At 54.9% G+C, this 56,847-nt stretch overlaps 2 protein-coding genes across 4 annotated transcripts in view; one reads left to right on the top strand and one right to left on the bottom strand.

Moving 5' to 3' along the window:
* Positions 1 to 19,337, top strand: part of WDR25 (WD repeat domain 25) — a 153,555-nt gene extending 134,218 nt beyond the window's left edge. For all 3 annotated transcript variants that reach the window (XM_011951471.1, XM_011951472.1, XM_011951473.1), the window contains 3 exons: positions 14,326 to 14,496; positions 18,109 to 18,249; positions 18,856 to 19,337. In XM_011951471.1, the coding sequence (XP_011806861.1) occupies positions 14,326 to 14,496; positions 18,109 to 18,249; positions 18,856 to 19,077 (534 nt within the window). In that variant the 3' untranslated portion in view covers positions 19,078 to 19,337. The remainder of the gene's footprint in view (positions 1 to 14,325; positions 14,497 to 18,108; positions 18,250 to 18,855) is intronic.
* Positions 19,338 to 26,310: 6,973 nt separating this feature from the next.
* Positions 26,311 to 39,807, bottom strand: BEGAIN (brain-enriched guanylate kinase-associated). Its single transcript, XM_011951583.1, has 9 exons — positions 39,678 to 39,807; positions 39,417 to 39,582; positions 39,284 to 39,338; positions 37,032 to 37,120; positions 35,490 to 35,651; positions 34,148 to 34,214; positions 33,017 to 33,124; positions 29,683 to 29,766; positions 26,311 to 28,485 (listed from the first exon to the last, which is right to left on the bottom strand). Exons 1-9 carry the CDS (start codon positions 39,805 to 39,807, stop codon positions 27,139 to 27,141), a joined length of 2,208 nt encoding a protein of 735 aa, XP_011806973.1. The 3' UTR covers positions 26,311 to 27,138.
* Positions 39,808 to 56,847: the final 17,040 nt, after the last annotated feature.

The raw sequence follows: 56,847 nt of genomic DNA, 5'->3' as shown, positions 1-56,847 counted from the left end.
TTAGCCAGGATGGTCTCGATCTCCTGACCTCGTGATCCGCCCGTCTCGGCCTCCCAAAGTGCTGGGATTACAGTCTTGAGCCACCGCGCCCGGCCTATTTTTTTATTTTTTTAGAGACAGGGTCTCGCCATTTTGCCCAGGCTGATCTCAAACTCCTGACTTCAAGTGATCCTCTTGCCTTGGCCTCCCAAAGTGCTGGGATTACTGGTATGAGCCACTGCACTGGCCCCATTGATTTATTTGTCTATCTTTATACCGTTGTTTTCATCATTGTAATATTATAATGAGTCTTGAAATCAGCTAATATAAGTCTTTCACCTTTGTTCTTTTTCAAAGTTGTTTTGACTAGGTTCTTTGCATTTACATTTCAATTTTATAATTGCTTTGCCAATTTATGCAAAAAAACTGGCTTGAACTTTAAATGATACTGCATCTCATCTGTAGAGCAATTTGGGAAAGAATTGTACTGTTAACAATTTTGTTTCTTTCAACCCATAAGCATAGTATACTTCTCTATTTACTTAAATCTTTGATTTTTCTCACCAATGTTTTATAGTTTTCATAGTGTAGGTCTTTCACATTGTTTTGTCAGATTTATCCCCAAGTGTTTATATTTTGATGCTGTTGTAAGTGGTATTTTAAAATTTCAACTTCTGGTTGCTCCTGGTTAGTATATAGAAAAATTGTGGCTGAATATTCACCTTGAATTCTGTTACTTTTCTAAACTCATTTATTAGTTCTGGTTGTTTCTTTGTAGATTCTGTTGGATTTTCTATATAGATAATCATGTTGTCTGTTAATAAAGTCAGGTTTAGTTATTCTTTTCCAATCTGGACACTATCTGTCTATCCATATCCTCTCTCTCTCATCTATTTTCTCTCTTCATCCCTCCCTCCCTTCCTCCTTTTCTCCTTCCCTTCCTTCCTTCCTTTCTTGTTTCCTTATTGCACTGGCTCATACCTCTAGAACAATGTTGTCTAGAAGTGGTGAGAGTGTGCATCCTTGCCTTGTTTCTGATGTTAGAGGGAAGGTATTCTTTTTCAGTTACATATGATGTTAACTAGTTGTTTTGTACATGTCCCTATCAGTTTGAATACACTCCCTTTTATTCATAGTTTGCTGAGAGTTTTTTAAAAATCATGAATGAATGTTAGATTTTGTCAAATGCCTTTTCCCGTTTATTTCAATGATCATATGTGTTTTTTTTTTTATTCTGTTAATATGGTGGATTTTGTCAATTCAGTTTCAAATATTAGAACAGCCTTGCATTCCTGGGATAAACTTCACTTGATCATAATATATTATTCCATTTATATAATTTGGAATTATATCAGCTAAAGTTGTGTTAGGAATTTTTGCATCTATGTTTATGAGGGTTATTGATCTGAACTTTTTTATTGTAATATCTTTGGGTTTGCTATCAGGGTAATTCTGGCTTCATAGAATGAATTGGGAAATGTTCATTTCTCATCCATTTTTTGGAGGAGTTTGTGTAAAAATTGACATTATTTATTCCTTAAATGTTTGCTAGAATTGACTAGTGAAGCCACCTCGGCCTGAAATTTTCTTTGTGGGAAGATTTGAAATTTTCAATAAAATCTACTGAGTAAATATAGAGCTATTCTGATTTTCTGTTTATTTTTGAGTGACTTTTGGTAGCTTATGCCTTTCAAGAAATTTGTCCATTTCATCAAAGTTGTCCAATTTTTTTGGCATAAAGTTTTTTATAATGTTATTTTAAAAAATCGGTATAATCTGTAGTGATATCACCTCATTTATCTTATTGCTGATATTGGTGATTTTTGTCTTCTCTCTTTTTTACTCTGATCAGTCTAGCTAGAGGCTTATAAATTTTATTGATCACGTATCAGATTTTGGTTTTATTGTCTTTTACTCTTTTTCTTTGCTTTTTACAGAAGTCATTGATTTCTTTTGCTATCTTATTTCCTTTCTTTCACAAAAACCTTGAATTTAGTTTTATTTTCTTTTTCTAGTTTCTTAAAGTAGAAGTTGAAGTCATGGTTTTGAGACTTATTCTTTTCTAATATAGATGTTTAATACTACTGATTTTTCTCTAGGCATTTTAGCTGCCCGACCCAAGCTATTGATATATTGCATTTTCATTTTCATTCAGTTCAAAATACTTTCTAATTTCCTTTTGATTTCTTCCTGATCCATGATTTATTTAGAAGTGTGCTTGTTAGGTTCCAAACACTTGGGAACTTTTCAGATGCCTCCTTGTTGTTTTTTCTAATTCAATTCCATTGTGGTCGCAGTACATACATTGTATATTTGAATTCTTTTAAATTTATTTAGATTTGTTTGATATTTTAAAATATGGTCTATCTTGGTAAGTGTTCTGTGTGCACTGAAAAGAATGTGTGTTCTGCGGTTGTTGGGTGCAGTGTTCTATAAATGTCAATTACATCAAGTTGCTTGATAGTGTTATTTAAATTTTCTATATCCTTTCTGATTTTTCTGTCTATTCTACAGGAGCTGTGCTGTACTTTGAATGTATGTATCCCTCCAAAATTTGTATGTTGGAACTTAAACCCCAAAGGGATGGTATTAGGGGGTGGGGCACGTACAGGGGTGATTATGTCATGAGGGCTCCACATTTGTTAGTGTAGTTAATGCCTTTATAAAAGGGCTGGAGGGAACAAGATGGGTCCTTTTTGCTCTTCCATCTCTTCTGCCATGTGAGGACAAGCAAGAAGGTGCAAGCCCTCACCAGATACTGAATCTGCTGACACCTCAATCTTGGACTTCCCAGCATCCAGAAATGGGAGAAGTAAATTTCTATTATTTATAAATTGCTCAGACTAAGGTATTTTGCCCTAGCAGCAGGAATACACTAAGACAAGGCTTGCAATTTGTGTCTATAAGAGTGAATTTGTCTACTTCCTTTTTTAGTTCTGTTAGTTTTCCTGCATTTGTTTTGAAGTTGTTCCTAGGTGCATACACAATTAGGATTATTATGTTCTCCTAATGAATTGATTCTTTTATCATTGTGCAAGGACCCTCTTTTTTTTTTTTTTTTTTTCTTGTTTTTGAGACAGAGTCTCACTATGTTGCCCAGGCTGGTCTTGAATTCCTGAGCTCAAGTGATCCTCCTGCCTCGGCCTCCCAAAGTGCTAGGATTACAGGCATGAGCCACTGCACCCAGCCATGAAAAGACCCTCTTTATCCCTTTATTCTTTACTTTGAAATCTGTTTCAGTATTAATATAGACATTCCTGACTTATTTTGATTATTGTTAGCACGGCATATTTTTTTTACTTTTAACCTATTTGTATCTTTATATTTAAAGTGTGTTTCTTTTAGGCAGCATATAGCTGGATCTTGCTTTCTTATTTTAAACCTGTCTAACAATCTCTTCTTTCAAACTAGGGTATTTGTCCTGTTTTAATTTATTGTGATTATTGATATGGTTGGGTTTAAATCTACCACCTTGCTATGTTTTTTTATTTGTTCCATCTCTTCTCCCCCAACCTTTTTTTCTCCTTGGATTAACTTAGTATTTTTATGATTTCATCTTATTTTTTTTTGTTGCTTTGTCATCTGTGGCTTTGTGTTGTGGGGTTTGTTTTTTTTAAAATGATCGTCTGCCTTTAAGTCATATTATATCTCTTTTTCTGTAAGAATGTTATAGCAATATACAGATTCTCAATTTCTCCCCTCAGGGTCTTTGTGCTGTTGCTGGCATACATTTTTAACTCTTACATATGTTACAATCTCCGTAATACGTTGTTATTTTTGCTGGAAGTAGCCAATAATTTTAAAATATTTTAATAATAAAAAGGTATTATCTATTTTCCTACATATGTATTATTTCCATTGCTTTTCATTTTTTTGAGTGTAAATTTAGATCTGGTATCATTTTCTTTGTGCCTTAAGAATTTCCTTTAACATTTCCTGTATTTTTGGTCTGCTAGTGATAAATTATTTCTGCATTTATTTGCCCAGAAAAGTCTTTAGTTTGTCTTTTGTCTAAGAGATATTTATGCTAGGTAAAAAATTTGGGGTGGATGATTTTTTTTTCTCTTCCAGTACTTTAAACATGTCACTCAATTGTCACTAGCTTGCTCTGTTTCCAATGAGAAGTCTGCTGTATTTCTCGTCTTTGCTTTTCTGTATGTAATGCATCTTTTCTCTGTCTGCTTTTTAAGATTTTTCTCTTTACCATTGGCTTCAAGCAATTTAAACAATGGGCCTTGGTGTAATTTTCTCTATGTTTCTTAGGCTTTGTTTAGTTTCTTTTATCTATGTGTTTATAGTTTTAATCAATGTATTATAGTCTTTTATCTGGGTTTATAGTTTAATCAAATTTGGAAAACTTTTGTTCATTTTTTTTCAATTTTGTTTGTCCCTGAAACCCCACCCCTCATCCCCCTGTCTCACTTATATTCATATTCAGGTTTTTTGGATTTATTCCATTGCTCACTGGTCCTCTGTTCTTCTATATCTTCAAATTTAGTAATCATATATTATGCAATTTCTAATCTCTTAGTAGCAGACATTGTTTTATATCACTTCTGCATGTTTGATTTGGGCCTTTAAAAGATGTCTTTCATGTGTATTATTCTTAACCTTCTCATACTATATTCTGCCTTCTTGATCATACAGTATATAGTTATACCTGATTTATTGTTCTTTTCTATTTATTATTATTATTATTTTCGAGACTGAGTCTCACTCTGTCACCCAGGCTGGAGTGCAGTGGCCTAATCTTGGCTCACTGCAACCTCTGCCTCCTGGGTTCAAGCAGTTCTGCCTCAGCCTCCTGAGTAGCTGGGATTACAGGCACATGCCACCACACCTGGCTATTTTTTTTTTTTTTTTGTATTTTTAGTAGAGATGGGGCTTCATCCTGTTTGCCAGGCTGGTCTCGAGCTTCTGACCTCAGGTGATCCACCTGCCTCAGCCTCCCAAAGTTCCAGGATTACAGATGTGAGCCGCCATGTCTGACCTCTTTTCTATTTATTCTATCATTTGTGTCACTCATGGGTCTGTTTCTATTGACAGATTTTTTTTTTTTTTTCATTATGGGAAGCATTTTCTTACCTCTTTCCAGATCTGGTAACTTTTGATTGGATGCCAGACACTGTGAATTTTACTTGTTGGATACTCAATATTTTGTTGTCCTTTACATAATCTGAGAGATTTTTTGGATGCAGTTGTATTGCTTGATAACAGTTTGATTTTTCTGAGACTTGCTGTTAGGCTTTGTTTGGTGGAACCAAAACAGCCTTTAGACTAGGGCTAATTTTGCCTCATTTCTGAGGTAATACTCTTGTGAGTACTCTATCCAATGCCCTGTGTATTTCAAGGTTTTCCCCCTGTAACTGGTGGGAAAATGAAAGATTCCTAGCTCTGTGTGAAACTTGGCAATTGTTTTGCTTATTCTCTTTTGGTGGTTCCTTTCCTGGTTTGTGTAGTTTCCTTAATGAATGCACTGATTAATATTTGTGTTATTTATTATAAAGAAAGGAGTGTTAATATCTCCAGGTAAAATTGTGGACTTGTATGGTTTCTCCTTTCAGTTCTATCAGTTTTTGCTTCATGTATTTTGAAAGTCTGTTATTAGGTATATACATATTTAGGGTTGTTATGTCTGCTAGATGAATTGACACTTTTACATTTTCGTTGTATTCCTCTTATTCCTGGCAGTTTTACTTGTTCTGAAGTCTACTTTGCCTGCTATAAATATGGTCATGTCAGCCTTCATTTGGTTATTTTTAATATGGTATATTTTTTCATCCTTTTACCTATAAGCTATGTATTTTATTATATTTAAGGTGGCTGCCTTGTAGATTAGATACAGTTGGATCTTTTGAAATGTTAATTTGAAAGCCAATTGGACAATCTGTCTTTTAGTTGGAGATTTTAGACAATTTATATTTAATGTAATTATTGCTATGGTTGAATTTGGCCTGTCATTTTATTATTTTATTATTTGTCTCCTCTCCTTTTTTTTTTTTTAAAGGAGATGGGATCTCGCTCTGTCACCCAGGCTGAAGTGCAGTTGTATGATCATAGATCACTGCAGCCTTGACCTACTGGGCTCAAGCAGTCCTCCCACTTCAGCTTCCCAAGTAGCTGGGACCACAGGCATGAGCCTCTGCACCTGACATATCTCCTCTGTTTTTATTCTACTTCCTCTTTTCCTGCCTTCTTTGGATTATTTTGACATTTTAATTATATCATATTTTATCTATTAGCTTTTGGGCTGTGTCTCTTTGTATTATACCTTTAAATTGTTGCTGTAAGGACTACGATATACATGCCTAATTTTTCACAATTCTACTTATTGTTAATATTTTACCACTTCAAGTAAAACATACGATTCTTCTAGGCCAGGTGCGGTGGCTCATGCCTATAATCCTAGCACTTTGGGAGGCTGAAGCAGGCGGATCACCTGAGGTCAGGAGTTCGAGAGCAGCCTGACCAACATGGAGAAACCCCGCCTCTACTAAAAATACAAAAATTAGCCAGGCATGGTGGCATGCGCCTGTAGTCCCAGCTACTCCTGGGGCTGAGGCAGGAGAATCACTTGGATCCAGGAAGGGGCGGTTGCAGTGAGCTGAGATTGCACCACTGCACTCCAGCCTGGGCAACAGAGCGAGACTCCGTCTCAAACAAAGTAACAAACAAACAAACAAACAAGCAAACAAAACAAACATATGATTCTTCTAACCAGATAAGCCTTTTTACCCCTTACCCTGTATGTTAAAATTGTGATATGGGTTACATCTACATATGTTGAAGATCCCCTTCCCAGACAATGCTATATATTTTTTTTCAAGAGTCATACATATTTCATATAACAAGTGGAAAAAAAGTGGTTTTTTATGTTTACCTAATCGTTTACCATTTTTTGTTGCTGTTCCTTCATCCCTGAAGCTCCGTTTTCCTCTGGCATTATTTCCTGTCAACCTGAGGAACTTCCTTTAGCATTTGTTTTAGATAGATTAGGTCTGTTCATGACAAATTCACTTAGTTCTTCTTCATTTGTAAAGGTCCTCATTTTATCTTTATTCTTGAAAGATATTTTTGCTGTCTGAACAATTTTGGGTTGACACTAATTTACCACTTTCAGTATATTCCACTGTTTTCTGGTCTCCATAGTTTCTAATGAGAAATTTATGGTATTTCAAATTGTTCTTCTCTGTGTAATTCTTCATTGTTTTTCCCCTGGGCACTGTCAAGGTTTTTTCTTTGAGGTTTTTAGCAGTTTGATTGGGATATGCAGAACTTGGTTTGTATTGTGTTTTTTCTTTTTAATTTATCCTCTTTGTGGTTGCAGAGCCTCTTGACTTCGTAAATTTGTGCCTTTAACCAAATTTGGGAACAGTTCACTCAATACTTCCTTAAATATTCTTTCTTTTGGGTACTGCTGTGTTTGCCTTCTCCTTTAAGAACTCTGTTGATGGCCAGCTGCGGTGACTCACACCTGTAATCCTAGCACTTTGGGAGGCCGAGGCGGGCGGATTGTCTGAGCTCAGGAGTTCGAGACCAGCCTGGGCAACATGGTGAAACCCTGTGTCTACTAAAATACAAAAAATTAGCTGGGCATGGCAGCGTGCGCCTGTAGTCCCAGCTACTCAGGAGGGTGAGGCAGGAGAATTGCTTGAACCTGGGAGGCAGAAGTTGCAGTGAGCCAAGACCGTGCCACTACACTCCAGCCTGGGGGACAGAGCGAGACCCCATCTCCAAAAAAAGAAGGAAAAAGAACTCTGTTGACAAAAATATTTAAGCTTTTGATATTATCCATAGATCCCCATAGCTCTGTTTATTTTTTCTTCAGATTGATCATTTGGGCAGAATGATGGATTTATTTCAGAATGTTTGCTGTCCATGCCCACTATGTACTGCCTTAATCCAGTCAGTCTTTGGGTCAACATCAGGAGTTAAAACACAAAAGTGAATACCAACTAGGAACCTCATCTGCCATACTGGTCTTTATTCAAATTTTGACTTCCCTTCCCAACCCACCTGCTATTATTGACTTTTCAAAGTCTTCAGGTAGTTGCTTTTAAAATTTTGTCCAAAGTTTATTTTTGTAATTTATAGGAGAGAGAGAGAGAGAGAGAAAGAGGCATAGTGGGTTTACTCCATTTCAGGTTTATATTAGATTTGTTCATTTTAAAATCTGGAATTTTTTTCTATCTGGTACATGTTGCATAATTTTAATTGCTATATCTTCTAGTTTACTAATGGTTTCTTTTGCAGTGTCTCATCTGTTGTTAATCCCATCTAATGTATTTTTCATCTCAAATATTGCATACTTCATCTCTAGAAGTGTGATTTGGATCATATATGTATATATGATTCATTAAAAGTTATTATAACTCCATAACATATGTTTAAGAAGGTAGAGGAGGGCCGGGCACGGTGGCTCAAGCCTGTAATCCCAGCACTTTGGGAGGCCAAGACGAGTGGATCACGAGGTCAGGAGATCGAGACCATCCTGGCTAACATGGTGAAATCCCGTCTCTACTAAAAAAATACAAAAAACTAGCCGGGCACGGTGGCAGGCACCTGTAGTCCCAGCTACCCGGAGGCTGAGGCAGGAGAATGGCGTAAACCCAGGAGGCGGAGCTTGCAGTGAGCTGAGATCCGGCCACTGCACACTCCAGCCTGGGCGACAAAGTGAGACTCCGCCTCAAAAAAAAAAAAAAGAAGGTAAAGACTGACCATGGTAGTAGAGATATGGAAAACTACCTCTATATCTACATATAGTCTTTGTATCATTTATGTAGTCTATATGTATACATATAGTCTCTCTATATAAAATATATATAATCATATATCCAAAGACTACATATATATGTGTGTGTATATATATACATTATCTTCCATTCTCTACTTACCATGGTCACTCTCTCCTCTACCTTCTTAAACATATGTTATGGAGTTATGATAACTTTTCATGTCTTGGTCTATTATCTATGTCACTTCTGCTCAGTTTAGCTGGGCTTAGGGACTATAATCCAGGTGCAGAGTTTGCTGATTGTTTCCACACTCCTTCTGTGGACAGAGCTGGGAAATATTTTCGTTGTGAAGACAAAATATATTATTACTTATACTGATTTTTCCAATTCAAATTTAGGATTACAGAATTTTCTTTACTTTTTGTTTTTATATTTTTAAAATCTCTTTTATGCTAAAAATTTTAAATTTCCATCTGCCTTAACACATTTCTTTTATATATATTGACACTAACAATGAAACGACTGAAAACACTTTAAGATTTCTTGCAGTTCTCTTTGTTCACAATGTGTATCTAATTAGGCTTTACCACCATATTGCCGTTTTCTATTAATAATGTATATTCAACTAAGGATTTACCGTTAAATTACTGTGCTTCAGGTCTTTTAAAAGAAATCTTATTTGTGCAGTTAAGCTACCAAATCAATACGTGGTTAATTTTGTTTGCCTAATTTTGCTTTCACATTTTAGAGATTGCTTTTTAAGTTAATTTTGTTGCATAATTTAATAAAATGTGTACGTGGGTCCAGAGAAAGGATTGGCAAACTATGGTTGATGGGACTTATCTGGCCTTGACCTGTTTTTATATGGTCTTTGAGCTAAGAATGGTTTTTACATTTTTAACCAGCTCCAACAAACACACAGACACACACACACATACAGAGAGAGAGAGAGAGAGAGAGAAAGAGAAGTATATATAACAGTGACTATATGTGGCATACAAAACCCAAAATATTTACTGACTGGCTCTTTACAGAATTCTAGAGTCAAATCTGCAAAACAAGGTACATTTTGAGAAATCATCCATGTTCCACCTCTAACTCTGTCTACCCCAGTCTGCTCCCCTCCCTTCCTCTTAAGGCAATCTTATTTATTTACTTATTTTAGTTTCTCATTTGTCTTCTTATTGCTTCTTAGTGGAAGCAAACACACACACATGTTCATATCACCTCTTCTTACTTTACACACTTTTTTTCCTCCCACTTTGGATTTTTTTTACTGAACAATGTGTCCTGGAGATCACTCCATAGCAGGATAGGTTCCTCATTCTTTTTCACAACAGCACAGTGGTCCAGAGTATTAGTGTACTGAAATTTATTCAGCCAGTCCTTTCTCAGTGAACATTGGGTTGTTCCCTGTTTTTTATTTTTACAAATAGTGCTGCTTTCAGTGGCATTGTGCTTATATCTCTTTGGGATTTTGCCAGTGTGTTTAGGATTAGTTCTTAGAAGTGGGGTTGCTGGGTCATGCGTATTGCTGAGTAACGATGCATATGTTATTTTGCTCAAAGTTGTGTAAATCCTTTCTGCACAGGGCTTGTACCATTTGCATTTCTGGCAGCCATATGTAGATACCTAACACCCCAGAGCCACATAACAAGGGTGTTGCAAAACTTTTGGATTTTGTTAATTTGATAGGCAAGTAATGGTATCTCTATGTGATTTAAATTTGCATTGCTTTTGTTATGAGCAAAGTGGAAGGACCATTTCCTTTTTTTCTGAGCTCTGTTTACTTGCCTGTTTTTCTGTAGAGCTATTGGTCTTTTTCGTCTATTTTTAGGGACCATCTGTATATTACAGATAGTGACCTTTGCCTGTAATAGAAGTTGTAAATATTTCTCCTACTTGTCTTTTTTGCTTTCCTTATTTATTATTTATTTATTTACTTACTTGCTTGCTTTCTGCCATCCCAAAGTATTTTTTTAAAAAATTATTATTGTTTTTATATAGTCCAATTTATTCAACTTTTCTCTTATTGCTTCTGGCTTTGGAGTCATAGCTGGGAAAGTTTTCCCTAGTCCCAGGTTGTAGAGAAATTCAATCATGTTTTTTCTCATAGTTATGGTTTACTTTGTTTAATGTAAATGTCAGTTGCTTTTGATAGCCACCATCCTGTGCGATTGGCAGCCTCTGCTTTTGCGAGTTTAAACCAAAGCAGTGGGCCCTGTGCTACCTTTCCACTTTGCCTTGCATCTTGGCACTGGAAGAAGACAATACATCTGTTATTGAGAGTTGCCCAAGAACTCACAGTTCCATCCTAGGGACTCTAGCTCTGGCTGGCTGGGAAGGAGAAGGTTTACAAGCATCAGGCTCATATATGTTGGGCATTTAGCTGGGCACATCACCCTTACTTCCTCAGCTGGAGGTCCTGTTGTTACCCCTACTTTACAGGTATGGAGACTGAAGAACAGAGATGGAAGTTACTTGCCCCAAGTGATGCAGCCAGTAATAGGCTGCCAGGCTCAGGTCCCCCGGGTGTCTGCTTAAACTTGGGCCCTCCCACTTGGCATCTCACCCCTGCTCATCCAAGGGCCAGGAGAGGCCCCACCCACCTCTGGGCTCTTGTGAGGCTGCAGCATGGAGCTCAGTCCAGCTGTGCTCCCACCTCCCACCAAGGTCTTGGAGCAGCTTTCCTTTGTCTCCAAGTCTGAGGGGCAGGGCAGGGGCTGGCTCAGTCAGGGCCATGGGAAGGACCTGTGAGTGAATGCCATCTCACCTGGGGGTCCTGGGGGAGCCAGTGGCAAAGGCTTTTGTGTGTTGCCTTAGCCCTGCATGCTAGGATGTTGCTGGGAGCCAGAGGACCCTGGATTGCTTCTTTTAAAGTAGTTGACCTTTTATTTATTCACTCATTCATTTATGCATCCACTCACTTATCCAGCATCAATTTGACACACCTTACTGATGCCTGCAGGGGGCAGACCCAGTGCTAGCCAAGGGCGACCCAGAAATGCGGGCAGCAGGGCATCTGTGCCAGGAGCTCACAGTCCTGTGGCTTAGGCAGGTGGCTGAGGTGGGCAGCTAAAGGAGCACAGGGCTGCGTGTGAGCCCAGAGCAATGCCTCCCCACCTCCTGTCCTTCAGATCTGCATGCAGAGGACTGGCAGCATGGGGTGAGGGATAGCTGGGTGCATCCGCCAGTCCTTTCTGAGGACCAGGAGTACTTAGAGGCTCAGAGGTGCGGTTGGGTCCCTCGTGTTGATGACTCAAAAACTAGGCCCAGGGAGGGAATGAACCTTCGCCAGGCACATGGTAAATCTTAGTGGGCCAAGATTGGAGCCCAGTGACCATCCCCAACCGCGTGCACCCTGGAAGTGGCAGGAACCCAAGATTGCTCCGGACGAGTCGGCAGCAGCCCAGCGTCACCCACGTTTGCTGGCAGGCCAAGTAGTGGGCAGATTGTAGGGACATAACCCCTGCATGTGTCATGATCGATCTTCTGCTTTCCCCAAGACCATGTCCCTGCTTCTCCACCAGGGGCCCGCAGTTGCCAGAAGAGTCTGAGTGAGGCTCCCTTTTGGATCCAGCTCGTTAGGCTCGGGTAGCACCGTCCCATGCCAGCTGTTGGTGTAATTAAGGTTGCCATAAAACCCACCAGCTAGACACACAAATGGCCCCTTTGCTCTTTCCTGGGGCACGAGCAGTTGTGAAGGCGAGTAAATCATGTTCGGCGGCGATCACTTCAAAGGCCAGCCTTCCACTTGCAGCCACATTATTGGCAGGGATCGCCCATAACACGGCTTGTTTCCCAGCCATTCACTTTTATGACACTCTAATGAATTGGGCCATTTCCATCCATTCTCAGAAAATGTACGGAACAACTGTTTTGGTTCTCCTCAAAAACTTTGTCTTGGGAGGCAGGTGGTGCATTGGCAGGGACATGCAGGTGGTTCTTGGTTCCTGGGCAGGTTGCCTGTCTCTGAGACTTCATGCCCATCGAGAGAAGCTACCTGTGGGGCTCTTGTCATGAGATAACTTATATGAACCCCCAGCCAGGGGCCAGCACCTAACAGGCACTCAGCGAGTGGCAGGGAGGGCCGTCATCTTCCTCATTCTTTTCCTGGGTCCGCCTCTTAGATATCGAAGTGTTGAGGCTGGTGGGGGCGGTGATATCAAGGCCACGTGGGAGGATAGAGCAGGCACCGGCATGCAGAATCCAGTGCGTGGAGGAAGGCAGGCAGCTGTGCCGTGAGGGGCAGGTTGTCGCCCTGTCCTGCATTCAGAAAACTGTTTTTCCACCCCTGGATCATTGCTTAGGCTTCAGGGGGCCCTCTCTGAAATCTCCCTAGTTGAGGGTTGCTTTGGAAGAGGCTCAGAGAAGAACAGTCATCTGCTGCCCACTCTCCCTGAGGAATTACAGAGGCAGGAATTGGCCAGCAGGAGAATGAACTGTGGGTCCCAGGGAAGCCGTGGGGGGCGGAAGAGGCTCCACCATGCCCCGGCCATGTGACCTTGAGCACATCCCTGCCTCTTTCTGGGCCTCAGTGAACCTCATCCAGAGAATGGGTCTCAGCCTCCTCCTCCTCTAACCTAAACTGAAATTATGGAGTGCCACATTTAATGTGAATTTAACATATACATTTTAAGGAGGATGATAGAAAATATGTCTGCAAAATTTGAAAGGTGTGAACTCCAATTAAAAAGTCAAGATGGCTTATTTTTGAGCTGGTGGGGCCCAGGGACTGAACTGTTTATGCTGCAGCCACATGGTGGCGCCCCAGGAACTGGTAAAGGGACCAGCTGGCCCCTGTGACCAACTTGAGACCTTGCTGAGCTTCCGTGGTGGTGAGTGGGTGCCCAGCATGTTATTTCTATATTGTAATTAAAGTCCTGTGCTCTGTGAGTTTGTTAAGTGGAGCTACTTCCTAGTCCTGGTACTGGGACCCTTCTCCATCCCCCCACCAGAGCTGGATATTTGAGAGCAGAGGCTGAATGTGATAAAATCCTCTACGAAAGGAAAAACAACTGCTCGATACTTAATAAAGTCAGTTTATGAGACAGGAGACTGTGAAGTATCGGTGATGATGCTAAAACAATACAAAGTGTCGTTAAAGCTAAAATATGTCCTGTGATTCTGGCTTTATGGTCTGTCCCTAAGCACACTTGTTCCTGCATTACTATGGCTCCTCCAGGGACAACAATCTGGGACTTTGCAAGCTGTGAATTATGTGACATCTTCAGAAGCAAGACCCACTCAAAACATGACCCCAGTGTTGATGGATGTCAATATGCTCTCGAGGTGCCCTTGGCGAGTGACGGTCCCTTCCCTTAGCACTTTCCCTGGGATCCTGCTGCTCTCAAGGGGTGGGAGGAATGCCTTTCTGGGCCCATGTGGCAACAGAGCAGGGGGGCTGAGAAGTTGACAGACACTAGCCTGGGTGTGGGTCGGGAGGGTCCATGATTCCACATATGGCTTGGGGATGCTGCTCAGCCTGGGTGTGTGTGACCCAGCATAGACTTCACTAAACCTGCCTGCCCGCTGAGTCCTTGGCCTTCCCTGGGCAGGAGCCCGTCCGTGCTCCCAGGCCTGCCAGCATGACTGGTGTCCACTCTTGCAGGTGATGAGAAGCTACAAGGCGACCATCCAGCAGACCTTGGACATCCTGTTCCTCCGGGAAGGCTCCGAGTTCCTGAGCAGCACAGATGCTTCCACCCGTGACTCGGCTGACCGCACCATTATTGCCTGGGATTTCCGGACCTCTGCCAAAATCTCCAACCAGATTTTTCACGTAAGAAATCCCATTTGGCATTGCTGTCAGTTTCAGCCACAGAATGTATCCGTGTAATTCTGATCTGTCTGAGGTCCCAGATCCCTTCTATGGGAGGAGACTCACTTGACTGAAATCTCCAGGATGGGGGTAGGCAGGTCTCGGCCTGCCGCACACATGGAGAGCTTGCTGTGGGCTTCCAGATGCAATCTCCTTCTGCTATTCTTGTGCCAGCACAGCCACCCCACAGTGTAAGGGTCAGGGCAGGGGGCAGTTCAGTCCAGATCAATGGGGAACGTGGCAGTGCAACCTGAGAAACCCCACCCTCCCACTGCCACCACAACCAGCTACTCAGAAGGGGTTTCTGGCCCTCAGTGGCACTGGCAGGTGATGTAGGCCAGGAGTTCAGAGCAGGGGCCCCACAGTTAGAATACCTGCATTAAGGTTCTGGATTCACTAGGACCTTCTAAGGCGGAGAGCCCTGGACCTGCTATTTAGCCTCTTTGATTCTCACTTTTTTATTAGAAAATAGTTTTGAGAATTAAGACAGAGAGAGAGAATGCTTGTAAAAGGTATATATAGCACAGTGCCAGGCACAGGGAGTGCTTCTGTACTTTAACTGTCATTACCACCACCACCATCAACATCACTGCCACCACCAGTGTCATCACTGCCACCATCATCGTCACCATCAGTACCACCATTAGCATCACTGTCTCTATACCCACCACCACCGTCATCATTGTCACCACCACCACTCCTGTCATCACCACCATCATCACCACCATTATCACCAGCACCAGCACCATCAGCATCACTGTCTCTATACTCACCACCAGTGTCATCCTTGTCACCACCACCACTCCTGTCATCACCACCATTATCACCAGCACCATCAGCATCACTGTCTCTATACCCACCACCACTGTCATCATTGTCACCATCAACAGTATCACCGTCTCTATACCCACCACCACCGTCATCATTGTCACCACCACTCCTGTCATCACCGTCACCACCATTATCACCAGCACCATCAGCATCATCATCACCATCTCTATACTCATCACCATCATTGTCACCACCACACCACCATCACCGCCACCATTAGCACTAGCACTGCCACCATCAGCATCAGCATCACCATGTGTATACCCACCACCATCACCACCATCCTCTTTATCTCCCATACCACCATCATCATCACTGTCACCATCACCACTCTCATTCTCACCACCACACCATTTCTATCACCACCGCCATCACCATCATCCCCACTGCCATCTCTGTCACCTTCACTGTCACCAGCATCTCTATTGCTGCACCACCACCATCATCACCACTCTGTCACCACCACCATCTCTGTCACTACCACCAATTGTATCGCTACCACCACGATCACTGCCATGACACCACATCTCTGTCACCACTACCATCTCTTATCAGTACCACCACCACCACCACACTATCTCTGTCACCACCACTGTCACCAGCATGTCTGGCACCACCACCACCGTTACCTCTGTCACACCACCGTCACCACCATGATTGTCACCACCACCATCTCTGTTATACCATCACCACCACCACCACCGCTACCATCATCGTCACCACTAACACCGCCATCATCATGATCATTATCTTGAGATTTCAACTAATCCATGATAATCTCCGAATTTAAAACTATATGTCATGTATATGATATATGTGGGTGTACATGAAATATCTATCCTGTATACACCTTCTTTTCCTCCCTGCCTTTTCCTTGTTCTCAATGGGTTCTAAGTGGCCCTGAGCAAACCTGCTTCTAGACATCCACTGCAGGGTGTCCCAGGGCAACCCACTGGGCAGGACAGGCCCTGGTGGGGAGCTGGAGGGGCACATCTGACCTCTGAGGGTGTCCTGCCTCCAGGAGCCCAGGGGAAGTGAGGCAGATGAAGGTGCCTTGTGCCTGAACTATAGTTACACTACACGCTGTCTGTGCGGAGGGAGCAGGTGCTCAGCCTGGCACCGTCACACCGGCAGCTCATTGTCTGACCATGGCAGCCTCTGTGCCTCTGATGGGCACATCAGCCTGCAGCTGTGCTTCCTGCTGCTCCCCACTTTGCCCTCTGAGTTTGGGCTCACTTAGAGAGTGTGGCCTAGGGAGAATAGTTAGAATAATGTAAAGCCAGCTTGAGGGGGCAGTTTAGGGGTGCTTTCTGTGGGACCATGTCAATGAAGCAGTGAGATCTCATGCCCCCTGTGTTTTGAGGTTTGTGCCTGCATTTCTTTTCTCATTTGGCCACTTACCTCGTCACTTACTGTGCATTTTGGCTCTGTGGGTCCCTAGGCTGGGCTGGGCTGTCCCTGAGGACTCACTGTGGAGGTGGGGAGATGGGCATGAAGATTCCTTTTCTTTTTTTTTTTTTGAGACGGAGTCTCGCTGTGTTGCCCAGGCTGGAGCGCAGTGGCCGGATCTCAGCTCACTACAAGCTCCGCCTCCCGGGTTTACACCATTCTCCTGCCTCAGCCTCCCGAGTAGCTGGGACTATAGGCGCCGGCCACCTCGCCCAGCTAGATTTTTTGTATTTTTTTAGTAGAGACGGGGTTTCACCGCGTTAGCCAGGATGGTCTCGATCTCCTGACCTCGTGATCCGCCCGTCTCGGCCTCCCAAAGTGCTGGGATTACAGGCTTGAGCCACCGTGCCCGGCGTAGATTCCTTTTCTATCCTTGTGTGACAAATTACACAAACTTGGTGGCTGGAAGAACACAAACTTATTCCCTCACAGTTCTGGAGGGCTGAAGTTCATAATCAATATTAAGTTTGATTGGGCTGAAATCAAGTTGTTGGCAGGGTGTGCTCCCTCTGGAGCGTCAAGGGAGAATCCCTCCTGGCCTCTTCTGGCTTTTGGTGACAGCCAGCATTCTGTCACATCACTGCGCCTTCTCTTTGTTTCTTTTTTTTTTTTTTTCTTTTGTAGAGATGGGGGTTTTGCCGTGTTGCCCAGGCTGGTGTCAAACTCCTGGGCTCAAGAGATCCGCCCGTCTCAGCATCCCAAAGTGCTGGGATACAGGCGTGAGCCACCAAGCCCAGCCTTGGCTTCCTTTCTATAAGGCTGCACGTGACTGCATGTAGCGTAACCTAGGATCATCTCCTTATCTCAGAATCCTTAATTATGTCTGCAGAGACCCTTGGTTTTGACCCTGTAAGGTAACATTCACAGGTTTCAGGAATTAGAACATGGGTATATTTTGGGGGGCTTTTTCCTGCCTGCCACAGGGACACAGGCAGGTTGTAGAAACTGGGAAACATGGAGGAAATTTGTGTCCCCTCTAGCCTCCAGAAAGAAGTGCAGCCCCGCCAACATCTTGAGTTCAGCCCAGCGAAGCCTCTTTCAGACTTCTGACTTGCAGAACTGTGTGATGTGAAATGTGTGTGTCTTGAGCCACCAAGCTTGTGGCGATTTGTCATGGCAGCGATAGGAAACCAATGGAGACACCCAGCAAGGGTCTGGGAGCAGGCCCTAGGTCTACAGCACCTACTGTGTGCCTGTCTGTGGGAGGGGAAGCTGGAGCTGAGCTTCCCCTCAGAGCAGAGTGCCAGGTAAGGGGTGTCTTCTCCGACCCATTTGTGGCTCTGCTTTTCTCAGGAGAGGTTCACCTGCCCCAGCCTCGCCTTGCACCCGAGAGAGCCCGTGTTCCTGGCACAGACCAATGGCAACTACCTGGCTCTTTTCTCCACCGTGTGGCCCTACCGGATGAGCAGACGGCGGCGCTATGAAGGGCACAAGGTACTTCTGTCCTTGTCTCCCAGGCGAATGCTGAGCCCCAGCCCCAAGCCTCCTGGCAGTCCTGGATATGGGCCCTGGGGTGCATGGAACCTCTGTCTGGGCGGATCCTGCTTTCTGTTTCCTGGGTGAGTGCATGCCATGTGGCCTGCTGTCTCTTCAAGTCCCTGAGCCACATCTGGTCCTCACCCCAGGGCCCAGGTACTGGGCAGGAAGCAGTAGTTGGCTCACACAGACAGGTCTCAGAGGTGGGGGGTGGGAACAGGACAGAATGGTCATGGTGTCATTTCTGCACCCTCCCCTTTCTGCAGTGAGGCCAGCCTTGATGGGGTGAGAGGGGTGGGGCTGGGTGACTGTCCCTGAGGCCAGACCCCTCAGCTGGGCTGGAGCTGATCCCCCTGGATTTGCTGAACTGGCCTTGGGATGTGAGCCCGCTTTAGGGCTCTGCAGCCTCATGGGCGGGACTTGGGCTTTGACCTCAGGGAATGGGGTGTGAAGCCCAGCTCTGCTCCGTCAGCTCGGGGCTTCGGCCTGTTCCTCTGTAGAATGGGCATACTCACCCCAGCTTGACAGGTGCAGCCTACTCACCCGCTGTGTCCCTCTCTGCAGGTGGAGGGCTACTCAGTGGGCTGTGAGTGCTCCCCAGGCGGTGACCTGCTGGTGACGGGCAGCGCCGATGGCCGGGTCCTGATGTACAGCTTCCGCACAGCCAGCCGGGCATGCACGCTGCAGGGGCACACGCAGGCCTGTGTCGGCACCACCTACCACCCCGTGCTGCCCTCTGTCCTCGCCACCTGCTCCTGGGGAGGGGACATGAAGATCTGGCACTGAGCTGTGTGTCACGGAACCTTCCCGTTGCCAGCTGGGCTCTGGGACTCCCCTCTTCCTCAAGGGTGTATGAGAGGAATGAGCACAGAGGTTGGCTGTGGGTCCTGGGTACCACCCTCTGAGCCTCAGTTTCCTCATCTGTAAAGTGGGGACAAAAGTCTGTTTGCCTCAGGAGTGTGAGGACTACAATAGTGAAAGCGCCTGGCAGGCGGCCGGCGATGCCTAATAAATGTGTGTTTTGCTATTTGTTAAGTGTTTTCAGCAATAAGTTTGCATTAGCGGCTTCTTCTCACCTCCCTCCTCCCAGGCCTGCTGGAGCTCTGGAGACAGAGAACTGTGCGAACTTGAGATGGGGTCACCCCGCTCTGGGGGTCCCAGCAAGGGAGTCCTGAAGTGGGGGTAGTCTGGGTCTTTGGTCTGCCCTCAGGGATTCTGTTGGAGCTCAGTGCCCCACCAGCCTCACAGGCCCCAGCCGCTTGCACTCCCCAGGGCTGTGGCCAGCTGGGCCCCTGGTTGGCCCAAGCCCTGGGCCCCTTGGGCTGCCTCTTGCCCCACCAGTGTGCATGCTGCACACGCAGGTGTGCTCGCCTGCTGAGGGAGCCTCGTGGAGAAGTGAGGGACCCCTGAGGAGCCTGGAGGAGCTGGGCTGGGAGGAGGCCTGGCTCCCCAGGTGCCTGCAACAGGCTGACTAGATGGAAACCCCAACAGAACTGTAACTGAGGGGCCACTCCAGGAGCCCAGGGATCTGCTGACAGGTGAGGGTGGGGCCCACCAGTACCTTGGAAGGCTTCCTGGAGGAGGCAGACCTCAACTTGGTGAAGACGGTGTCCCTGGCAGGGGAGTCAGTGGAGAAAGGCAGAGAATGTGAAGAGGCCGCCCGTGGGCCAGAGCAGTGGGGGACGCAGGAAGAGGTGGGCACTTGGCTTCCCCTCCCCCCGATTCTGTCCCTGCTCCACTGTCGCCATAGCAGAGGCAAGGCAAGGCACCACTCCTCTCCCAGGTTCATCTCCGCATCTGTAAAGTGGGGCATCGGAAGAGCCAGCCTGCAGGCTCACAGCTGGGGTCAGAGAAGGTCAAGTCTGTTGGGGGTGTCCCAGGACGGGGCTAAAGCTGGCCTGGAGCCGGTGGCTGAAGACCTGTGTGTCAGTGTGTCCACGGGGTCCTTGGGATCCCTGGGCTCCACTGGAGGAGTATCCCAGACGAGGGAGGAGCAGTGCAAAGGCCCTGAGGTGGGGCTTCTGAGGGCTGAGCCCTCCTGCCCCACAGTCACCACAGAGCCTGACACATGGCAGGCATCCGGGTCTACAGCACCTACTGTGTGCCTGTCTGTGGGAGAGGAAGCTGGAGCTGAGCACTGGGGGTGCTGAGGGCATGGCCCCAGTGTCCCCCTACTGTGCCCTGAGGACAGGGTGAGTGGGATCCCCTGGCCCATGTGGGGGCAGCATCCTCGTGACCCACAGTGGGAGCATCTTCTGTGTATTTCTTTTAGGCTCAAGAACGGCCGTTTTGGTGAAAAGAGTTGCACCCTGTGCCCGGCGAGCTTGGTCACTGGCGAAAGTGAAGATTGCCACTGGCCTGAGCAAGGCGGTTGGGGGTGGTGGTGCTGAGGCTGGTGTGGGAGATGGGTAGTCTCTGCCCTCTGCCCCACGTGGCTGCTGGGGCCTCCCTCTTGTCACGCCTCTGGCGTTTGCCCTTTCTCCTCCTGCTCTGAGAGGGGAGCTCCCGTGACCTGTGGGGCCCATCCCATCACCCCCACCCAGCAGGCTGATGGTGCCTTTGGGCCCACCATCCCCCTCTCCCAGCCTCCTTCCCTCAGTACTTGCTTGGGTGGTATCTTCACGAAAGCTTCCCTCACCCACAGCCCCCTTTCCCCACAGAGCCCCCAGCCCCGCTGATGCCCTCCACCTGCATTTGCAGTGGAGCACATGCCCCAGGCCGGGGTTCCTGCTCCTTCCTGGTGCCTGAGCCCGGCACGGAGTGGGCCTTCCACAGGGACGTGGACCTGTCAGTGTCCTTCATGGCCGTGTGACTTTGGGCAAGCTGCCTGGCGCCCAGTGCCTCAGTTTCTCCTTCTGTGAAACAAGAACACATAATGTCCGTCTCGTGGGGATCGTGAAACTGTGTGTGTTTCCTGGTAGGGCCCGTGTGTCGTAGGCGCTCAGAAGTGGTGCTGGGACTTAGTGTCAGGCTGAGCGCTTGACGCAGGAGCTGAGCCAGTTTAGGGTAGAGGGTGGACGTGGCTCCCTTCTCAGACCTCGCCACAGTGGACCATGGGGTGGTGGGCCCTTGTTCCTACCCTTGCTGTCCCTGTCACTCTCTGGGCATTGGCCTTGTCCAGGTTCAATCTAACGGCAGAAGCCACCAACTGGGGCTGCCGCCCTCATTCATTCCCACTGGACGAGTCCAGGGAAGGACTCAGATTGGCTGACTTCTGTCACACCTATGCTCCTCACCCAGGCTCCTTGGGCAGGTGTGGTGGGAACTGTGATTTGTAGCAGGGAAAGTGATCTCCCCAAGTGCAGGACCCTCCTCCTACAAGTATTTTCATGAGGGTGTGTCTCCCCAGCTCCAGGCCTGAGCAGGCCTCAGCACGTGTTTGTGGAATGAATGGATGCTGTGCGAATGAACCCGGACACACATGGAGAGGGAAAGCTGCAGTGGTCGGGGTGGAGGGAGGCCTGGGCTTCTCAGGCCGTTTCTCATTTGCCTTTCCCATCCCCACACCTCACTGCCAGCCCCAGACCTTGGAGTCTAGGTGCTCTGCTTCCTGACCCAGTGCAAACCCCAGTGGTTTTCCACCTTCCTGATGATGATTTTGTGACTGAGAATTTCATCGCAGCGTTTGGTGATTGTTCCCTACCGTTGCCACTGATTCAGTGTGAGCATCAGTCACAGATGACACTGCGTCAGGCTTCCGAGGGCTGGGATCCAGCTGCTGAAAGGCCTCCTGTCTACTTGGGCTCCTGGCCCTGCTCCTGTGCTGGGCACACACCACTGCCTGCCACCTGTGGGACTCGGAGCCAGGAGACCAGCTCACGTCCCAGGGCCATTTCCTGCTGGTCTGAGACCTTTGCAGGGGCCTTGCTTATCTGAGCCTTGTTTTCTCATCCGTAAAGGGGGCCTGTGGGGATGAGGAGAGACAAGGCAAAGGAAAGAACTTTGCAGATTGTCACCCAGCTTCACTTGGGACAAACGCCTTCCACTTCTGTGCACCTGAAGTCCATTTATTTTCCAAGCTGGCGGCCTTGAACCAACCCAAAGCTCTGACCCTTCTGGGGCCACGGGGCCACCCAGGGCTTCACAGAAAACCCACTGTGGTGGTTTCTTAGCTCCGCCCTCTGTGGGTTTGATTTCTCAACACCAGCCGCTGTGGGTGCCAGCTGGCTGCCAGCCCCTTCCCTTTTTAGGTCATTTTATTGGGAAGAATGGCAGGTGTGCACCATGCTTTTATCTATTTCTTTTTCCAAATACTTTCTTCCAAAGAACATTCTTAAAGACTGACTTTGATCCTCGGCAAGGTGTCAGGGAGTTCACTGTTTGCAGTTTTAAAATAAGAAAGCTAAATTTAGAAAATGTGGAGCAGGAATGAAAAAGGAGTGTGGTCTCTTCCCTCCACCCACCTTCCTGGGGCTGAGTGTTCACCTTCATCCTCTCCTAGAAAATGTGAGATGCCAGATCCAAAGCCATCGTGGAGAAAAACGGCTTCACCTCCAGATGCCGTGCAGGCTGTGTGTGCTGGCTGCACTGCTGTATGCCAGGCGTGGCCGTGACTTTTTTTGAGTGCAGCTGGTGCTCACAGCTCCTGACAGGGTGTCCATGATCCCCACTGTCCAGCAGAGGAAACTGCTGCCCTGAGGGCAGGGAGCCGTGCCCAGGGCCCTCTGACCCCAAGCCTGTGCTCTTTTTTGCACCTGGGATCCCTTCCCAAACGGCCTCCTGTGGGCACCACCTCCACCTCAGTTTGGCTTTCTGTACGGTGGGAGACCCAGCTACCTAGAGGGTCCCTGGAAATTGCATTTATGAATGTCCTCAGGCTCCATAAAGGGAAGCAGGCCAGGCGGGCCTGGGTCTTGCCCAAGGTGACACTGTCAACTGGTGGCAGAGCCCAACCCTGCACTGCCCTGCTGAGAGCTGAGGCGAAACATACATGGATGTGTGGGCGGGTGGTAGATGCGCAGACAGGGCCTCCCTGAAGGCAAGGCAGGATCTCAGTGCAGGGAGAGGTCAGGGGTGGAGCATGGAACCCCGTGCCATGGCAAGCTGCCTGGGTAGATGGGGACTGCCCAGGACTTCCCGTCCAGCTGTGGGGACAGTCCAAGTGCAGAACGTCAAAGGGCAGGTCCAGAGGGAAACTGCCAGCTCCAGAGCTCAGCCCCTTGGGAGCCCCACGGGAGCACTGAACAGTTTCTGGAACTCTCCAGCTGTCACAGATCTGTGTCTTTTCATGGCTCTGTTCCATTTGCCTAAAATACCTGTTGAACTCCTATTCATCTTTCAGCACCCAGTGTGATCCTCTCCTCTGACCCCTTTCATTCATCCCCCTGGAGCATGAGGTCCCTCCCTTCTCAGATGCCCACAGGCCCTGTGTTCTGGAATCCCTGAGCTGAGTGTTACACTGTCTGCCTTCCTCCCCTACCTCTGAGTTCCTTGTGGGCAGAGCCAGGTCCCTGAGGCCATCATGAGGCTGCCAGCTGACAACAGCACCAGGGAGAGGAGCGGGGCACTGAGACCCAGCCCGAGGGATCCTGTAAGAAAAGAGTCACCAGTCAAGCCACCGGTGCTCCTAAGTCTCAGGGCCCTGCTGAGCCAGCTTTGAGCCATGAGAATTGGGGGTGGTGAACCAAGGTTCCCCAGCCTCAGCATCACAAGGAGCAGTGCCCTGACTACCCCCGACGCTGGGGGTGTCAGCCTGACCCTGCTGCTGCAAGCCGTGTGGACCCTCTCCTTCCTCTTCTCTCCTGAGCCGGAAGGCTGCCTGGCTCTGCAGCCAAAGTCACTGTCCCTACCCAGTCCTAGGCAAGGGTCTAATAGTGCTGGCTGCTCTGGGAACAGGACACCTTGCAGGCCTGACTGTGGCAGGCATTGCAGCCCAGGCAGGAGAGCCCTAGTGAGGTGCAGAGGCCATCTCGGGGGCCGCAGGCTCTGAGGTGGCGATGTGGGGGCCAACAGCCTGAATCTAGCCCTCCAGATCTGGGCCAAGGCTGCCACCCAGGGCAGGTACGTCTGATTCGGTAGCCCCCAGGAGAGCTGAGCAGGACCTTTGTCACCTAGCGGTGGGAGAGCCAGAGCGCCCCTCTTTCTGACCTCAGCTTTCCCATGTCTGAGTGACAGAAATCTTGCAGCTAACACTGGGGCAGCTGAGGCTTGGGTTCCCCTCTGGGGATGCCTCTGCCCACCGGGTGCCAGTTATTTCTCTCTCCTGCCCTCCTGGCTGCCCCCAGCTCAGTGGGGACTGTGGCTCCTCTTCTGTCCACGGCCCCAGAGAGGAGACCAGAATCCCAAACCTCTCCAAGCTTCCTCTGGCTCAGGGATGCTGCTTCCTGGGGCGGCACTTATGGCTGGAGAAGACAGCCAGGCTGGTTCTGGCTGCTTCTGCAGAGGAAGCAGAAGGGCAAGGACGCAGGGAGCCACGGCTGGTGCCCACTCTCCTTGGAGTCGTCTGACCGGAGACAGAGCAACGCTAGAGCTACACACAAAGCCAGGTGTGCCAGGGAACCTCCAGGCATGAACCTGGGGTGAGGTGCTCCCCACTGGGACGTGCCCCCAGGCACCTACAGGGACAGCCATAAAGGCCCCCTTGGAGAGGGGCCTCCATCCTCAGCCTTGAACCCACACATGCACATCTTCAAGGGCAGGGATGAGTGTGCATCCAAGATGAGCAGGCTGTGTCCAGAGAAACAGGGCTGCCGGAGCAGGAACCATGAAGAGGCCTGCACAGACCACACTGTGGTCCAGTCCCAGACCAGCTTGTGAAATGGTTGTGCCCCCCATGTTGACAGAAATAAGAGACGAGCTGGAAAATATCTCCAGGGAATGGGAAGCTAAGAAAGTGGCACTGTGGATATGTAAAACAACCAAGTAGAAACTCCAGAAATGAAAAACATGAATAACTGAAATGAAAACCTCAGTGGCTGTGTGTGGTGGCTGAATAGACACAGGAGGGAATTAGTGAGTTGGAAGACAGATGATGCACAGCGAAGCAGGGAGAGCGCAGCAGCCACAGAGGGTGTGGGGAGGGGCGGCAGGGCCCGCTGCAGTCCTGGGGTGGCACAGGATGTGGGAAGGGGTGGCAGGGCCTGTTGCAGGCCTGAGGTGGCACAGGGTGGGGGAGGGGTGGCAGGGCCCGTTGCAGGCCTGGGGTGGCACAGGGTGTGGGGAGGGGTGGCAGGGCCTGTTGCAGGCCTGAGGTGGCACAGGGTGGGGGAGGGGTGGCAGGGCCTGTTGCAGGCCTGAGGTGGCACAGGGTGTGGGGAAGGGTGACAGGGACTGCTGCAGGCCTGGGGTGGCACAGGGCACAGTGGGGGTGGTGACAGGGCCACTACAGGCCTGAGGTAGCACAGGTCTGGGAAACAAACCCAGAGGGAGAAAACAGAATGGGCAGAGAAATGTTTTAAGAAAATAATAGTTGAGAATTTTTCAGAACTGGTGAAGTACACCAATCCACAGATGTGAGGCTCCCTGAGAATCCTGCGAAGGATTCCTAAGAAGGAACTCCATACCCAGACACACCTCAGGGAAACCGCAGAAAGCCAAAGTCAAAGAGAAAATCTTAAAGAGCTGGAGAAAAGAAAGCAATTTTTTTTTTCTAACCAAAGGAGCGTTTCCTGGACTGACAGCCAGTTCCCAATACCAGCAGGAAGGCAGAGCAGAGTGGCAGCATCCCGTGTGCCCAGGGAAAGGCTGCCTGCCGACGTTCCGGCTGCACCCCCGGTACCTCTCCAGGAGCAGAAGCCAAGTCTGAGACACGAGGATCAGGGGCCAGGAAATCGGTGGGGCAGCGCACAGGAGCATGAGATAAAAGAGCTGTCGTATCCGGTGGGTGGGGAAAAGCAGGAGAATCCACGCCCTCGATGGGAACTTGGATGCCGGGGTGGGGACGGGGTGTTATGGGGATGGGGTGTGAAGTGGGGTTAAGGGGCCCAACTTGGCTGCCGAGAACAAGGCTGGGGAGGGACACTAGGGGCCCCAGTTTCCCGAGACCAAAAGGCAGGAGGTGGAGAAACAGCCCAACCCAGATTCTTTCCACCAGTGTCTTTTATTAATGAATGCAAAATACAGTGCTAACTGACAGGGCATGCATCAGAGACGACAGGAATGCAAGCTACAGAAACCAGGAGTGGAGGGCCTCATCATGTCTGAGGTAGAGTAGACGGTGTCAGGGGGTGGACCCGGGGGGCGGAGATGAGCACCGGCCGCACTGGGGCATCATCCCGGCCCACCAGGGACTACGGGCCGTGGGAGGGCTCAGGGCGGTGTGGTGGCCACACTGCGAAAAATGGATTTTTAAAACACTTCATAGCCCCGAATTCGTTTCAGCTCCCTCTTCATGGACACAACTTCAGGGTTCCCTTGTCACTGGCTGGCAGGGGTGGTCTCACCACTTCCTACTTGCAGAGTCTGGTCTCCACAGGACACCGTCCTTCCCTTCCCTTCCAAGGGGCAGGCCCCACGCACCCTCACCCAAAACATAAAGGAGCTTTGTGTTGAAAACGCCAAGGCAGCCGTCCAGGGAGCTGGAGGCCAAGTGCGTTAAGAAAGACCCTTTTTCTCTATAAAAATAGTTTCGCTTTATAAAAGGGGGGATGCTCCTCTCACATGGGGGAAGGACGTGTGAAAAACGTTCTAAGTGGAGTTCCACGGGGCGGGGCTGGGTGGACGCCGCGGTGTGGGGGATCCTGCTCTCACGCCTACAGGGCTGGGGAGGAGAGAGGAGGTGCTGGGAGGAACAGCCTCCTCGCTGGCAGGGGCGGGGGAACAGCCGGGGCTGGGGAGCGGTGGGGCCGGCCCTCTGGGGCCCCCTGGGCTGGCGGGGAGGGGCCCACGGCCAGGCCTGCACGCGGGCGCTCAGTTGAGCAAGGTTCCGTAGAGCTGGGCCTTGGTGAGGCTGTCCTTGCGGCTCAGCCCCGTGCCACCAGTCCGCGGAAAGGCCTGCTGGGGGCTGAGGCGGGCGGCAGGGTGCATTTCCGGGGAGGCCTCCATGGAGCTTGGCTCCAAGGAGTCCCTGGAACCCTGCTCGGGCTCAGGGCTGCTGGCGGCCCCACACAGCTGCACCCCGAGCCTGTCCCCGTCCCCCGCCTCGCTGGGTGCGTAGCCGGGCAGTGGGTCAGCCGAGCGGCCGGGGCTGAGGCTCAGGTCGCCGCCCGCCCGCAGGAAGCAGGGCTCTGCCAGGCGGCCCTGGGAGAGGTCGTCCCCCTCCGAGAAGCTGTCGGCCTTGTAGCTGGCGTAGAGCGGGCTGGCGCGGCCGTCGGCCTTCTTGCCCGGGCTGCCCCCGGCCCCGCCGTAGTAGCGTTCAGAGAAGCTGCAGGGTGAGGCACGGCCGGCAGCGCTCACTGGGTAGGAGTAGGCGCCAATGTCCTCCACACTCAGGGGCCGCCACTGGCTCCTCATGTCCTCCCCGGGGAGCCGGGCGGTCCCCGCCTTGGCCCGCAGGCTCCACAGGTTTGGGGGCATCAGGGCCTGCTGGGGACCCGGAGAGGCCGGGAAGCGAAAGGTCTCGGCCGGGTACGGTGACATGGTCCGTCCGAAGCCCGGGGCCACTTCGGCCTCCAGCGGGGCCGCCACCGCGGCCGTGGCCTTGGCAAAGCGAGGGCTGCCCTCATAGGTGGCGGCGGGTGGCTTGCGGTCGAAGAGCTCGTCGCGGCTGTTCAGGTAGATGGCCTGCTGCGAGGCGGTCAGCGTGCTGGCCTGCGCGTGCTCCTTCTCCTCCGACGTGGCGCTGAAGCTGGAGTAGGAGCTGGACGTGGGCAGTGAGCCCGCGTAGCTGGGGAAGGCCTCGTGCTGGAAGCCCGCCGGGAAGGCCGCCGCCTCGGCCTCCTCCTCCTCCTCGGCCGCGCTGTCGGTGGAGTTCTGGGTCCGCAGGAAGCCCACGTCGGTCACGGGCGCGTCCACGCTAGGCCGCCGGTCGCGCCGCCGCTCCTCCGGGCAGTAGAGGGCTGTGTCACTGCAGTAGATGTCTCCCTTGTAGGGGGGCCGCGGGCCTGGTTTCTCCACCCCGTCGCAGAAGGCCAGGTCGCGGGCCGAGGCATCGGACAGGCGGGAGGACAGGCTGGTGGGGTCCGGCTTCTCCAGCACCTTGGCAATGACGCAGGTGGGGACGCTGTCGGCGTAGGCCGGGTGGCAGAGCGGGGATGGCAGGCTGCAGCCGTGCTTCTCCATGTGCAGGCTCACGCGCTCCTGGAAGTCCGAGGGCAGCTGGAACGGGTGGGAGGAGCGGGAGGGCAGGGACAGGGTCACTGTCAGCATGGGGGCCCAGCCCTGGCCCCGAAGCTGAGGACTGATGTTAGCCATGACCGACAGGCAGACAGACAGACGAACGGGGCCTCCCGGCTTCTCAGATCACACCACGGGGAGCCTGGATCCAGGACGCTGTACTGAACAAGCGCCCAGGGGTGTGGGTGCTGTGAGTGCCTGGGATCCTGGGTCATCTCTCCCCACCCCACTCCGATTGCACCCAGGACAGCCCAGAAGCTGCAGTCGCCTGGAGAAGCCAGAACCCGGGTCTGATTCAGGTCCCACTCAAGGCTGCACCCACTCCCAGCGCCACCCCACCCATTTTGTGCCCAGCAAGGGGTTGACTTGCTCTCCCAGGCCCATGGGTTTATGGGTTCTACTGGGGGCATGACCCGCTCCCCAGCCCCCCAGTCATGCTGCTGGAGCATTCCTGAAGAAGACAGACTCAGAAACAGATGCAACAAAGATTGAGGGCCAGGGCTGAGAGTGCCTGGTGCCATGTGGGGGTGTCCCGCTACTGTTTGATCTATTTTGTGAGTGTCTCAGGCATGGCCCAGGACCAGGGGAAAGGAACACAGGCCTGGCTGGGAGATTGCATGTGAGGGGAGGGTTGGGGGGCGGGGTGCGCAGGGTGCAGTGGCCATAGGCAGGCCGGTGTGGGCCACTGGCCCATCTGCCCTGGGCATCGGGCAGGCCTGGTTCTGGGTCCTGGCTCTGCTACCTGCCTGCCGTGTGGCCTCAGTCCCTCCCTCTTTCCTGAACATTTTCCTTCTGAAATAGGCACCGTCAGTCATCGTGCCCAGCCACAGGATCCTGCAAAGTTCCGCAAAGGTCACTCTGCCGTGTCAGTGCTCAGTGGAAGCAAGGACCTGGAGCAGCCCTCGAAGGGAACAGAGGGCAACCAGCAGCTGGGGTGGGCCAGAGGGACTCTGGTGAGGGCCAGGGGCTGCCCGGCTGTGTGAGGTGGGGTGTCTCTGGCATCCCCTCCACCATCAGGAATGTCATGGCCCCACAGGAGCGAGGGGGACAGAGGAGGCTCAGGCTCAGCCGGCATCTTCCTCCTCAAAGATATTTGGGGAATGGCCTTGGGGTGGCACTGGCACAAAAGGAGCCCGGTGGTCCCGGGGCAGGGTGGGCCTGGCTGCGGGGCCACGTTACCTCAGACACCTTGTGGACCCTGCCGTAGGTCTGGCTGCACTGCAGCAGCTGGGCCGCTAGATTGCAGTCCTTCCTATAGAGCTCCTAAAAGACAAGAGAAGGCGTTCGGCGCCACTCACCCCAGCCAAGGCCCCGCCGCCCTGACCAGCGCTGAGTGGCCAGCGGGGACAGTGGGATGCACAGGGCCTGCTGTGCGCCTGGCAGGACAGGGACCCACTGCTGGCTCCGGCCCTCTCTGGGTTCCACACTCTTGCCTGCAAAATGAGGGCCTCATTCTGACCTGGGGCTGCTGGAGCATGGAGGGCCCTGCCGCTGCCCTAGCTGGTGCCCTGGGGACCCTGCCAAGATGGGAACCTCCCATAAGGTGGGGGGCAGTAGTAGAAGGAGGAGTCCCAATGGCCCTGAGCTCCCGGGGGCCCCCCGGGCTCATAGAGCAGGCCTGGTCTCCCTCTACCTGTCCCTCAGGCTCCCAGAGTCCTTCCAAAGATGATTGGGAGGGAGTGCCAGGCAGGAATGGGAGGCAGGATGAGCCCCCAGCACCTTCCACCCTGTACTTCAAACTTCCTGCTCGCACCCCCCTTCCCAAAGTGTGGCCTGGAAACAGTATGGCTGCAGGGCTGGGCAGGGACCGGGCAGGTGTGTGACCCCAGACCCAGGCGGGCACTGGCTCAGCCTCCTGAGCTGAAAACAGATGCAAACAGTAGGACTCAAGGGGTGTGGCTTCGCCACTGAGAATCTCTGTTGCATGTGCCTGTGTTTGGGGCTGGCATTCCCACCCCACAGGGGTCCCCACTGGGAGGGCTCTGACAGCTAGCTCTGGGGTGGCCCGGAGGCCCTGTGACCCACCTGAGCTGCCCCATGGCTGCTCCTGGCAAGGCTGGCCACAGTCCCAACCCAACCAGCACCAGGCGTCCTGCTGTCCAGGGAAGGCTGTCTCTGACACAGGCACTTTTCTGTCCCCTGACCACGGCCCTAGAGCCTCCCTCACTGAAGGCTGGTGCCCCCGACTTGGCCTACACGGTGGAGGGAATTGGAGTCACCAAGCCCCTGTCAGTGCCCTCCTGGGCCTCCTAGGAACAGAACAGCACGACTGCCTGAGAGCTGAGAACTGGCCCCTTGTGTGACCCCAGTCGATCAGCTGCCCCTGGCACCAGAGGACTGCAGGCATTGCCCAGCCAGCCCAGGTCTGCCATTGAGCCCCACCAGCCACAACCAGGAGAGGCTGCCACTGGGAAGCCGGTGCCATGTCCATAGCCCCTGGCGCACCTGGCTGAGTACCCAAGCGCCTGGGCTATTCATGTCTGAGGTGGCCATCTCTGGGACAGCTGGGAGCCTTTCCTGAGCAGCTGCAGCTGCTGGCTTGGGGAGGAAATGCTCATGGGACACTCTGGCAGAGCAAGCAGGTGGCGGCAAGCGCTCTGGCCGCCCAGGGCCCAGGGCTGCTGGAGTCAGAGTCCCGAGGTTGAGTTCTGGCCCCGTCTGTGAGCGACCACCTGGGTTACCTGGGAAACCACTGAAGCTGGCCATGCCTTAGTTTCCTCATGTGCACCATCCCTGCAGAGAGGCCCCCGGGACTAGTGCCCACTTACGTAAGGGGCCTGGCCTCGTCACGTTAAGAAGCACCTCCTGTCCCGAGCCCATGTCATCCTGTCCTCCTCCTGTTAGAGCCACACTCCTTAGAAGGGTGGCCTGTGCCTGGAACCACTGCTCCACTCCACCACCGACCTCCAGTTCCCCAAATCCCAATGCCTCTTCTTGGCCCTCTGACCTGGTCTCTCAGTAGCTGGCAAGTCAGCCGGCCAGGGCATTGACTGCAGCCCCCTTCTCAAGTGGCTGTTGGGGCACCATACTTGCCTGGTGTCCCCCAGCCTGCTGGCCACTCCCTCCCAGGCATCCTTGCTGGTCCCTACTCCGTCCTGGGGCCTCCCTGCTTCTCATCTGCACGCTGCCTCGGCAGTCTCCACTGGCGTGCCGGCCTTCACGCTCAACTCCAGACCCGGACCTCCTGCTGCCCTGTGACATCTCCCCTCGAAGGGCTCCTATACATCTCCCACCCAGCTCCTGCCCCTCCCCAGCTATCCCCAGCCAGGAAATGGCAGGCAACTCCTTTTGTTTGGGCTCTGAACCCTGTAGCTGGGTTGGACCCAGTTCGTCTTCTAACAACCCACATCCTAAATCTTGGTTAGTCCTGTTGATTCTATTTTCAAAACACAACCAGAATCTCAGCCCTCCAACATCCTTTGGACTATGGCCCTGGCCTCCTCCTGATCATTCTGTTCCTGCCCTCGTCCGTACAGCCTGTTCCCAGCATGGTAGCCATGTGAGCCCTGGGAAGCTGCACGTGCAATCAAGTTGCTCCTCTGTTTAAGAACCTTCCATGGCTCCCCACTGCACTCAGAATAAAGCCCAGGTTTCTGAGAGAAGCCTATACAGCATTGCCTCCTATGGTCTTTCTGACCTCAGACCCTGGCTCCCCCTCCCCCGCGCGCTCTTTGGCCTCTTTGGGGTCCTCCAAGTTAACCACATTCAGCTGCACACCACAGTTTTCTTCTGCCTGGAAGCAATGCTCTTCCCACGGATGTCTGCATGGCTGGCTCCTTCACTCCCTCAGGTCTTGGCCCAGCAGCCCCTTCCAGAGGCACCCTCTTGAAATCTGCAGGCCCCACAGCTGGCGACTCCCTGGTACCGTTCCTCACTTTCTGTTTCTCTACAGCATTTCACACGTCTAACATACTCCAGAGTTTGCCCCACTCAGATGTGAACTCCACGTGGGCAGAGGTGTTTTTTTTTTTTTTTTTTTATTTTTGTTGTTCACACCAAGTTCTAGGAGCCTAGTAGGGTCTGGCAAGGAGTAGAAGCTAATTCGTGAATTCAGAGGCAGCTGTCCGGGGTCTGTGGGGGGCAGCTGGGCCCATCTCACAGGGTACCTGAAATTAGGCCCCATGGGCAGCCACACGGCTGTGATGCGACCCTGGAACAGGTCAAGGGCAGGAGTCCTGAGTGGCCGTGACCCCGCCCTGGGGTCAGGAAGCCTTGAATGGGATAATATGGCCCCGCATCCCCTAGCTCAAGTCCTTACAGCAGAGGGTCTGTTTAAGGACGCCCTTGGCGTCCTCAGCGAGGCAGCCCCATCCTTCCCCAACTGTACTAGGTCCTTCTCCAAGCCCTGACCGGCCTGTCCATCCTGTACCCTGTGCCAGCCCCTTGAGGCTGGGGTTGAAGCAGCTGAGCTCAGTCCCCTTCAGAGTCAGACTGTGACTCCCAGCGCATCCTGGGAAGCCCTCGCCTGGGCCCACCAGCTGCCCTCCACGGGCCAAGTGTGCGCGGCACTCACGTTGTCCTCCGACAGCTTGTCGATGGTCACCTTGGCTTCCAGCAGGTGGCTGTTGAGGGCAACAATCTCGTGGCTCAGTGCACGCTTCTCCTCCTCATAGTGCTGGCCCTGGGGGTGGGACAGTGGGAGGAGGAAGTCTGTGGTTGGCTCCTGGTGGGCCAGCCCAGTCACTCAACCGCACCCCCTGTGTTGCCCCTTGTCACCATAAATGACGAGACACTTGAAGGGCCAAGGGTGCGGGGTTAACGAGCACAGACAGACCCTAGTTCAGTTCCTGGGTCCAACACTGCCAATCCAGACAGCCTTGGGGACGTCACTGCCACCCTGAGCCTCAGTTTCTCATGTGCGACACAGGTGACAGCATCCTGCCTCAGCAGCTGGGAGTGGGGACGGAGGACAGATGACTCGTGCCTCGCATAGAGCCCAGCCCACCTCACTAGACAGATTGAGAAACTGAGGCTCAGAAAGGAAAGGGCCTGTGTCCAGGGACCCAGGCAGAGCCAGGCCCAGTCCCCAGGACTGCCACCCCGCCTCTCTGACAGCACCACAGAGAGGGGGCAGGTTGTTGCTTTCAAAAACAAAATGAGCCGGTCACCAGAGTAGAAAGAAAGGAAAGCTCTTCATCCTAGTGTGGGAGTGGCGCCAGAAACCCACGCCCTGTCCCTCTTGGACACGTCCCAGCGGTGCAGTCACAGAGAAAATGGCAACGCCACTGAGGTCATCTGCAGGTGGTGTGAGGGTCCCCATGAGAGTGGAGTTGGGACTCAAACCTGCCTCTGGCTTACCCAGGGCCTGAGTTCGGCCTCTCTATCCTCCTGGGCCCAGGTCCTTGGACTGGCAGGCTGAGCTGGGGGGCCGGTTCCCAGTTTATGTCCTCCGTCCACAGCCCCTCTTAGACGCCCCCAGGCTGGAGTGCTCCCACCCGCCGCTCAGGCAGCACGGGGGAGCCCTGGACCCAAGTACGCCCTTAGCCGGAGAGCACCCACCCGGCTCCACATGTTCCGTGGAGAAAGGGATGGGACCAGCAAGACCTGGGTCCCAGCTCCTGAGTGGGCCAGGGGTGTCAGCTGGGTGGCTCCCCCAGGGAAGGAGGTGCGGGGTGGGGGAGTGGGTGCTGCTTGGCGGCCTCACCATGCGGTACAGCTTGTCCTCCAGCTCCTGGTTGATCCTCTGCAGTGCCATGTAGTTGCTCTGAATCCTGGCACAGGAGGCAATGGGGTCACTGTCATGCCAGGCCTGGCCCTCCCACAACCCTCATGGCTGCACAGCCTGCTGAGCAGGGTGGCGCTGAATTTGGACTTCCCGAGCTCACCCCACCAGCCTCACCCTGGTGGAATCTGTGCCCCTCTGCACAGAGCAGAAAACATCTCATTAAAGCAAGCTCTGGTAGAAACCTTTCCTAGGCCAGGGCCCAGGACTATACTTCCCCCTCCACCCCGGAACCCCCTGAAGATGAGAAGCGAAGGCTTGTTATTCACAAGAGACTTTGTCCCATCTGCACGTGGAGCCAGTTTACTCACATTTGACCCACAATTCTTACAAATCTGTTATGGGGTTGACAGTTCAAATGCAAATGAGCAGGGAAGAGACTTAACACTGACTATGTGAAGGGCCCTAGGGTAAGGCTGGAGACCTCACAGTGAACAAGACTCGGTTCTGCCAGGATGGAGGAGTGGAGCCGAGTGTCAGGCGGGAATCAGGTGTTTGGAGATTCCATTGTTGGTGGGAGGGGCTTGGGGATGGTGTCCAGCCTCAGACAACCTATGTGTTGTGTTATGGCCCCTGTCTTGCCAATAGGGAAACTGAGGTGAAACTTTAATTACTTAAAGCAGTAACGGGCAGGGCCCAGACTTTAACTGAGGTCTGACTGCACTGCCCAGACTTGGTTTCCATATGAATGGAGGGTGACAGCCAAAACACCCAGGAAATGGGGCTGTTCGGAGAGGAACAAACCCCCTCCCTATGGCAAGTCCTCCCTGGGGGCAACAGGGAGGCAAATAAAGCCAACAGCAAAGGTTGCACGCTTCTTTCATTTTCTGTTTAAGAAGATGGGAAAGTGCATATTCCATTTCAGAAAAACATCCATTTTAAATGTGCACAAGAAAACTGCTTTTAGAAAACTGTGGTGTTTGAGGGAGTCCGGCACACCTTGATCGACACTTCACTAGCCCGCACGCGCTCAAGGGAATGGTCCCTAAACTGGTTCATCTCCGGGCTAGACACAGCTTTTCCCATCAGGACCCAGCGGACCATGGCTGGGCCCCGGGTGGACCAGTCTGGGTCTGGACGTCTGCCGGGTTCAAATCCTGGCTCGGCTGCTCCAAAGTGTGACTTTGGAGGAAGAGCTTCCCCTGCCAGAACCTCTGGACTCCGCATCTGAGTGGGGTCAACAGCCAGGGTGGGAGGGGAACACCACGTGCGACTTCCTGGCCCTCGCGCCCCGCCCCGGCCCGGCCCTCGCCCCACCCCTCACCTGCGTAGCTTCTCCGTGACCTTCTCCAGCTCCTCCTGCGCGCGCCGCAGCTCGATCTCCAGGTAGTGGCGCGTGGAGTCGAACTCGGTCTCGAGCTTCTCGAGCTTGTGTGTGGTGTAGGACAGCCGCTTGCGCAGCTCGCCCTTCTGCTCCTGCAGCGCGCTGCAACGACATGGCGGCGGCGGGCGGGGCCGCGGCGCTGAGCGGGGGAAACTGAGGCCCGCGGGCCAGCCGGGACGTGCCGCACTAACACGCGAGTACCTGCGCGCGCGCGCACACACACCCACACCCACACGCACACACACACACACACAGCCTCCCGGGCGTCACTGGAGACCACGGCGCCCCAGAGTTAGGGACTCTGACCCTGAGCCAGTCTGGCCCCGGGCGGTTCCTCAGACTCCACCAGTGCCTCTCTCAGGTAAATCCCAGGTGGTGGCTGGAGGAGTCGTTGACCCCAGAACCTGGCCAGTGTGTTGGGGGTGGTTTAAAGGACCCCGGTATAAAGAGCGCCCATCAGCACCCAGGCTGTCGATCACGGAGCTGGCCCTTGGTGGCGCAGGTGCCCAGGGCCCTCACTCCTGCCCCTCCACAGCGCTAGGCTGGGATGGCTGAGGCCCAGAGTCAGCAGTGCCACGCCCAAGACCAGACCTGCTTTCCCCAAAATGGTTGTGTGGCCCCGGGATCCTGGGTCACTTCTCTGGGCCAGAGAGAGGTTTGGTGGCAATGACCCATGCCCAGGCAGTGTCCACCACCATGGCCAGTGAGGCTGCATGCAGCACGGGAAACCTGGCAAGGTCCCTGCCTGTTCAAGTTCCCCTTCCTCCAGGAAGCCTTCCAGAAACCCAGACAGCTCTTGAGGTGCTATTTTCTTCCCCCAGAATGGGGTCTCCTGGGGGGTAGGACCCTAGGATGCAGAGCCCCACATGCTCAGGAAACAGAGACCCACCGTGACCCACTCTTCCGAACCACCTGCCAACGATTCACCTGAACTAAAGCTGTGCAAAGGCAGGAGGATAGTGTGGGGGCCTCCAACAGGGCCGGCTCTGAGCTCCCCGAGGCAGGGGCTACACTTCCTTTTGGCTGGGCCAGAGCGGGGTCGCAGCCAGCAGTTCTTTCCTTGCGATGGGTGCACAGCCCAGGGGCTATCCGGGACCAACATCTTTTGGATGGTGTTGCTGTGAGATGGGGGCGGGACAAGACAGAAGTCCCGGGTGTCATGCAGGAAACCTGAGGTGTGGGAGAGGGCCTGGAACCCTGACTCTGTCTGGATGTGCTATGGGACCTTGGGCAAGAGCCCGAGTTCTTACAACATTCCCGACCCAAACCCAAGTGCGGGGAGTAGAGGGCAGGCAGGAGGCTCCCGGTCCTCCTGGGGCCACCACTCCCCCAGCCCCGAGCAGAGGCATTTTCTGTTTGGGCCCTGTGAGTAAACCACATGTGGCACCACGGGCACACACCCAGCAAGCCTCCAGGAAGCACACTTGGATTCCTGCCCAGGACTATATTTTTAAAAATAAATAAAAATAAGGAGTTGCTTACATTTTTGAGAAAATCAGAGAAGGGCAGGGCAGGTCTTCCCGAGTCAGTCCCCACAAGAGGATGCAGAGTAACAAGCAAAGAGGGAATCCCTGAGGCAAAGTGCCCCAGCTGCCCACACGGGTCTGCCTCCAGGAGCGCTCTCTGGGACAGTGCTCAGGCTTCCTTCCACCTCCTCCAGGCAGCCTTCCGTGGCCACCCCACTTCTAGCACTCGACAGCTACAGGTCCCAGGCTGCTTCCCAGCACAGGCCTGTCCTCCCCAGGGAGGTGGTGAGCTTCCCGGGAACTCCTGTGCCATCCAGGGCTCCCAGGGCAGGCACAATGGCTGGGCAGCAGTCCCTGAAGTCCACTGTTCCCTGCGGGGCCTCCTGGTGTGCCCACAGCCCTTGGGAAGAGGCAAGGGCGTTGTCCATGCACCCACGTGGCCACCTCAGCCCCGAGTCCTCACCCCTTCTCCAGCCACACCCCAGGCCTCACTGACCAGCCTCAGGCCCTCGCTCTTCTGAGACCTGCACCCCCAGCTCACTGTGCCCCCTCACCCAGCCCTGCCCCTCCTGGGCACCCTGAGGCCCCTACCCTAACCTCCCAGAGCCAGCAACCTGTCTGAGACCTCACAGGCAGGAGTAAGACAAACCCTGCCCCTGCCTCGGGAGCCTGTGGTACAGAGGGGAGGCAGGGATTCTCCACGGGACAGGTGTGGGAAGGGAGGACGAAGGGGCTGCGGGGTGGGCTCGGGGCACACATCTCACACGTCAGGCAGCTTCACAGAGCCTCAGTTTACCCCGGCCTTCGGATGGCCTTCCAGATACAGCAGTTGACTCCCTGCTCCACCAGCCCTTAAATACTGCCCCCCCCTCCCCAAGTCCCTCATACACACCCACCTGCTACACCCAAACAATCTTTGGGCCAGCAGTGCCCCCGGCGCCTGGCTCTCGCACCCCTCTCTGCCTCAGTGTCCGCTTGCTGCAGGCACCCGGCCACGGACACGCACCCCGTCCCCAGGCATAGCTGATGCCCGGCACTTGGCCGCCCCAGGGTTCCTGCCACATCTTTCCCCACCTCTGCTGGTCCGGTGGTAACATCACAGGCCCCTCCTGACCTTGCCCAGGCTGTTCCCTGAGGCCCTGGTTTGCACCTGCACCCCCGTCCTGTATGTTCGGGCCGAATCCCCTCTAAGCCAGCTGCACAAGGACCCCTCCCAGGCTTCCATCCAGCCGGCGGGGTGTCTGCCAGGCTCCATACCCCCAGCACATCCAGCCACCCACCTGTGGCCCTCAGGCATCTCAACACCCAACCCGTCCAGTGCAGCCACATCCACCACACCCTCACTGCCCTCCACGTTCCCCACCCTGGGGGTGGGCATGGTGACCCCTCTTTACCCCTCACAGCCCTGTCACCCAGTCCTGGGGGTTCAGCTTCTCACACCTCTGAACGTGTCCCCTCTGCCCGGTCCAGGCTGTGCACGTAGGGTCTGCGGTCGCCCAGACAGTACCTCCTTCCCTGTCCAGTGTCCCCCACACCAGACACTAACCCGAGCCCTGCCGGGCCACAGCAGCCTCAGTCTCCACATCTGCAGAACGGGATGGTGTGCCCAGACACGGGCAGGGCTGTCGCTGGTTCACATTCTACATAGTAGGACCCCCACACAGTGGACAGTGTCGGGGTGGCACTGTGTGTGGGGGGGTCACCAGGCCACTGGCAGTCTGGGGCAAACTGCTGGAGGCCTGCAGCTCAGAGGCCTCTGCCCCCTGCCCTGGGTGAAAAGGTGACCTGGCAAGGGCTGAGATGGGTCAGGGAGTCCCCAGCATCTGGAAACAGCTCCTTAGCAGACACACAGGGAGGGGTGTGGTGCCCAGAGCAGCCAGGGCCACGCCCTCCAGGCTGGGGTCACCCTTCCAGGTCTGGGGACGTGGGGGGGCCCTGCTGGGCTTGCTGCCTGGTGAGTTACACCAGGATCTGGGGCTAACCGGCAGTGCGTGTGCCTGTGTGTGTGTGTGCGTGCGTGCGTATGTATGTGTGTGCATGCCCATATGCTTCTTGGCTCCCTCCTTGCCTGTGGGAATTCCCTGGTCGGGGATGAGTGCCCACCTCCCCTGGCACATGGTGAGGCCTTGAGGGATCTCCCTTCTGCCTTCCACTGGGAGCCCCTTCTGGCCACTTGCAGGGGGCCCAAGTCCAAGGATGGAACCCTTGGCTGGGCTGCTGGGGTGAGGGCTGTGAGGCTGTGCTGCCAGCCCACGCCTTCACCTTTACCTTCTGGGCCTCTGAATCTGTCTCGGGGAGTTGGACACAGACACGGGACAGATGTCTGGGGACAGACGCAGAGACACCAGGGAGCCAGGGGAGACAACAGGTATGTTACCTGTCCCAGATCGAGGGTGAGGACCTGGCCAGCCGGCCCTGCAGGACTCGGGGCTGCCCGAGGCACAAGGGCACCCAGGGGCCGCGCAGCCTGTGAGCAAAGAGGACAGAGCTGCTCAGAACAGGGGTGGGCAGGGCTAGGGGCCATGCGTGGCCCACCATTGGGGGCACAGCCACAGCCCCTCGGAGGGCTGTGAGACCAAGAGAGATGGGGAGTTGGTCCCCCCACCCTGCGAAGAAAACTCCTTGTCATCTGCAAAGTAGCAGGGGTTGGGGACGTGGGTACCAGAGAAGGGGGCCCAGCCTTGCACCTGCCAGCCCTCACTCCTCACTCTGAAGGGTCCCAGCTCAGCGGTGGCACCGAGTCCCATCATGGCAGGGTCACTGGTCACTCGCTCAGTGCTTCTTTGGAGCATCCTTTCCCATCACTGCAGGGGTGGGGAGGGGCAGCGGCAGCCTCTGAAGTCAGTTGTTCCCTGCAGGGCAGCAGGTCTACCCTCAGCCCTGCCTCACAGGACACAGGTGGGGTCTGGTCCACTGTCTCAGCCTCAGAGGGGAGTGACGGGGGCAAGTTCCCCTTCCCTGCTAGCTCTGCATCTGGCGGGTGCCTGCATGTTGTAGGGCTGGGCTCCTGGCGTGCAGGATTGGCGGGTCAGGAGGAGGCCCCGATAGCTGATGTATGGAGTGTCCTGTAGGCTGTGGGACCTGGCAGATGTTAGGGATCCGGGGTCCACTTCACCCTGCCGTGGGGCCCCTGCTCCTCTGCCTCTGCCTGTGGCCTGTGTGGGCTGGACCGATGGGTGTGAGGAAGGACACGTGCCTGCCCCGGCCCTGCTAGGGTGCCAGCCTGCTTGAGGACACAGCGCCCAGACGAGCACCCACTTGGTTGTCCCCTCCTGGGTTTTCCCTGGGGGTCAGCTGGCAGGCTCGCGGAGACGCTTGGGCAGCCCTGCTGACCCTGCGCCAAAGCGGGAGATCTGACCTCTGCCTAGAGGGGCTGGTTCCATCAATAAGGCTCTGATGCTGCCCCAGAAATCAGGCTTTCAAAGAGTGCCTCAAGACTCAGGCATATGGGCATGCTCAGAAAAAGAGCTGTATAATCCCATTGAAAAAATAACTGCATACGGACAGCCACGGACAGTAATGCAAGCAAAGAAATGTTAATGTTGTTATACTTGGCTGGTGAAATGCTAGATAATTTAACATTTTTCTTTTATACTTTTTTGAATTTGTCATATTTTCTACAGTGAGGATCAAAAATCAGAGAAAAAAATTGCTAAAGATCAAATTTTGGTACCCCCACCCCAGAAGTCACCATTAGCGCCCATGGGTCAGGCCGAGGGGGCAGCAGAGGTCAGGGAAAGCTCTTGGCGCTGGCCACGAGCCACACATTGATCATCGGATTCCTGAGCTGCTCTGCAGAAGCGGGCATGGGTCTGATGCCCCAGCGCATCATAGGGAAGGTGAAGTGGGTCAGGGCGGTGGGCTTGGCCTCTGGCTGGACTGGACTTTGGAAATCCGGTCCCAGGTACACCCTCAGCAAATGACCCCAGTGCTGCTGAGCAAACAGAAAACAGGATGGGAGGAATGCGTTCGCTTGAGGCTGCCAGGAACAGCTGTCCTCCCTCCGAGGCCCGACCGAGGCCAGCGACTCCCATGAGCGTCCTCCTCCCAGCCCTGGCCAAGGAGACCCCACCCCAGCAGGTCCCCTCTGAAGGGGCCTTATGGTAGGTGGGATTGCTGAAGAATGAAGGTGCTCGGAGTAGAAAGGCTAGGACCCAGGGGAAACTGAGGCCCAGGAAGGGGCGGGGCTTGCCTGCAGGTGCAGTGAGTCAGTGAGTGGGGGCACGGTTGTGACTTGACCCCGGCTCTGACTCTGGTCTCTCACAGGACATTTACTAAGTATCACTGGTGACCCGCTCTGGTTCCGAGCCAGGTAACAACACTTGTTTGGAAATTCTCATTCCCAGCCTGTGGCATGTGGGCCATCTCATCCTAGAGATGAGAAATCTGGGACCCAGAGAAGTTAAGTAAGAGGCCCAGGATCACAAAGCAAGGCTCGGTGAAGATGAGGTAAGAACCAGGGCTGTTGGGCCCTGCTGGGGCTGCCGCCCTCCCCTTCCTTGAACTTCCCTTCGAAGGAAGGGTGGGCAGGGGCATGCCGCTGAGAGCCTGGCACCGGAGGGCCGCCCAGCTGAGAGGCCTGCCGAAGTGTTTTGAGAGCAGGGGAGCCATGACCTGTGGGACCGCAGAAGGGGGAATGAGCCACCTCCCACTGGTTTTCTGGCCCGGCTGTCAGCAGAGCCAGCGATGGCCCCAGGGGGAGCCAGTAGAGCACGCGGGCCCCGGGGATGACCTGTCTCAGTGTCACTTCCAGCTGGGTGCATGGAACCACGTTCCTGCTCCTGCTGGCAGAAGGACCTGGTGACTGTTGGACAGACAGATGGACTAGGGGTTGGCCTGGGCCACCGAGGCTGACCTGCCAAGAGACCTTGCCTTGGTGCTTCTTGGCAACCTTTGTGGACATGGGTGTAGTCACGTGGGGAGCAGCTGCCACCTAGGCCCTGTGTGTGTCAGGATGAGATGACCCCAGGAAGCCTGGAGCCCTACAGGAGACTGGGCAGGTTCTGTCCATGCCTCCAGGGCATACCTCCTCTTAGGGCTTGGACCCTGGGGGCAGCACTGTCAACAGATGCCTTCTAGGGAATGGCTTGAAGGGGCTGCACAGCCAGCTTCAGGTCCTTGACGGGTGGGGAAGGAGAACGGGACACTCAGGATGCACCAGGCATGAACCACAAGGTGCACGTGTCCCGTTCTCACGGGTGAGATGCCCCTCCCACTGCATGTCAGCCCTGAGAGGGATGCCACCACTGCTGCCATCCTACAGATGCAGAAAAGCCTGTGGCCACCTGTGGGACCTTGTGACTGCCCCCACCCCATTCCAGGGCAGAAAGATGGGAGGAAGACAGTGACAGCCAGGTCTGGCCACACCCCAACACCACACTCCTGGCCCCCAGGAAAAATGACGGCACATTTTGCCTCAAGCCAGCCAGGCCTGATGCCTCTTCTCGCCCCTGCTAAAAGGCACAACTGTCCCCTGCAGGCCTTCAGATTTCCCCCAAATGTGGCCGCCCCCACACCCATCCAGACCCCTTATTCATGCTGTCCTCTCCCCTGGACATGTCCTCATCTCCCTTCTCTGTGTCCTCAGATCCTCTCCTCTCTTGTGAGGCTTTGCTCAGATGCCACCTCTTCCAGGAAGCCTTTCTCGGTCCCCTCTGCTGAAGGTGCCTCTCGTCCTCTCCAGGTGCCTCCCCTCACCTTGGACGTCCAGCCTGTGCTGGACACAATCCTCCTGCTGGGATACTGCTTCCCTCCTCTGCTCAGCTAGGCCACTCCACGAGACAGCCAGAGGGCGCTTCCAAACAGGTGGGATGCTCCCTGGCTCCCCACGACCCTGCAAGTCTTGGCGCAGCTGATGGAGTTCAGACAGGGTGACTTCAGTGGAGCAGGTGAGTGTCCATTTAGGGTCAGGGCTGGAGCCCCAGGGCCCTGCGTCTGTCATCCTGCTGTCCTGTCCTTCCTCCATCATGCGAGGCCACCGGGGCCGTGCCCTTCCTGCTCCCCGATGCCCATGGGGCCCTGCCGGGCCGGGGGAGGATAGTTACATGAGCTCCAGGGCCCCTGGTGTCAGGAGGAAACCCTTTCTAGCTCCATGGTGTGCTGGGGACATGGGAGCCTGGAGCTCAGAGGGCGCTGAGCAGGTTCCTGGAGGCTGCGGGGGAGGCCTGGCTCCCATCCTCCCACTTGACGTCACAACAATGGGCTGGGGCTGGGCTGCGGCTGTCACTGTTGCACAGTCAGCCGCTCCCGCCCGGTGCCCCTGGCATGTTGTGGGATCCCACCATGCCCTGGGCACAGCCTCTGTCTTCCCTCTTTGGTCGTGGCTCTCAGCCTGGCCCCACAGTGTCACGCTCCAGCAACACTAGATTGCTCCTCCTCCCTTCCAGGCTGTAGGCAGCCAGGCTCTCATCTCCGTGACTTTGTCCCCGTGTCCCCTCTGCCAGGATCTCACTCCTCCCTCCTGCTCCAGGTTAGCTCCTCCCCATGTAGCGCCTGAGGGGGCCTGAAACCCCAGCTTAGCCCACCCTGCCCTGGACGAGGTTGATTTGCTGCCTCTCACTCCCCACCAGCCGTGTCCTTGAGACTTGCAGTGCCAGGTCTCCTGTTCCCACCCTGGCCCCCCAAACTGTAGTCCCCCCAAAGACGGCTCATTTCTAGACCCAACCAGACCATGTTCTGCCCTGGCTCAGAGCTCCCCCAACTCCTCTCTGTACCAAGACTAAAAGGCCAGTTCCTCACCCCAAATTCCCATCCCCTGGGACCCGCCGCAGCCCCATCCTCCCCATTGCTGGCACCCCCCACCTTCCCGCCAGGCGCTGGCCTTCGGGCTGTGCACATGCCCCTGAGAGCCTGCCTTTGCACCCCACAGTGCCTAGAGCAGGACCAGGCCGAGTGGGGGTCACACACCCACCCTTTCAGCCTCCACTGAGTTGATATCAGCCCTGGGAGGTCTTTGTCCCCAAAGCTGCTCTGACCCAGGCTGGTCTTTCCCAGCAGAACCTCCAGTTGGCCCCTGGAGGAAGCCCACATCAGACCCTTGGGATGCCTGCTGCGGGCCCAGGGCCGAGTCCTCGCAGAGCTGCTTCTGCCCCCGGCCAAGGCCATCTGGGGTCTCCCTGCAGAAGACCTCGTGCCCCAAGCCTTCCATTGAAGGAGCAGCAACAAGGCCTGTGGGAACCCGGGCTGAGTGGGCAGAATCCCTTGCCCTGGCAGAGCCTCTCCTGTGCCGGCAGCCTCTCCTGTGTTCCCTGCGCCCATGGCCACCTTCTTTCCTCATGGCTTAGAAGAGCCTTTTCTTCCCCTCCAACTTGCTCCTGCTGCACTGACTCTGTCCTTTGTGTCGCCTGGAAGCCGACAGCAGACCACTCCCAACAGAAGGTGGGGGGCACCTCAGCCCCTGCCCACCGTGTGCACCCATTCATTTAGTCCTCAGACCCCAGAAAGCGAGGTGTGTACCCCATCCCATTTTCCAGATGAGGAAACTGAGGTTCACAGCGCTTAAGGAACAGGGCCTGTCCGAGGTCACACAGCCCGGCTGGGGTTCCGTTCCAGGCCAGCCTCACATCGAGATGCCAGATTTTAATGCAATAGCAGCGCTTTAGCCATCCTGGTGCGTGTCTCTCGCACAGCGAGACAACTACGACGAGCTGCCCTCTGCCCCCTGTGTGGCTGGAGGGTCGGCTACGGTGGCCCCGGAGTCCAACAGGACAGCCTGTCACTGCCGGCGCTGCTCTGGGCTCAGCCGTGCCGGTCCAGGCCTGGACAACCCCGTGGCTGACCTCTGCAGCGATACCGGGACTCCACCTGCACAGAGAGAAGGACTCTGAATGTCATCGCCACGGCCGCTCGCTGTTGTATGACTTCCCCCGGGGGAAAGACACGTACATGCATGTGCCTGTGTGTGTACGTGGTGTGTATGTAGTGAGGAGGGGACTGTCACGGTGCTGAGCTAGGGCCCACAGCCAGGAGGCGTGGCCTGGAGAGGAGTGAGCTTCGGTCATCACCAGCTCAACTGGGGCCACCCTGACAGTGTGGACTTGGGCTCAAGACCTCCCGTCCTGCTCCCCCGCCCTTCCCTGCCCCCTCCTTCACCGGCCCCACCTCTCCCTTTGGAGCCTCCGCTGCGGGGTGACCTGGCCGGCCGCCGCTGCTGCCTCCTGCCTGGATGCAGCAGGAAATGTTTCATTTTGCTTCATCTTATCGGGCAGTCACAGCCCTGCCCCGCTGCCCCCCTCTCTCTGCAGAACCACGTGCTGGGAGCTGGTACACCATGTCCTGGGGAGCCCTCGGAGGGTGGGCAGACCCAGGGCGTGCCCAGGGCCAGGGCAGAGCAGGCCAACCCAGGCAGAGAGATCGGGGTGGCTGCAGAGTCACCCCTGAACCTTGGCACAGGCTGCCCCCTGCTCAGAGCATGCCCTTCCCTGCACTTCGGTTCACTCTGTTCACCTCTTCCAAGAAGGGCTCCCTGACCTCCCCCCTGCGTCAGGAGCCCTTTCTCCATCCTCACCCCAGTCCTACAGTGCAAGGGCATGGGGGCTGTCTCCTCCTGGTCAGGGACCCAGTGCCTGCTGCAGGACTGGAGGTGCCCCAAGAGAGCCCAGCCAGCTCTGAGCTCCCAGCTGCGATTTCAGGAAAGGCCTGCAGGGTGAAGGCCTGGGGACTCTGTCCCTTAGTGAGGGGACAGCTGAGTGCCCGAGGAGGGTAGGTGGGGCAGAACCACCTGGGGCAGCAGGCTATGTCCCGGGGCATCCCTCCATACCCCCTCTCTGCAGGTCACAGTCCACTGCTGTCCCCACTGATCTCTATCCAAGCTGGATTTTAGACGAAGAGCTGAGGCCCTGGGTAGCCGCATGGCTGAAAGCACCACACCTGAGTCAGGGCAGCCAAACCCAGGCCCCCAATCCCAGCGTGGGCTCTGCCGGCCTCTTCCAGCCACACCTGAGTCAGGGCAGCCAAACCCAGGCCCCCAATCCCAGCGTGGGCTCTGCCGGCCTCTTCCAGCCACAGAACCTACAGAGAGGAGATGGTCAGGGAGCGCATTGGCCTGCAGAGCCCAGGACTGGAAGGAGGGATCCGGGCAGGGAGTGTGAGACCCTGGCACTGAGCCTAGTGGGCAGAAGTGCACAAGCCATGCTTGCTGAGAGATGACTGCCATGGTGGGGGCTGCGCTGCTGGAGGTGGGAGGGGGAGTCAGGCCCAGCTCCCAGACCCTCTGTGATGCCCACTGTGCACCACCCATGCGGACCCCTGTGTGGTCCCACTTCTGACACCCCCTCTCTTTCCAGCTCAGGCCTGAGGATGCCCCTCACTCCATCAGTGCCACTGGGGGCTCTCACAGCCCCTCACCAGCCTTGCCCTCAGTTGGCAGCCAATGACGGCATTACGGCCTCCTCCCCATCACTCTCCTCCTTGTACTAAGGGTGCCAAACCTTAGTACAAGGGCTCTCCATCCACTGGGCTCCTATACCCACATGGATGGCAGGAGACAGCGGCGGGCCGACGGCCTCACTCTCCATTCATCCACAGACCTACCCAGGAATCCTAGGCGTGCCTGTGCCATTCCCCCCGGACTCTCCTGGAAAGTGACTTCACACCTTCCCCTCCTGCCTCCCAACTCCCCAACACCTCCTCCCCATCCCCACTCAGGCTGATGACCTCGCTTCCTTTTCTTCCCTTTCTGCTGAGAAGTGAAACCTTCCAAAGGGAACTTCCCCAGATGTTACCTCCATGTGCCCCACCTACCAGTATCTGCCCAACACCTGGTGACACCCACCGTTACCTACAGATCTGCCAAGGCAGCCCTTTAGCTGGGCTGGACCATGGCCACCGGCCTCTCCCAGCTGCAGGTGGGCTCCAGGTAGTCTCCCTTGCTCCTGAACCATCCGTTTCTCCCTCACTTCCCGGTCATTCTCTGGCAGGCAAACTCGTGGGTGCTCTTCCCATATTGAGAATAACCCTCTCTTCACCCTCCAGGTGCAGTCCCTGTTCCCCGCTCGATGGAAGTGCCTGATCTTGCTGCTTCTGCCTCCTTACTCCTAGCCTGCCGGGACAGGACCAATACCCGCCAGGGTCTTGTCTCCTCCATGTCACTGAACTGGTCCTGTCTCAGCCTTCACCTGACCCGTGCCCTCAGCAGTCAGGGACATGCCACCTCTCCCTGCTCCCACACCTCCCACCCTCACTGGGCTCTCTGGCTGCCCCTTCTCAGGCTCCTCTGTGGGGTGCTCTTCATCTCCTGGCCTCCTGGCACCAGTGCGTCCCGGGATCTGGCCTCTGGCATCTCCTTCCGTGTGTGCACTCAACAGTGGCAACCCCAGCCAGCAAATACCATCTCTCTGCTAAGGCCCCCACATTTGCGGCTCCCCAGCTCCACTGCCTCACCTTTGTCTCATGGGCAGCACAGATCTGCATGGTGCAGCTGAACTCCCATCGCCCCAACAAATCCACAGCTTCCGCCAACATCCTGCAGCAAGACAAGTCCTCTCCCGTGCCTCGATGCGTCCTTGACCCCCCTCTTTCTCTCCCCATCCTTCCAGGCCAGCAGCAAACCCCAGGCTCTGCCTCCAGAGTATACCAGGAGCCTTGCCTTCTAGGACCACCCACCATTCCAGGCCCACTCCTCTCACGTGACTGCCGCACAGCCCCGCTACAGGCCCCAGCGCCTGCCCTCATCTGCTCTCAGCCTGAGACCTTCTTGAAACCAACGTCAGACCCATCCATGGGGAGGTGGGAGCATGCCAGTGGGGCCAGGGCGTGTCCCTGAGATGGGTGTGGCCGGAGCCTGGGGCCTGGGGGTTGGGGGGGGTGCAGACAAGGGGTGGGCCTGGGGTCGGCTGGCAGAAGGCCCTGAGCATGTGCTGAACTGTCTGATCCTCTTCCTGGGGGCCCGAGATGCTCACATCAAGGAGCTCGGGAAGTTGGCTTGGGCTTGGGGCTGTCTCTCTGGTGGGAGAGCAGTGCTAGTGCAGGGAGCCTCAGTGGGGCTGTCTCTGAGAGCCAAGGTGAGCTGCACAGTGGACCCAGGAGGCTCCTTGGCACCCCTGCCTGGGCCCCTCTTTCCCAGCACCAGCCCGTACCACCATCACTACTCCCTCATCTCTCCCTCTGGAGAAGATGGCGTTGGCCAGAGGGTGGGGCTGTACACACCTTGGCCCTGGAGCCCCTGCCTCACCCACCCACAGTCAGTGTGCAGGGGCAGCATGAGCAGACAGATGGCCACGGGCCGGCCCCATAGCCAGGAACAAGCTCCTCGTGGGACTCCCAAATGAACCTTTCAGCGCCTGCCACCTGCCCTGGTGCCCAGGAGAGAAGAGGCTGCGATTCAGCACTCCGATTACTGGCTTCATTACTGGCCACCAAGGAACCCACACTGGCTTTGCTAATTTGACCACCCCACCAGCCTGCTCACCACTGCAAACAGACGTGGGCAAACTTATTAATTGGATCAGCAGGAGGCCTGTTTTCTGGGATCCCAGGGATCACAGAACTAATCAGAGCGGCAGACACTTATCAGTAACCCTGGACTGCAGGACCTGGACCCTGCACGCCCTGGGCCTCTCTGGGATACTCTCAGTACCTGGCTGGTCCCACTCCACGTTCGCCTCTGCATAGGTGTGCACACACACTGACACTCACACTCACACTCGGGAGGCGAGACTCAGTCTCCAAGAAGAGCCTGCATCTATGGGGAAGGTTGTCAGCAGCAGCAAGGGCTGGAGGGAGGCGCCAGGGCCAAGGAGAGAGCTGGGGGCACTGGTGGCATCTGTCCTCCCTCCCGAAGCCAGGCCCGGGGCTCCCTAAGCCTCCCTCTGGCGGTGTCTAGGATCCCCCAATCCCTGCACCAGCCCCGGGGGGCTGAGCGGGTCCTGTGGACTATTTACCCTGCTGAATGGTGTGGGCGGGAGAGGGTGGGTGGCTGAGCAGGCCCCAACCTCAGCAGTCTCTGCTCTGCCACAGGCCACTGGGGGTAATGAGGTTGGCACTCAAGTTCTCAGAGCCTCAGTTTCCTCAAGAAGGAATGGGGGCAGAAGCCCCAGCCAGCCCCCAGATGGTCCTGAGATCCAGGGATCATTCCGACGGTCCCACCGCACTCTGAGCTGATACCTTCAGAGCTGCTCCAAGTGAAGGGTGACTTGGGCCCAGCTCTGTGTCTTGGGTTCTCCTGTGTCCCCAGCAGCACCACCTGCCCCTGCCTCTCTTTTCCTTCTCTCTTGCTTGGCAAAGCCCTGCCCAGGGAAGCCCAGCCATGTGCCTCCTCTGGCCCTCACTGGCGATCCCCCAGACACATGGCTGGGGCCTCTGGGGTGTCTAGCCTCATCAGCTTGGGGTGGTGTGCGACCAGGGAAGCCTCCCTCCCTGAGACGGCCATCCAAATGCCACCACCAGTCCCTCGCACTCCAGCCAGACCCCTGGGACACAGAGACCCAGCAGTGGCTGTTTCCCCAGTCCGGCCAGACCCCCAGGACACAGAGACATGGCACTGGCCACTTTCTGGCAGACCCCCAACCATCACCCGTGCTAGTGGCCACGAGGGGCAGAGGAAGCGGGGCTGAGGGGCCCAGAAGACCTGGTTCCCAGGCCCTGCTGCATTCACCCAACAAGCATCCCCTGCCCCATCTCCCGCTTCCCATCTCAGGTCCTGCAACCCGGTCCTGCTGCTGCTCAGGACAGACACCTCAGCTTCCCTCCACACGAGCCCCAGAGCCTCGGTGGGTCCATCAGGGGATGGGGCATGAGGCCTCTCTCAGTTGCTCTGCAGACACAGGGGGGAACCTTTCAGAGACAGGCAGTCCCCAGTGCAGAGCTCAGGCCCAGAGGCCTCCAGCCCTCTGAAGGATTTTCTGCCTGTGGTAGCTGGGGGTGGGGAGGGGGAGCCCCATGCAGGCCTGACATGGAGCCTTGAGAAACAGGTACATGGCATTGCCGCCTCTAAAACACCCAGCCGCTGCCCCGACCATCAAAGGCCCCCCGGAAAAAGTGCAGACTGCCTAGGGTGCAGAAGAGCTGGCCCTGCCCCCAGCTCAGAGACCCTCAGAGGGCCCCATGCTGCCAGGCCCTCTCCTTCACAGGAATGATGTCACCGCCCAAGGGACAGGCAGCAAGGCCCAAGCAGGGCAGAGCCATCCGAGACAGGCCGCAGGGCAGAGCCATCCGAGACAGGCCACAACAGCAAGGCCCGGCCCACCAGCCAAGTGCATGACCCCAGAGTGCACTGATTCCCCTGAGCCACCTTCTTAGGTAGGTGCTTTTACTACTCCCATTTACAGATGTGGCACTGAGAGTCAGAAAGCTTCCGAAACCTGCCCGAGGCCAGGCACAGTGGCTCATGTCTGTAATCCCAGCATTTTGGGAGGCTGAGGCAGGAGGATCACTTCAGCCCAGGAGTTCGAGACCAGCCTGGGTGACATAGCGACACCCTGTTTCTACCAAAAATACAAAATTAGCCCAGCGTGTTGGTGTGTGTCTGTCTGGAGTCCCAGCTATTTGGGAGGCTGAGGTGGGAGGATTGCTTGAGCCCTGGACTGCACTCCAGTCTGGTGGACAGAGCAAGACTGTCAAAAAAAAAAAAAAATTTGCTAACGGCCACACAGCCAGTAAGTGATGACAGACCGGGGATTGAAACCTAGGTGTGTCTACCTTCTTAACCACGTATCCCATCAGGGAGGGCTTGCCGAGGAGTGGGAACTCAACTGGGCAGTGGGGACAAAGGCACCCTGGCCCCACCTGTAACCCCAACCTCCCAAGTTGACACCATTATTAGAGCTGCTCCAGATTAGGAGTGACTCCCAGACTCATATCCCAGCTTTCAGTGTCTTGGGTTCTCACCCCGAGCCCCTAGCTGCAAAGGGAGAAATCAAAGTGAGGCAGTCATCCACACCTTAGTGAGAATTAGTCCCTAAGACTTCCTCTAGTAGGATCAAGTTTAGAAGTAGGATAGATGCCGGGCGCGGTGGCTCAAGCCTGTAATCCCAGCACTTTGGGAGGCCGAGACGGGCGGATCATGAGGTCAGGAGATCGAGACCATCCTGGCTAACACGGTGAAACCCCGTCTCTACTAAAAATACAAAAACTAGCCGGGCGAGGTGGCGGGCGCCTGTAGTCCCAGCTACTCCGGAGGCTGAGGCAGGAGAATGGCGTAAACCCGGGAGGCGGAGCTTGCAGTGAGCTGAGATCCGGCCACTGCACTCCAGTCCGGGCGACAGAGCGAGACTCCGCCTCAAAAAAAAAAAAAAAAAAGAAGTAGGATAGAGAGCCTTGAAGGACCACACTCAGGGAGGGGTGTGGCCTGCTGGGGTAGTGGGTGGGTTAGAGGAGGCAAGAGCTGGAGAGCAGGGGGCCTGGGGGAAAGGGACAAAGAAACTCAACGGCCATCCTGAAGGTGGGTTCACCCCCAGGACACCTCTTCCTCAGTTGCTGGGCCCAGACCACAGTGCAATCACTTCCCTACCCTCAATGAGCACCTACCGCATGCCCAGAGAACCCAACCTGGATGCTGTCTAGGACAGGGGCCTGCCCAAAGCAGGTGTGCAGCAGGGGTTTGCTAAATAAAAGGGGACACCTCAAGCCTGTGTGCCCCCAAACCCGCTCCTCCCCCACAGCTGTCCCCACCTCAGGTGAAGAAAGTCCATCCTTTCTTTCAGTTGCTCACGCCCAATGCTCTGGAGTTGCCTTTGACACCCTCCTTTCCCCCACACCCCCTGTCACACCCATCAGCAAACCCCATCGCTTGAGCCTCCAAGACATCCAGAACGCAGCACCTCTGCCCTCCTCCATGGCCACTAGCCCTTGCTGTTTCCTGCAGGCCACCGGTACACCTGCTGCGCCATCTGCCTGGACCTCCTGGTGCCTTGACCTGGTGGCACCCGCTCAGGGCCTTCCCCGAGCCACGCTGTACAGGTCACCCACTCCCCGCCCCCCAAGTCACTGCCTTCCTTTCTTTTTGTCCCTGCAGCACTTGTCACCGTGATATTTATGTAATTTAAAAAGTTTTCTGTTCCCGCCAGCTAGAAGATTCTGCCTGTGCGGTCACTGCAGTGTCCTCAGCGCCCACAGCAGCCTCTGGTGCTCAGTGAATGCGTGTGGAATCCATGATCGTGAACAACGAGAGCAGCAGGGACGGCTCGCGGGGCCCAAGTGGGAGACCTGGGTGGGAGAGGGTGCCCCCTCGGCAGAAGGCGTGGAGGGGCAGGGCGGGACAGGGCCGGGACCTTCGAGGCCACCTGCTGTCCATCTGTCTGCATCCCTGTGACATCAGCCTGGCATTTCCGCAGAGCGTCTCAGCCTGGACAAGTGTCTGACATGGACAGGACCACACGCACCGGTCATAGGAGTGAAGGAGAGAATGTGGCCCAAGCACCTGGGTGTCCTTGTGCAAAACCAAAACCAAAACCAAAAAGGAGCTCAACCTTGACCTCTCACCACAGGCAAACCCAAGTTCAAGCGGATGAAAAGCCAATAGCCTCAGTTCTTCAGAAGGGTTCCTTAAACAGGACACAACGCTTTAATCAGAATGTGAAAAAAAAAAAAAAAAAACCAAGACATTCAACAAAATTAAAATTAAGAACTTCTGTTCATCGAAGGATTGTGTGAACAGCGAGACCCGGCGTCCCCCAGGAGGTGTGTCTGCTGCGTGTGTAACTGACAATGTGAAGAGCTCCCGCAAATCAATGAGAAACACACAAAACACCTTGGTAGAAAGTGCACACGGCCTTCGCCAGTGAGGAAACCCAGCGGGCAGCAACCCAGGGCAGTGTAATCTGCGCTATGCCCACTCCAACAACGCTGGAGGGACGGTGATGGGCAGAGGCGGTTTCGAGAGTCTGTCCGGATCTTCCAGAGCTGACCCTGTGCGCACTTTGGCCTCGGAGGTTCCACTGAGGGTGCACGCCCAGAGTGGCAGCCCACATCCCCAGACACCCGCACAGGACTTTCCTAAGTCGGCCCAGGCTGCACACTGCCCAGCAGTCTGCCAGGGAACAAACGGATTGCAGGGAAGCCACCAGGAAGACAATTCACCATGACAACAGCAACTTGTAGCTCCACCTACCACCACAAGGGACCCTCACAAACAGAAAAGTTTTGGTGAAAAAAAGCCGCCCCGAAAGCACAGGCTGAAGGAATCCAGGTATGCGGTCCCAAAGCAGGCCATACACAATCATCGCTGCTGGGGATGCCCTCTCAGGTGGCAGAACCATGAGTACACCAAGGAACCACTGAGCACAATGTCAGCGTTCCCGTGACCGCTCGGAGTAGGATGGGGCTGTCTGTGGCGAAGGGTCTCGGGGATCTCGGGGACTGGCCAGGAGCAGGATGGGGCTGCCTTTGGGGAAGGGTCTTAGGGGATCTCAGGGGCTGGCCACGTTGAACTCCTTGACACAGGTGGTGGTCGCCAAGTGGTAGTTCTAAACTTAACCGCTGAACTGTGTGGATATTTATTAATGTCTCTGCAGGCCTATCACAGTTCATGACTTTGAAAAGTTCTATTTTGGGGGGAAAATGTGAACACCAAACAGGAGTAGCTCTGGGCACCCCAGGAGCCATGAGAGGCGACTGACCCACTTCTCTGTTTGACAGAGGAGGGAACCGAAGCCAAACAGAAAAAGGGGCTGCCCAGCAGCACGCTGCAGGAGGCGGGCAGGAGGGACCCTGTTTGGAGGGAGAGGAGGGGATTAATTTGAGGGATTAGAGGCGCAGCGGCTCTGAGCACACAGAGCGCCAGCCGGGACTTGGTAATATCTATAAATATTTGAGTGTCACAAGAATAGTTTTTCAAGCAGTTGGAGGCAGGATAGCTGAGCGTGGCTGAGCAAGGGTCAAGGGACAAGAGCCAGGCCATCCAATGGTGTGGCTGCATATCTACCGTGTGCCCCTCTGGCCTGTGGGAGCCCTACTGTGTGCCAGCCTCTGCCAGGCACTAGGGCTGCCAGAGCACCAGGGGCCAGACCCAGGCTCTGTTCTCTGGGGTGCCCATCTGGGGACCTGGGCAGGACAGAGGACAGCACAGGTGTCAGTGGGGGCCCCACTGACCTCCACTCCCCGTCCCTCACCTGTCTTCCCTAAACACATCTGCTCTGGCCAGCCCCCAGGCCTTTGCGCCTCTCGGAGGGCAGCCTGTCTGTCCTTGGAAACTCCTACTCATCCTTCATGCCTCAGCTCAGTGTCCCTGCTTCCTGGAAGGAAGCTCTTCCCAATATCCCAGGCCAGGGTTCATAACCTGGGACCCCAGCGCATTCCGGGCAAACCCTTTGCTGTATTCTGTCCACTGGCCTAGGAGGATCTGTTGCGGGCCTCTGTCCCCGGCACTGGGGTCAACCTGGGTCTCTTCACAGAGCCGGTAGCCAGAGGGGGCCGGAGTCCCCTTGGGAGGGAGGGGCAAGAGTGTCATGAAAACCCCAGGGAAAAGGCGACAGGGAAGACATAAAGTTTGTCATGTGGACAGGAAGGTGGGGCAGGGCATTCTCTACAGCGGCGACCGGGTAGGCAAAGGCAGGGGCCTGAAGGTGGCTGCTTGTGGGGAACGCGGAAGCAGGGCGACAGCATGAGGGGGCAGCCGGCCGGAGGGGCCAGGGAAGAGAGACCCCTCAATGTATACCTGCCCACCAAAGGGAGCCACTGAGGGCCACAGTGCCACCAAGTGACAATGGTCCTTTTGCTCTTCAGCAAATATTTACAGGACTGTCCCGTGAGTCAGTCCCGGCTCCAGGCCCTGGGGGATCTGGGAGAGAAGGGGGCCAGGACCAGCGCTCTCAGAGCTCAACCCAGACCCACAGACCCAGCCTGTGATGTGCAGACCCCATACTCCAGGGGCCGGGAGGCAGGACCGACCATAGGGTCATCCCTCTGGACACCCCAGGACCCCTTCACTATGACCACTGTGTGGTCTGACATTCCCCAGAGACCTTCTACCTGGGCCTGCTCTGGGCCAGGTCCCAGGAGAGATGCTTCCGCCACAGGGGCTCATGGCACCCAACATCCCTGCAACCTGGTTGTGGTTAGGACACCCACTTTAAAGAGGAGAAAACTGAGGCCCAACTAGGGCCAGGACTTTGCCAGTGACTGGGTCTGTGAGACCCCAAATCCTGCACCCTTCCCTGCAGGAAGCCATGCTGACCGACTTCCCTTCCACTCCCCTGGGCTTTTGGTTCTGAATCCTGGGCACCAAATGCAGGACAGAAACCCACTGAGACAGCCCTGACACCCACCAGGAGGGAAGGTTCTGGAAAAGCCCTTCAGGCAACTCTGAGAACACTAATTGGGCGAGAGGGAGAGGAGGGCAGGATCTCTCCCCGGTTCAGGAGTCCTTGCCCAACACCACCCCTGGCAACTCCAGAAAGGCCACATGGCCCAGTGCAGCCCAGGAGCCCAGGCCCTGGCCACTGCCTCCAGCCTTTATGGCTTAGCCCAGGGAAGCCTCAGCCCGCCTGGGACAGCAACACTGACGCCATCAGCAGCTCAGGCAGCAGCTCCGCCCACCTGGCACACCTGCCTACCTGTGCACTCAGCTGGGCGGGGTCATGCCTCTGTCCTCAGTGCCTGGCACACAGAAGTAGGTGCTGGAGAGCCTTGGCCGGGCACAGGGAAGGAGGGAAAGAGAACGAGAACCACCGCGGGGAACCCCCAGGCTGGCCTCAGGGCACCCCATGAATGCTAAGTTTTTCCTCAAGTCTCAGCTGAGTTAAGCAGCGCTCCCTCCCCCACAAGCGGTACAACCCAGGTGGTGAAATGACAGCTGACGTGGGGCGCCAGGGAAGGGCCCTGGCCCGGGCCAGAGCCTGGGTTTGGGCCTGAGGTCATCTGTGTGACCACAGCCAGGGCTGTGGCTCTTTGAGCCTCACTGCCCACACCTGGACCTTGGCCATGACAAGGCGGGCCTGGCTGACGGGTACCAGGTATTTGGGGTCTGAGACTGTACCACCTCAGAGACTGGACCCTCCTCCCAGCACAAGACATGTCGGTCCCGTTCCTGTGGGGCCCACACTGGGGGCTGCACATCCGCTCTGTGGGTGGCCCAGGAGATTGCCCTGCTCTGAGAGTCCACCCTGGGTCTCTGTGTGAGCCCACCTGTCCCCAGGCTCCCATCTGGGTATTTCCAAGCCACTCACCCACGGCACTAAGGGTCAGCTGGCAGGGCCCAGGGCCCCTCTCCCCTAGACCTGGGCCCAGCCTGGGCTCTGCTGGGGCTCTGCTCCTTGAGGGAGGGGTGCTCCTCTACCTGGCCTCCTCCCCAGGATGCCAATTCTGGCCTCGGGAGGGAGTAGTGAGGACAGAGACCCTGTAGGCCAGGGGAGACAATGCTGGAACCCAGCAGCCAGAGCTGGGCCTGCCGCCCACACAACGCCTCGGCTCCGGAAGGAAAACACGGGAGGGGTGTTCCCAAAGTAGGGGTCAGGGTGCCGGGGGAAGTCGTTGAGGAAGTGGCAAACATTCAAACGGACTGATCCTAGGCCTGCCGTGCAGGTGGCCCCGTGAAGTCTACCGAGGCTTAAAGTTTAGCATCGGGAGGGAGGCCGCGGGGGACACGCCCCAGAAGCTGTCGCGGGATTCCCCCAAAATGGCTCCAAGACGCGGCTGCCTGGTCCAGCCGCGAGGACTCCATCCCCCACCCCCGCTCCCAAGAGGCGGGCACTTAAAAGCTCAGAGCCAGGCAACTGGCAGTCAGCGGGGTGGGGTGGGGTGGGTGGGGGGCGAGCCAGCGCCGGGGCGGTGCGGAACGGCACGAACGGAGCCCGAAGGGTCCCCGGGGACCAGCGAGAGTCCAGGGCAGGGTGCAGAGGCGCGCTGAGGACCTCACAGGACCAGGCGGTCCCGGGTTGGGGGCGGCCCGGCCCTCAGTG

The sequence above is a fragment of the Colobus angolensis genome, unplaced genomic scaffold, assembly GCF_000951035.1.
Source record: "Colobus angolensis palliatus isolate OR3802 unplaced genomic scaffold, Cang.pa_1.0 Scaffold32, whole genome shotgun sequence".
In the NCBI taxonomy this organism is placed as follows: domain Eukaryota; kingdom Metazoa; phylum Chordata; class Mammalia; order Primates; family Cercopithecidae; genus Colobus; species Colobus angolensis.
This window is presented reverse-complemented; position numbering and strand designations above follow the sequence as displayed.

Coding starts and splice junctions, on each gene's coding strand:
- BEGAIN (XM_011951583.1), bottom strand. CDS start 39,807: ATGCTCCAAAGAAGCACTGAGCGAGTGACCAGTGACCCTGCCATGATG. Junction 35,652..37,031: donor TCTCTGATTTTCTCAAAAAT/GTAAGCAACTCC, acceptor ATGTCGTTGCAG/CGCGCTGCAGGAGCAGAAGG. Junction 33,125..34,147: donor AGGACAAGCTGTACCGCATG/GTGAGGCCGCCA, acceptor TCCCACCCCCAG/GGCCAGCACTATGAGGAGGA.